The sequence below is a fragment of the Populus alba genome, chromosome 15, assembly GCF_005239225.2.
Source record: "Populus alba chromosome 15, ASM523922v2, whole genome shotgun sequence".
Lineage (NCBI taxonomy): Eukaryota > Viridiplantae > Streptophyta > Magnoliopsida > Malpighiales > Salicaceae > Populus > Populus alba.
Genome location: NC_133298.1, coordinates 14617223 through 14683752, shown reverse-complemented (window position 1 = coordinate 14683752; position 66530 = coordinate 14617223). Strand labels below are relative to the sequence as shown.

The 66530-nt window shown below is 33.1% G+C and overlaps 6 protein-coding genes and 2 long non-coding RNA genes across 13 annotated transcripts; 3 read left to right on the top strand and 5 right to left on the bottom strand.

The window, feature by feature from the left end:
- Positions 1-13878: 13878 nt before the first annotated feature.
- LOC118057476 (homeobox protein knotted-1-like 6) lies at positions 13879-21551 on the bottom strand. The gene is made up of 5 exons (XM_035070067.2): positions 20646-21551; positions 19905-20030; positions 19452-19587; positions 14294-14526; positions 13879-14153 (listed from the first exon to the last, which is right to left on the bottom strand). The coding sequence occupies exons 1-5, from the start codon at positions 21003-21005 to the stop codon at positions 13995-13997; spliced, it is 1014 nt and encodes a 337-aa protein (XP_034925958.1). The 5' UTR covers positions 21006-21551; the 3' UTR covers positions 13879-13994.
- Positions 21552-30715: 9164 nt separating this feature from the next.
- On the top strand, positions 30716-37844 carry LOC118057477 (uncharacterized). 2 transcript variants are annotated; one of them, XM_035070068.2, is made up of 13 exons: positions 30716-31295; positions 31757-31892; positions 32205-32338; positions 32978-33179; positions 33524-33762; positions 33875-33986; positions 34194-34338; positions 34504-34646; positions 34777-34946; positions 35319-35621; positions 35701-35756; positions 36009-36223; positions 36573-37844. In XM_035070068.2, the coding sequence occupies exons 1-13, from the start codon at positions 31086-31088 to the stop codon at positions 37748-37750; spliced, it is 3243 nt and encodes a 1080-aa protein (XP_034925959.1). In that variant the 5' UTR covers positions 30716-31085; the 3' UTR covers positions 37751-37844. The 2 variants fall into 2 exon arrangements, with proteins under 2 accessions (XP_034925959.1, XP_073261119.1); XM_073405018.1 differs by lacking the exon at positions 30716-31295 and having other exon boundaries at positions 31880-31892; positions 33073-33179.
- Positions 37845-38686: 842 nt separating this feature from the next.
- LOC118057478 (glutaredoxin-C1) lies at positions 38687-39810 on the top strand. Of its 2 annotated transcripts, none has more exons than XM_035070070.2 (4): positions 38687-38947; positions 39158-39246; positions 39337-39468; positions 39592-39810. In XM_035070070.2, the coding sequence occupies exons 1-4, from the start codon at positions 38841-38843 to the stop codon at positions 39675-39677; spliced, it is 414 nt and encodes a 137-aa protein (XP_034925961.1). In that variant the 5' UTR covers positions 38687-38840; the 3' UTR covers positions 39678-39810. The 2 variants fall into 2 exon arrangements, with proteins under 2 accessions (XP_034925961.1, XP_034925962.1); XM_035070071.2 differs by having other exon boundaries at positions 38693-38947; positions 39370-39468.
- Positions 39811-40233: 423 nt separating this feature from the next.
- LOC118057479 (uncharacterized) lies at positions 40234-40689 on the bottom strand. Its single transcript, XR_004688964.2, has 2 exons — positions 40385-40689; positions 40234-40298 (listed from the first exon to the last, which is right to left on the bottom strand). It is a non-coding gene; the product is annotated as an uncharacterized lncRNA (long non-coding RNA).
- Positions 40690-44524: 3835 nt separating this feature from the next.
- LOC118057481 (uncharacterized) lies at positions 44525-47260 on the bottom strand. Its single transcript, XM_035070072.2, has 3 exons — positions 46071-47260; positions 45809-45862; positions 44525-45020 (listed from the first exon to the last, which is right to left on the bottom strand). Exons 1-3 carry the CDS (start codon positions 46888-46890, stop codon positions 44989-44991), a joined length of 906 nt encoding a protein of 301 aa, XP_034925963.1. The 5' UTR covers positions 46891-47260; the 3' UTR covers positions 44525-44988.
- Positions 47261-51366: 4106 nt separating this feature from the next.
- LOC118057482 (uncharacterized) lies at positions 51367-54169 on the bottom strand. 2 transcript variants are annotated; one of them, XM_035070073.2, is made up of 5 exons: positions 53890-54169; positions 53515-53622; positions 52388-52643; positions 52107-52184; positions 51367-51763 (listed from the first exon to the last, which is right to left on the bottom strand). In XM_035070073.2, exons 1-5 carry the CDS (start codon positions 53917-53919, stop codon positions 51639-51641), a joined length of 597 nt encoding a protein of 198 aa, XP_034925964.1. In that variant the 5' UTR covers positions 53920-54169; the 3' UTR covers positions 51367-51638. The 2 variants fall into 2 exon arrangements, with proteins under 2 accessions (XP_034925964.1, XP_034925965.1); XM_035070074.2 differs by having other exon boundaries at positions 53515-53619; positions 53890-54167.
- A 1511-nt stretch (positions 54170-55680) lies between these two features.
- LOC118057483 (M phase phosphoprotein 10) lies at positions 55681-60718 on the bottom strand. Its single transcript, XM_035070075.2, has 13 exons — positions 59918-60718; positions 59510-59565; positions 59037-59139; positions 58790-58900; positions 58496-58633; positions 57516-57584; positions 57373-57414; positions 57156-57224; positions 56900-56971; positions 56754-56807; positions 56533-56674; positions 56285-56347; positions 55681-56188 (listed from the first exon to the last, which is right to left on the bottom strand). Exons 1-13 carry the CDS (start codon positions 60608-60610, stop codon positions 56172-56174), a joined length of 1629 nt encoding a protein of 542 aa, XP_034925966.1. The 5' UTR covers positions 60611-60718; the 3' UTR covers positions 55681-56171.
- A 2131-nt stretch (positions 60719-62849) lies between these two features.
- LOC118057485 (uncharacterized) lies at positions 62850-65511 on the top strand. Of its 3 annotated transcripts, none has more exons than XR_004688966.2 (5): positions 62850-63399; positions 63856-63996; positions 64149-64589; positions 64726-64897; positions 65459-65511. It is a non-coding gene; the product is annotated as an uncharacterized lncRNA (long non-coding RNA). The 3 variants fall into 3 exon arrangements; XR_004688967.2 differs by lacking the exon at positions 65459-65511 and having other exon boundaries at positions 62852-63399; positions 64149-64281; positions 64436-64589; positions 64726-64951; XR_004688965.2 differs by lacking the exon at positions 65459-65511 and having other exon boundaries at positions 64726-64951.
- The last annotated feature ends 1019 nt before the right edge of the window (positions 65512-66530 follow it).

Genomic DNA, 66530 nt, shown 5'->3' with positions numbered 1-66530 from the left:
ATCAATTTCTTAACTAGAATTATCAATATATAAATTAGTTAAAAAAAATACTTATTATTTTACAATTTATATTAAATTTTTTATGTTGCATCAAATAAACATTTTTGACAACTTTAATGATCACCATAACTTGTTCACGCAAAACAATATTATTGCTACATGATTTTACTTTTTTTTTTTTAAAAAAGTTCATTATGCATAAAGTCGTTTGCTTGTGTGTGAAGGGGCTGAATTATTTCGATTATTCGTATATTAATAATTATTTAAGTGATTTGATTATATTTCACAATCTCGTTTGTGTATTGCCATAATTATTATAATTATATTCGTAAAATTTTTTTATCACGTTGATGCAAGTACCACTTTTGTATTACTATTTGCATAATTAAAAATACTTAATTAATATTTAACGTTCATCTACTTTAAGCTTTTCATGTATATATAATATATTTATTTATTGAATGTAACTAAACTTTTACCCGAGAGTAATTGTGTATTTGAACGATAAGCCTTTAACCACTTGTAAATCTGATGCTGAATTTATTATTGCTAACAATACATTTACACCATTTGAAAAAAGAAAAAAAGATTTATCGGTTAGTTGTTACAATCTTCTCGCCAAATTAACCATAATATATTATAAAGTACCATAATTATCTTACACAATTTCAATTTTATTATATAATATAACATCATATCTAAATTAATTAAATATCTTTTACTTATAATCCTCCTTTTTATTATCTTAATTGTCATGTCCAACATCTGTTTTTTTTGTTTTTGAACTCAAGATCTATCTCATTATTTTTATTTATCTTTCTATATTAACTGATATTTAATATTATATTTAACTTATCAACATTAATATAAATATTTTCAATAAAATTAAAATTTGAATTTTTTTTAACTCTGTAAATGAAATAACTTGATATAATTCAATTAGTTTATTCATTTGAAATATATTATCTCTTCTAATTATTTCATCATTAAAATCTTCAACAACTTTAACTTGAAAACAACTTCTACATTTGATTTTCACAATAGATAACCAATCATGAACCAAAAAAGTGGATGCTGATACTATTGATAGAGTTAGGTTGATGCTGGCAATTCAAGATGGCTGAATTTATAAGGAAGATGGACCAAATTTATGAGAAAATAAAGGGAGGGGACTGCTATTTTTTAGGTAGGAAGATGAACAAGAAGACAGGGGAGAAACTGTTGAGTTTTATTTCCATTAATTTTTCTGGTGGAATGTTCATAAAAAAAATATTGACATGTTATATTTCTGATGGAATTATCAATGTGATTTTTATTATTTTTTATTTTTTCTATCTTGTTAGAAATTACTGATGGAACAAATTCCATTGTAATTTTTATCAGCAATTAAGGATGGAAAATTTTCATCACTATTTATATCAGAAAGTATTGATAAAATATTTTTTACTAGTATTTTTATTTTTATTTACTAATTTTCTAATAGTATCTTGAGAGACTTGTGTCCAATACATATTTAACCAACGAAAAAACCACATACTTGTTAGGGATCATACATTTTACATTTGTATTATCATGGACTTGACTTCCTTTTAAGACCTTTTCCTATTTGGACTGCCCAAAAAAAACCCATCTTTTGGATTTCCTTTTGCCACATTTAGTGCCCGTTTGGGCTGAGTTTCAACCTGTTTTTTTGATAAATTTTGATTTTTTTTTTGTTAAAATTAAGTACGGTTTGTACTTTTTGGATCGTTTTGATGTGCTGATATCAAAAATAATTTTTAAAAAATAAAAAAATATTATTGGCATGTTTTTCGGCACAAAAAGCTATTTGAAAAGCAACAGCTACCACACTTCCAAACACCCTCTTAAAGTGCCAGCTAGGAGAACGCTCTTTATGACAATAAAAACAATTTGTGTAGGGTACGTGATGGTTATGCTTCACTTTCTTTTTACACTTTTGTTTGGCTTGCTTCTTCCTTAAGTTGGAGTTGTTTGCACACACTAGAAGAGACATGGCCTTTAATTGTTATTGTGAGGCCGAAAAGAGCAAACCCAATATTTTAAACTTATAATTTAAATTATGAGATTACAATTATCTCATAAAAAGAAAAATTAAAAAAAAAATGAAATCCAATTCTTAACAAACTGAATGTTAAAAAATAAAATTAAAAAAAATTAGTAAAACTAATAAGTAAAAAAATAAAAATCAAATTTGATATAAAATAAAGTTTGACAGTCCAATATTATTTATTGGGAGTGTTAAGCATGAAAATTAAGGTGAAGTGAGAGAAAAAAGAAAAAGAAAAAGAAAAAGAAGAACAATGGCTTTTCAGAGCCAATCGTCAACATTTTTGGTTTTGTAACCTGTAGTGATCCAAGGTTTTGAGTAATTATATAGAGATTTGCCATTGCTTGGTGTTGATTTGCTTCAAATAGACTATATAGATGTCATAACAAATATTTTTATGAACTAGTGGAAAATAGCTAAGTGTAAGGGTAAGTCTAGTCAGATTATACTAGCATAACAATTTTAAAAAGTCATAATTTTTTATTTAATTATTGGATCAAATTTAAATTTTTATAAGAGGTTCTTGAGACCTAATTCCATAGAGAACCCTCTTCAGCTAATGGATTTCCTCAAATCAGGGTATTGGGATCTTATTTTGCTAATTTTCTTTAATTTTTCTGGATTTCATGTTATTTTCTTTTACGGTTTAGGATTATGATGATGTTGGTTTCTAGCCTATAAAATAATATTGTAATCCTCTCTAGAAGACATATACTATTAGATTTTATTTCAAAATAATAAATTACGAATTTAAGTTTGCAGCTCTGTTTTGCTCATCAATCTGTCATTGTTTCAAGTTTCGAGCTTCGCTCATCAAGGATGTCTTCGCTATCAGTTTTGCTTAAATTATGTTAGAGAATAATATAAATAATATTTTAGGGTTTCATTCAAGAGCTTAAGTTATTGAGTTGAGATGGTTCTTTGACATGGTATCAAAGCCTTGATGATCAAGCGGTCACGAGTTCGAATCTCACCATCCTTATTTATTTGATAAAAATTAAGCATAAAGTAATGTGGGTCTGTACAAGTTTCAAGCCCAAAAGGCTTTCACTTGAGGAAGTGTGTTAAAGAATAATATAAATTATATTCTAAGACCTCACCCAAGAGCTTAAGCTATTGGGTTGAGATGGTTCTTTGACAATTGGGCCCTTGATATGTCTAAAACAGACCGTCTTTGTTCGCCTTGCCATAAAATGCTGTGAGTTTGTTGCCTCCATCTTCTTGGTTATCGCGTGGAACGTTCAGAAAGGTGATCATAATTCAGTCAAGACTTCAGTTGCTCAGTTAGGTTTCAGCTACAGTGCACTGAGTTTGATGTTTCCTTAATGTTTATCGATTCAATCCGCCGCTATTGATCGTATCAGCGGGCAGAAAGTTTCCCTTTTTAAGAGAAGAACTGCTGGAAAAAGAGATCATCTTATGCATTTCTGTGATCATTCTTTCTTTCTGGTTTTTTCTTCTGTTTCTCTCTGAACTGTCATTTCTTGTTTTCATTTTTAGCTTCAATTGTTTCTAAACAATCTTGTAACTGTTTCCATTCAATAAAGTGAAATGAGTCATTCTGAGCTGTAGATCTTCAAGTCCTCAAGTCCAATCTTGAATCTAGGAGATCAGGAGACAACCTCAGAGAGTGGAATAAAAACAGAAGGAAAACAAAATGAGTATGGAGGTTGTCTACACTCTTACAAAAGACCCCAGAATACAAAAAGTTTTGTTGAAAAAAATAAAAACCTATATGAATCCTCATAAAAATCTATCTGAATCCTCTTCTCCATTTAGAACTTAAAAAATGCACAAAAAAAAAAACCCTACACCATTCAATATTTGTCTATCCGTTTCATGTGCAAGAAAATTTTGCAACTTCCATGGCTTTAACGTAAAATCACTCCTCAATTTACTTGCTCATATCAGGGAGTTTAACGAAGAAAATTATAATCAGGACCCTAACGGAATCTTGCTGAACCCCCTTCAGGTTCGTGTCTTCGTTAACTACGTTCTCTCAGTTTGTTCTAGGATCAAAAAATTTCGTGATCCGGGACCATCTGTAGCTTGTGAATTTGGAGGGTCATTTAAGGGTACTGCTTGAGCCTTTGTTTGCTGATCTATGACTTTTTTTTTTTTTTTTTGATAGTAATCGATAATATTATAAATAATATGCTCCCATTAAGGAGATGAGGGCTGATAAGGAAGATTACATGGGAAATTAAAAATACATTAAGAAAACAAGGAATCTAAAGACCTGACTAGTTAGTCCAGTTCATAATACATTCAGGATTCCTATAAAGATCAGAGCCCGTAAAGCTGAAATTTTTAACAAAGAACTTCAACCAAAAGGCCAACCGATGAAAGGTGAGGTCAAAAATCACATCCTAGTCTGGAGTTTTGTTGTCAAAGATCATGTGGTTGCGCGCTATCCAAATTGACCAGTATAATCCTTTACAAAGAAGGGTAATTGCCTGACGCTGGAATTTTTCTTTTACCATGTTGGACCATTCCTGAAGGTTATGATATGGTTCTTTTGGCAGACAACTTACACACCCAAACCAACTAAATAGTCTGCCCCAAAGAGACCATGATTTTGGACAAAGATGGAAAAGATGATATGTAGTCTCAATCTCCTTGCAGCAGAAAGGACAAAGAGCTTCCTCATAATTGATGATTCTCCTCTCAGCTAAGAAACCCTTTGTGCAGACACTGCCATTGAAAAGAAGCCATATGAACACATCTATTTTTGGAGGCGCAAACCCTTTCCAAAGCAAAGCAGGGGAGTGCAGATGTCCTGAAACATTTAAACCGTCAAAGAGATGGCACCCAGAGGAGACTGTGTAATTGTTGGAGCTATGGTGTTTCCAAATCTTGTTGTCTTCACCATCAGAGAAGACTAGGCCACGTTCCACTTCTGCTATCAAGCTTTCACACATGCAGAGTTCTTGGGATCGAAGTGGTCTTCTCCAAGAAAGATTGATTGAGTTATCTTTTGGGTTATGAACTTCTGCAACGCTTAAAGATTGCTGCAGGGAGAGGTTGTAGAGCCTAGGGAACATGAACTGGAGAGGGGCTACATAGCCTAGCCAAGAATCAGACCAAAACCTGATGTTTCTCCCATCACCCACCTTAAACCCAACATTGGATTGGATGGGAGCGGCTATGCTGTGATTTAAGGAAATTGCAGATACCATGCCACGCCAAGTTGGAGATAAAGAACCTGCAAACACAGGAAGGCCATTTGAAAAATGTGGCCGGTACTTTCGTAAGATGAGCTCTTGCCAACCTCCTACCACTCCTTTGTCAAGGTTCCAAAGCCATTTAAACATCAGAGCCAGATTTTTACTGTGAATAGAACCAAGCCCGAGACCTCCCAGTGGCTTACTCTTAATTATCTTATGCCAAGCAACCTTACAAATACCATGTGAATTTGAGGAGCCCTTCCAGAGAAAACAGCGGTTGATTGAGGATATTGCTTTTACAATGCCCTTTGGCATAATAAAGACCGACATATAGTATAGAGGTAGAGAGTTTAAGACAGATTTAATAAGACATATCCTTCCGGCCATGCTCAAAAACTTCCCTTTCCATTTATGACTGAATTCCATGTAAAAGATACTTCTGTAATGCAACTTTCTGTGCTGCCATCTGAACTAAGAGCTCGTTTGGGAACGTGTTTGCGTTTGTGTTTCTTTAAAAACGCATGACAATACTGTTTGGTTACAAATCGTTTAACAATTAAAATACTTGGGCCCCACCATTTACATGCGGCTGGAACACGATTTTTTAAAAGCAGCAAGATACTGCTTTTTTATGAGTTTCAACAATGTTCACCAGTGAATTGCACTGTTCACGTGAACAGTGCAATTCACTTGCACTGTTCACGTGACTTTTTTTTTTAAAAAAAATTTTTTAACAGTTTTTTTAATAATTTTTTTTTTTAAAATTAGTTTAGAGTGAATTAAATTTACTTACATTGTGATGTGAGCAATATTTTTTTTCCCTGAAAAACTAGAATAAAATGAATTAAATTCACTCAATTTTATACCTGATAATGTTTTATCTAATTTTATTACACGCTCACAAAATTATAAAAACTGTAGTTCTTATTGGCTGAATTTTGTACATATTGGAATTATAAATAATTTAATGGAATAATAAAAAATATTTTATATAAAGTATTATTTATTTCATAATATAATAGGAGTAGTTAATTCTACAATATTTAAATTTAAAACCATCAATATTAATATATATTTTTTAAAATTATTTTATAACCTCAATTTCTAAAGCATTATTAACTAAACACATTAAACTACTTTTTCTTCAACCTCAATTTCAACCACAGTTTTAACCAAACATCCATTTTTTTAAACCAACCTCAACTAAAAGTACTTTTTATAAAACAACTTTTTTCAAACCACAACCACAACAGCTACCGCAATACCAAACAGACTCTAAGAACGCTAGCATTCAAGAATGGAGGTTGCTTTGGAGAGGGAATTTCACTTCTGGCTTTGGCGAGCAAGCTAACTACTTCATTCATGAACGGTCTTAGTCTTGGAGAAGCTTGCGTGCATAGAAGTCCTATTTGAAGCACAGTTTCTGCCTGTTTCTCTGGAAAACTATCTTTTAAGCCAGGATCAATCATGTCTGTAATTGTCTTTACCTTGTAATGCTTCCAGACCTGATGTCAGAACGAAGAAAAACTATGTCAACAGGCATGTAACACGTTCTTACCAGTGGTAAAACACTCCAGATTACAAATCACACTTGAGATTAATTGTCAAGCCAAACACATCTTGAATCCGTATAAATTTCTTGGAAATAATCGATTCTCTTGTTTAATCTGTTGTCTTTTTTTCTTTAATAAGCAAAACCCCTTTTACTTTGTATGATCTAAAACAAGAAGTTTTCAAGTAAAACAGTACGATGCTAATAAAGGTCTCAATGATCGAATGTAAATAATATTCAACAAGAACATTTTTGCTGCAAAGGAATAAGAATCTTACAGAAAGAAGAATTGAACTCGATACCTGTGAGAACACACTGTTCTTTCTACCAGTTGCAGTCTCAAGAACTAGAACCCCAAAACCATAAACATCAGCTTTCTCTGTTAGCTGCCCTCGAACAAGATACTCAGGAGCCACATATCCCCTGCAACAAATGATGGTACCGACATGTTACATTAATTGAGATGCCAATTCTGAGTTGATTTTTGTTACTTTGAAACTTAGTTCCCCTTTCAGTATTACAACATGGATTACGCAGGATAAGGAAATCGATGGCCTGTGTGCTTTTAAAGAAAACAATATGCAAGCAAAATGTAACACCAAAACTAAAACTCCTATATACGAGCAGAATTTGCAGGGAGACAATGTGGGACCTTGACTTTCTGCAATCGAGACTGGAAAGATCATCGTGACATTGCGCTAATGCATGCACCTTCGGCAATGGGGAGGTGATAGAATCGTTTCCCCAGCTCCGAAAGGCAACTTGTCTTTGGAGAGAATCCATGACTTTCACAATTTTTGGAGTGAAGCAGTTGTCAACGTGCTTAGAAGAGCTGCAGAGAAGGCTGCTGTTGGAGCTGCGAGTGGCGTATGATGAAAAGGGAGAGAGAATTAATAGAAATATTGCAAGCAACCGTATGGGGTTTTGAGGGGATAATGTGAATGATAATTGCATTGAATCCAAATGGGGTTGCTGTGTTTGTCTCTCTTCTCCGTCGTTTTGATGTAATATTATTGAAAAATGAAGGAAAAGAGAGGACATGGATGTGAAAGAGTCCTAGATGGAAATTGAGAGAGTGGGGGGAGAGAATTAGATCCCATTATGTTATGGTGTGTGGTTTTGTGTAACAGAATGTTTTTTGTTTCTTTTTTCTTGCATGAAGTACCATCTTATCTTTTTATATATTTAATTTTATTCTTAATATTTCATCAATTAAGAATTATACTAAGTGAATTTTTTAGATAGAACCGTTTCAGTTTAATAATTCTTATCACGAGTTTAAAATATTAATACAGGTTAATATTGTTTTTTTTTTTTTGTTTTTAGTTTTATCATTCGATATTGGTTTATTTTTTTTAAAATAGCTTTATGATTTTTTTTATTTTTTTTAACGAGTTATCACAATCTTATGATTTGAATAACGAGTTTAGTAGAATAACTCATGTAGGCTCGAACTTGATTACCTCGGTCTAAGGTTTTTCATGCTAAATTAGGTTAACTTGGGCCCTTTTTTAGGCTCCTTTTACCAAATTTCATCAATCCATATTTAGGGTAGGAAGTAAGCTATATCATTTGTCCCCTTCGACAACATAATAGACCAACTCGAGTTTCGTGACTTCACACAGGAAACCCGCAAATCATATCATAGACTCTACCAAGTTTAACAACTTTGTTTTTAAAAAAAATTATTTTTAAATGCTTGTAAAATTAAGTACAAACCAAATATCGATGTGTTTATTTAAGATTGTGATAATCTTATAAGAAACAAACTAAAACAAATTATGAAGATTAATATAAAATAAGTCAAATATGGAATGATGGAATATATATATGTGTGTGTGTGTGTGTAGCCAAAAAGGATTCAATAGAAAGAAAACAAATTTGGAAGATGGAATTTAAAGAAAGAAAAAAACTATTTTACATTGTTATTAAGCCTGACGCAGTGGGTTAACCTTGAAACTTTATGACTCAATTCCTCGCCTAGCCCTAGTTTAAAATCAACCTGTATGAGAGTTGATTTCGCACGACCCAGTTGATTTGGTGAGTTCAAAAACAACACAGACGACATGGAAAAATATAGTTTGACTTTAAAAAAAATTCAATATAACATTTCTTTTATTATTAAAACAACAATATAATGAATCGACCTAAATTGTATGGTTTGACTCGCAAAACCCATAACTTGGTTCATGGTTTGACCTGAATTGGCTTTTTCATTTTTTTTAAATTGAGATACTTTATTTTTCATATGAACAATGAAGCACTGTAACCTTTTCATTTTTTTTTTAGTAAAAAGTACAAAAAAAGATGCTTTTAAAAATTAAGTACCAATTAAATATCGGGATATTTGTTTAAAATTATAATAACCTCATAAAAAATAAACTAAAATAAATTATGATGATAATTTAAAATCAATTAAATATTTAAAAATAAAATTAGAAGAAAAAAATTTAATGTAGAATTAAAAACAAAATTGAGGTGCTTCACTATTATACTAATATTGAATCACCATAAACTTTTTATTTTTATTTTTTAGAGAGTTTAATTAATTTTTAAACTTCAATTATTTAGAAAGTATAATTAATGATTTTTTCTAAGACAAAATTCAAATCAAATCACATAGTCGACAAGTGCATAAAATTCTCCACACGATTTGATCGGATCACATTGAGAGCATCAACGGATTGGTATTTTAGATTAAAAGCGAATTAAGCAGAAAATATCATCTCAACCCGATCATAATACTAATCGGACTATGCTTAGTTAATGTGGACCAGAAAATACATCAAAAGAAATTACAAGTACAACAGAAAATTTTATGAAAGTAATTAATAATATTTTATTAGTTATTTCATAAGTTCATTAAAAATATATATATAAAAAGAGAAGAGAAGATAAAACTCTTAACACACTAAAAATAATAAAAATATCTTCATTTAAGATTTCTCTCTTCAAATTATATATATTTTTTAAAGTATACTAAAAAAATTAACTAATAGAATTTTTTTAGCACCATAAAATTTTTCATATTAAACTTTTTGGAGCTTTTCATATTAAAAAAAAAAAAGATATTGCCAATTGAAGAGGTTGTCCCTTTATCTGTATTATTTGCAAAACTCAAAGCATAATGATGTGGGTTAATGGTTATTGTCCTAGATAATTCTAGTTTTGGAGTTTTTTTTTTTTTTTTTTTTTTCTGAGTTTGTTGATTTAAAACCATGTTTGTTTTTGTATTTTTATTTTTTTTATTTACTTCAAATTAATATTTTTTGGATGTTTTTTAGATCATTTTGATTTGTTAATATTAAAAATAATTTTTTAAAAAATTTTAAAAAAATTATTTTAATATATTTTTAAGTAAAAAAAACTTTAAAAAGAGTAACAACAACAACAATCTTAGTTGCCGCAAGCTTCTTGGTTTTTTTTTTTTTTGAAAAAGACATTATTGACTTGTGGTATGGCAAAGCTGCAGGGAATATTGCCAAATATAAAAATAAAAATAATGTTATAAAGCAAATATCTATGGAACTTTGGGTTGCTAGTTAGTGCCCGAATATTTACTCAAGTTTAATGTTATCATGCAAAATAACATACACACACACAACCATCATGTCAATGTTCATAGGCTTAAAAAGCTCATCGAAAAAACTTCAAGCTCTGTGTTGTAGGCAATATATAATTAAATTAAAAACATTTCAAGCTCTCACAACCCCATGAGACTAAATAATAACCGAAGCTCATAAGTTTGATATATGATTATCTAAAATCATTTCAAATATACTTTGATCTCATGTTTGAGTTTTATAATTACTAATATGATAATTACTAGAGATTTATATAGTTATTAACTCCAGAAATCGTAGAATTAATCGAGATACACGCAAGTTGACCCGGATATTTATATTAATAATAAAAAAAAAATCATTTCAAATGTGTGATTAATCGGAGGTTGCTGTGTCACTATGTATGTGTGATTAATCGGAAATTGTTGTGTCACTATGTATAATTTTTATATAAATATATTCTTTATCGTACTAATCTACTAATAGTATTACATTCTAAAATGCAACAACAAAAAATGTCATAAAAGAATATATTTCTTCTCCATCTATATATATATATATATATATATATGCGCTACCATTAACAAAAGCATCAATAAAATTTTCACGCCATAATTCTATGATTCTTTTATTGATAGCGAACCCACCCACCACAAAAGCATAATCAAACTTCAAACATTTTTTCACCCGTGAATAAAATTGATGAACTTTGTTTTTAATCTTCTTCAAAGTTTTAGTTCCTACAGAAACCATGCAGAGCCCCTTTCAATTTTTCAATTTTTTTTTCTTAATTTATGAACTAAAACGCGTAACATGTTATTAGAAAAGTTGGTCCAAAATTGATACCATTAATATAGACTTCCTCTAATGTTAAGAAGTCAAGAATTGGAATGTCAAAGTTTGTAGAGAAAAATACTCACTTGAGTATCCTCAAAACCATGAAAGGAATCTCAGCAAATTAAAGTTGATTTTTCCGATGCATTATATGCTTTTCGAATGAATTCTATGAAATGGAATGTATAAGATATTATCCTTGACATTTACTTCCAATTATTCCCTAGTGGAAGCCTACGATCTTGAATTTCTCAAGTACGTGGCGGGCACGAATCAATGCACACCACAACAGTTAGTTTTCAACCCCCACTTTCCTAGTTATAGATAATATTAGATAGTTTTCCAAGTTAAGCGGAGTATCTAATTTTCTTTTGAGATAAAAATAATATTAAGATGATGTAAATATATTTTTTAAAATAAAAAAAATTAAACTTGAATCATTAACTCCATTAAATTTAATAAACTTAATTAATTTAATATAAAAAAAACACAATAATAATATATGAACCGAGAAGAAATGACAATGAAAAAAATATATAAAAAAAAACTTAACCTAAGCTTATCCAGGTTAGCATATCAAATATGTGATTTGATTATGACATTAAGGTAACCTCATCAAAAATAAATTGTACAAAACTATAAAGCTCAATTATCAAATAACTCAATATTGAAGGATAAAGCTAAAAAAAAACTTGGGTCAAGCCAAGTTAATCTACTAACCATATAATCATGGACATGATATTGAGATAATCTTATAAAAAGAAAAGACACAAAGACCAATTCTCAAAAAAATCAAATGCTAAAAGATAAAATTGAAATGAAAAATCAAATGTTTAAGGATCTTATCTAATGATGAAGAAACAATAAAATCAGAATGTGATAACCGCATAGAGCAAAATGAAAAAAATTCAAAGCTTGGTTTCTAGCAAATAAAATATTGAAGAACAAAATTAAAGAAAAAAATATAATCCAAAAAAATTCAAAAAAACCCAACCCAAGTCCACATGCGTCAACATAAAAAATCTACGATCTAGTTGTGGTATTAGAGTAATCCCATCGAAAATAAATTGAATAAAATTATGAAACTTAATTATCAAACAACCCAATATTGAAAAAACAAGATAATCCAAATTATTTTCAAAATCAATGAAATATCCTATAGAAGGCAAGTAAAAAAAGAAGAGCTCAATCTCCAATTAAATAAATGTTGAACAATAAAACTGAAAAATATAAGCTTAAAAAAAAAAAACAAGTATATTCAAGTGAATTTTCTAAACCTAAGTTAATCTCCCAAACTTACAACCCATAAAATCCAAGGTCTAGACTCAATCAAGAAGCTCAATTTCCAACTAATTTAATGTTAAAAGATGAATTCGAAAAATAATATCAATTTTAAAAATTAAAAAAATATCAATCAAAGAATAAGAATCAAATTTGATATGATATAAAATTGAAGGAGGGTAAAATTATATAAAAAAATCAATTTTAAAAATCATCCAGAATAAAATAAATAACAATAAAAAGAATAAAAGGGTTGCTTTGAAATTGAAGGATGAAAAAAAATTAAAGGATGAAATTTTAAAAAATAAATTAGTATAAATTACTTCAAATGAAATAAATAGTGATTAAAATGACATGAACCAAATGTGAAGGAAAAAAATAATTAGAGGGTTGCTTTGAAAATTTTAAGGATAGTTATGGAGATTAAAAAGAGAGAAAATAAGAGGAAAAAAAATTATTGATACCAAACCAGAAGTCCATTGACTACACGTTGTATCGAGGGATGGAGAGGCCACTAAGACGATTCGAATGTCACTTTTGGAAGCCATTATTTAGCTATAAAACAAGCGCTGCTTAAATGACATGACAACAATCCACGCGCTTACACAATCAATGCGCATGATAGCCAACTTTTAAAAATAAAATTTATATTTATTAAATTACTAAAATATCCTCCAATCAAATTGATTATTATATATATATATATAATAAAAAACCACGATAAAAATACTAAAAAACCCTAGATTCTAGTTAAATGATTTTTGCTTATAAAAATAATTCAATTATTTTACTAAAAAAAAAAATGCCTAAAATAACCTTAGACATCAATTTTAAAAACACCTTGCTTTTAAAACCAATCTCATTTTAACGTGCTTTAAAAGTACTTAAAAAAAGATATACAATGACCAATATGTCATTAAGAAAAAACCATATTTACCCATCAGCCCGACCATTTGGCTTTTTCTTAAGAAGGTTAAAACATTGTTCTAATTCATGCTATTTTGTGTCTTCATCTATAATGTTTATCTGACCTTCTTTTGGTTTTTGTTAATTATTGATTAATTTTGCCGAAGACTACTTAATCTTCTTTCTCTTTCTCTTGCTTTGACTCATTTTTTCCCCTCTCTTTTCCATTAACTTCAATAGGGAAACAAGATGGCAAACAATGTGTGTGTGTGTGTATATATATAAAACGTGCAAGGGAGTGCAATTCACTCTCTCAAGTTCTTTGCAGCACCGCACATGCCTTGCAGGACCTCAAGAGGGTTGCGCATGCCTTGCACGACCCCATGACCTTCGAGCATATCGTTTTAATGGTTATTTATATTTGTGATAATTCTGATGAAGTCAGATTCAGTTCCCACAATCTTACAACCAGCTAAGAACACTTGAGCAAAGAGGAAGCAAACAAAATTGAATCGAAAAGTAGTAAGATAATTGAAGCGGTAAGCATTTCATCGGGCGCATCAGCTTGAGGCCTTGCCCAAGAATGTACAGAAGCAAAGTGAGGGGAAAGTGAAAACCCCACCTTAACCATTCATGAAAAACGGGCCATATAGACTATCCACAACAGCAAACTGCATGTTCTCCGACGGTTTCCAGTGGCGTTTCCTTTGGTTGATGAACCAGTTGTTTATCTGTTTCTGTTCCAGGCCAGTTGATTCAGCCAAGGCAACCTTGTCAGCTTCCTGAAATATCAAAAACAATAAAATGCGATCAAAGGGCTTGACCAAGCATTCAGATTTTCCAACAAAATGCTATGCGTTTGAGCGAGAGATAGATTAGGGTTTTCAGCTGGCGACGATATTTGCTTCGAAGAAATGATTACCGTTGGGTATGGCCATTTGTAATGAACGGTCCACCAGTTAAGTAGGACTTCCCTCGCTTCTTTCGGTAGTTTTCCCTTCTTCTTCTTCTTCGAAAACTCGTGCTTTAAGGTGCTTATGTAACCACTATATTTACATAGCAGTTTGTCCTTAAGCTCTCGATCGTCGTTTGCTCGGGTACAATCTTGCGCCTCTCCTCCACTGGCATCTTCATCAGATGAGCCAACAGCTTCATCTGGCAGGAGAATGAATTAATAGGATGCCAACAAACATACAACCAAACTCATCGTCACTGTTTAAAGAGATTCCATGTGCGTGCGTGCGTGTGTTCAATGAGTCATGAGCAGGTGCATAAGAAAGACTTCAGTTTACAATGTCAAATTCACTGTCACTGTTCACAATTTTACAAATTGCATGGAAGTTTCTGCCAAAACCACCACCGCTTTTGAGCAGCAACACTGCCTATATGAACCAATTTACCCCAAACCAGTTGCCTCCAGAACCATCTTGTTTTTACATAGCTAGACAGCATACTCCATAGATAACAAATTAATAGCAACAATATCCTAATACAAGATGGAGGAAATTTTTTTCAAAACACAGCACATACTCGCTCTGGTATTATCATTACCACAAGGTACAGACGGTCCTTACTATACTACTTTAATTTTAACCATACAACTAAACCGCTTTCTTTTTCCCTTACATTTCCAGAGGAATCCAATAGCTAGCTAGGCTTCTTGAGAAGAAAGATGGACATGTCCTTTAAGAGGGAGTGTGACGTTTGGACTAGCATACCCAACAAACCATCACGGGGGTGATCGAAATCAGCTTGAAGGGTCTACAGAAAAGAAACAAGAAAAAAGAAGAGGGAAGTGGGGCACAGGATAATGAACACTTGGGAGGCATGATCCCATGTCTCCATGGATGTGATTTAACACCATGGCATGCCGTACTATGAATTCGGGACCCACGAGGAAATTTGCATAGAAAAGAATAGTATACACACAGCGCGCGGTAAAAGTGGGAATGTGTGAGGAAGAAGGTAAAGATTGAGAGGTTCGTTGTGTCGTATCGCAGTCAGAGTGGAGGTGGCGCCTTTAAAAGAGTACGGTTCCTTAAAAAAGGAGGCAACGCGCATGGCACGCGCGCACGCACTGCCCTAGACTAGACTACACTCCCCCTCCTCTCCTTACGATACTTCCATTTCCATGACCTCACCCTCTAACAAGTGCAGTCACAGTGCCTTCCCTCGACCTTGGAAAAACCCTAAAATTTACAATAAAAAAAGAAAAAAACACAGAGGAAGTGGTGGGGAATTTACAATATATATATATATTTTAAAAAAAAGAAATCACAAGGACTGACTCTGTATTGTAACGAGAGGGAAGAATTGCAGTTGAGCATTTAAAGATACTGTAGAAAGGAGTCGAGCAGAATCAGGGCAGCAGAAAGGAACATCCCTAGCCTTGGGAAGTGAAGTGGAAGGGAGACTAGAAAGATACTGTAGACTAGACAGAGCTACCGAAAGTTTGGCCCAGTTAGAGGGAGCGTTTCATAATATTATTACTAGATAGGACCTGATCTTGCAGCGCTTCAAGCGGGCGTCCAAAGTGGCTTGCAACTTCTTCCAACCAAATCCCTTTTATGCCCCTCCATGTCCAAACCCTAACCCAAAAATCCCCTTCTTAAAAATAATAGCATTCCAGGCTAATAATGAAACCCTAAGATTCATAATCCACCCCTCATAAAACCCAAGCACCATGGCTATAAGGTTGTAAAAATATATAGATTTATTTCGTCCGGCAGTTCATTTTAAAATATTATTTACTAGAAATATATTAAAATAATATTTTTAATATAAGCAAATCAAAATAATTCAAAAAATAATAATTATTTTTTTTTAAATCAAGATTTTGCCGATATGAGTTTGAACAACATTCCCAGATCGCGTCCTTGGTAGCAAAGAATTGGGCCATTACAGGAAAAGAGCATGCATGTTGCCATCCTAAATCCCTATAAAATTAAAGTTAATTTGAACTCCTTTTATATCAAAAGAAAATTAACAAACAAAAAAGAAAAAGAAAGGCGAAGGGAGATGAGCCCATCACAAAGTGAAATCCCAGGCAGACACAGACTAGGGGACGGAGGGAATCAATCCAGTGATTTACAATGCTATGAACATTCGAAAAACATGATTAGCAAGTCTCGAAAATACAACCTCATGATCACTCACAGCATTCACACGATAAGGCCACACCTCAAATCCCATTCCATTTCGAGCATGAAATCTTGATTGATTTGTGTGTGAAGGCCTATCATATAGCCAGCAAAGTTGTTCAATAAAATATGAAGCACAGAAGTTATAACCAAGCTATACTTACCTCTTTCAACACTCAGAAAAAGAGTGTCGATTGTTGAGATTAAAGGAAAATAAAAGGGAAAACACTTGATTTGATGGAATAGAAGGAAAATAACATGGCTAGAGCACTAGGAACGACCAGATATTAGCATGCAGATGCAGGAGACACTAAGATATGACTATCGCACTCTTCTTATCCCATGTTTAGGGCTCCGACACATACTTGAGCTCTTTATGGACAGCAAAATCATTTTTTGATGTGCACAAGGAATACAGGCTCAAGCCTATGCTCTTGTAATCTATAACAAAACTCATGAACATAAACTGATAGCAAGCTACACGAAAGCATTCCAGCCACGATGATGCAACCATGTTCGAAGGTGCTAAGAATAAGGAGAGCTTATTTTCAAATTACTTGTACCCTAATGTCCCAATGACACGATGATGCATCAAGCCATGAGACTGTGCTGTGGTCATGAATAAAGAGCAGAAAAATAGCTCAATAAATACAAAAGCTAATTCATATGAAGGGTCTACAATAAACCGATGGGAAATAGAGGAGCCTCTCACAAGAAGTTAATGCATATCCAGTCATAGAATCATGGAGTAAACATGAGACTGACCAAGATTTCATCCTTTAGCAAACTAAGCCAATAATAATAATAAAAAAAGAGGAAATCTCATATGGAACACAACACCGTGAAAACATAAGTCATCAATCCAGCTAGTGTACGCACACCAATAGATACTCGAAGATATCCCCAGACTAACAGCTTAAAAGTGAGGTCATTTCTTATTCAGTGCCCAGCATTAAGAATCCCTTTTGATACCACAAAGTCTCTAATCAGGGCATACATAAAGCATAAAAATGACACTAAGGAAAATGCAAATCCGCACTGTACAGGTAGGCAATTAACTATACAGAGTGTGAAGCCCCACTATAGGATCTTCATGCACTGTATTAAAACCGGAACTTTAGCTTCACGAATGCAGAAATATAATAATTCAACCGATCCATATCTAAAGCTCTTATTCCCAGACAAAATGCATAAACTCCAGTGTACGAAGTGCAGCTTTTTTCAAAATGATTCTAAAAATAGCATGCAACTATACTATATGTGTGAGCTTGTAGCCTTGACCACAGAGAAATGCTACTAAAATAACAATTTTGGCGACACAGACCATCTGTATTCTGTACAGAGTAAAAAAAAGGAAAAAAAAGCCAGTAGTTTCAACTATTATTGAATTACATTAAGCCTCAAAAGCAGGAGATCAACAGTGATCTGGTACATTAAAAGGAAGGAATGGATGACAATGGAAGACAAGAGGAACATCCTAACACGAGCAGCAGGTGCTTCTCTACTTCTCTTGCCATAAAGCAAACATGATATCTTGAAAACCAAACTCCTTGTACTTCAGCCTACCATGATATCTCTAGTTCATTGGGAGATCCAGTTGGTAATATAATATACTTAGTAATGTGTATGATCAAGCAGAAAAGGGGTTTGCTTTCAGTTCGGGCTATATTTTATATATTTCCAACACCCTGCAACTCTTCCCAAAGAATTCTTAATATGCTAAGACAGCGGTTCCAAGGCTTTCACTCTATGGATGCCAGAACCAATCCAATCCTCTGACCTTCTTTCCTAAGGAATAGTTTTTAATTCCCACCCGCGGCATGCCCTACAACTCGTGCTTTATTGAAACTTAAATCTCTAATCACAATACAAATAAAGTTGGCAGCCAGTTGATTGAAAGGGAATTACCAAATCCCATTTGCTTCCACGCCACTAAGGATTAGCATCCAAACACTCACCAGAAACTTTTAACATTTAATCAAACACAATTCGGTATTGCCTCAACCTTGTCCAAGGACAATTATGAGGAACAAAGCGAGTTTAATTCATGAGTCACTCGAACAACTCACAACTCATAGGCTCTTATATATTAGTTTCCCAAGAAAAAGAAGTGCCTTGGTATAATTCCTTTTCTAGAACATTTTCCAATATTCAGGTGTCGTCATTCCCTTTCTCCCATGCTAAAATAAGAAGGACAAAGGGAGTGCTTACAAGTAACTACAGAATCAGCAAGTATTAGGATCAGCAATAACTCCTAGCTACAACCTGAACTTGGAGCGTCAAGGTGTGGTTTGAAACTAAGATTATAATTTGACCAAATGAAAGCATCTAATATTGGTTGAAAAGAAAAGCTTCTATTGGTTTTTATCCTTCGATGCAATCCATGACAAAAGCTATTGCCTCCATGGATTCTACCTTTAAAGCTAATAGTTCTGATTCTTGAATACTCCCTTAAGATGGAAACGACAGGAAAGGGAAAGTAGAAATGAAAGCCTAATGCCCCCAACCCTAAAATGGATAACTTTTCTACATGTTCTCCCATGTTGCAGTACTAATTCAGATTCATCACCGCCAAAAGGGTCTTTCTTTTCTAGGTTTTTTTTTTTTTTGACATTTCTAAATCTGAAACCTTGGTTTTTACAGCAAGAATATGAATAAATGTTCTTAAAGGTGCAGGGTTTTTGTCCAGAACCAATATGGGAAATTGGCCATGACAACAGCCACTCCCACTATTCCTCATGTGATCAGGCTGTTCTGCTAAAATGCACTAGGTTTTATGCTAGCGTACGCCTCACTCTCTTTCATATTATGTGATTGCTATCACATGTTCCCATAACACTGAAGATTATACTATAATAAATAAAATCTACTGCACAAACATCAACAAACTAGTTAACATACTGAGTAGTAAAAGAGAGAGAGAGAGATAGAGATTGAGACCATGAACTTGACTTCTGGAAGCACCATTGCAGAGCGTTTTAAACTGAGCCTCAATATCATTCAAGAAAGCGGTAGCTTCATCAAAAGGCCCAGAGAGATCCGCCTTATACTTCATCAGAATGTCGCAGTAAGTTTCCTACAAAGAAAAAAACATCATGTAATGTCAGTCAAGAAACGAGAGAGAGGGAGGGAGGGAGAAAAGGATAAAATCCATTTTGAAGAAGAAAACCTAGAAAGAAAAAGGAAATATTTCACTTGAAATCAAGAAATCAAACAAAGGAGTCCCCAAAAGGAGAGTATGGACTTTATTTCCATGTCTAAATAAGTAACTAACTAAGGCCATCAAATATGGAAACTGAGAAAGTTAGAAGAAGATGAGAGAGATGGGGAAATAGCTTATTAGGGTTTTGGATCCTTCAAGAAGAGAGGAAGTACTAAGAGAAAAAAAGAGACCATGAACTCGTCAAGCTCAGGATCTGCGCCCAAGCAAGAGGCGACAATATTATCGGACCTCTTGGAAACATCGTTCTCTTCCCGGATTTCATCTAACAAATAAGCCATCTCCGGCGGTGCTCCCACCTGAAAACACAGAAATCAAAAGAAATTAGTAAGAAAACAAATAAAACAACAGTCTACAGTAGACTTCTCGATACCCTTTATGGAGCACTACCAATAAATATTGGAATTTTCCAATTTCCAAGACTTTCAAAAGTCTAACAGCATATATGGTCTACACAGCTTACCTATTTTCTTAGGCTAGCTGATAACAGAAGTTTGTATTGCATAAGAGTGGTGCTTTACATAATAACAAAAATGTCAAAGAAATTGTTGATCGATTTAATATATTGGGCATCAAAGAAGAAATTTACAGGAGAACACACATGTAATTGCAACGATATAGCAATAAAATACGTTCAGAAATCGTCGCACAATACATTTCATAGATCAAATTGAGGCTCTTATACATCCTTCAAATCAAGACCACTCAAATGATGGAAATCAAGAGTCCCAAAACTTCTTAGTTTTTTTTTCAAGAACTTCATACTGAGTTTGGCTCATTTAGAAAAGAGTCTCGAAAACTTCAAGTTCCGTCTGTCACTTGGCCTCACTGTTCTAGTTTGCTTGATTTTAAAGAGCATTACAAGTAGTTCAAAATCCAAATTATTTGGTTACCAAAAAGATTGGTGTATATACCTTCTGGCAATCAATATAAGCTTCGAGCAACTTAGGATAAAGAGGGTGAGAAGCAATTTTAGCCCTAATTGCACAAGAAGCCTCCTCCTGTGAATTATTACTATTACTATTATCACCAATACAACCAGCTCTCTGCTGCTGCTGATGCAACTCCACCACCATTGAAGCAGCATCAGATACTGAAGAACCACAAAACAACTGCTCCGATCCAAAGAAAGGAAATGATGCCTCCCCAGCTGCGGATGGGAACCCCATATGATGGTAGTAATTAGCCACTACTGGAGCACCCGCGTTCTCTGATGGCACCTGCAAAGAGTAATCAGTGCTAGTGGATTGAAGACCGTGCAGTTGCTCCATCATTGAGAGAGAAAGAATCAGGTTTAGCAAACTGGGTTTTCTACTGGTTAGCAGTAGCAGTGGTCGTGGATACTCGAAACAGAGATAAAAAAAAAAAAAAAAAATGGGTACAACTGTATTGAAATAGAGAAAGAAGTGTGGTTTTGTAGTGGATGAGCTAGTGAGAGGAGAGGAGAGGAGACTGTAGTTACAGCACGTAATAAAAACAAGGACCGGGTTTATGGGATATAACTTTCAGTCTCAGGTGCTTGAAATTAATTAAATTAACGGAGAAGAACTCTAAACTGACGACGACGACGATGATCAGAACAAGACAGCGAAAGAGAGAAGTGAGTTTTCAAAAAGCGGGTAAAGTGGTCTTAAATTGTGATTTTAGCGTACAAAAACAAGGAGAAGCTCCTGAGGCATGGTGGACCCTCGAGCCTCGGTTGCTTCTTTCCACTCCCTCCAGGCCCAGGGCTACAGTTTGCATAAACCTCCACGCCATTATGGCGCGCGTTGCCCTAACTTGCCGAAGAGACTCCTTTATATATACTTGCTAGTGAGTTCCCCATTACAGAATATCACTTTTGGCAAGAAAAAAAAACCTGCCGCCTGCATGGTGGTGGTGGTAGATGACGAATACACGGTAATAAGCTCTTCTGTAGTAGCACTTGGGATCCTCTAGACAAATAGTGGATGGGACCCTCTATCTTTTGCTCTGGGCTCCAACCCGAACAACTCTCTCTAGCCGATCAACTCCAATCCTAGTCATAGAGACCCGAATCGTAGCACGTGTCGGCCTCGCGTCTTCATGTTTGGACAAAGCCCATTAACTTAAGACGCTCCTTAATTATGTCGGTTTTTTTTTCTTTCTCAAATCACGTCTTAAGTCTATTATTGCCGTTGTAATGTGTTCAATGATTTTCTATAAATTTATAGAAAATTTAATCAATAAAATATATTTTTTAATTAAATAAAAATATATTTTTATGATTATTATTTTATTTATTTTTTTAATTAAAATTGTTTGTTCATGGGATTTTGTTTTTTATTTTTTTTACTATTATTTATCTTATTTGAAAAAATTTATGCTTTAATATTTCTTTTTTAATCCAATTGATGCTTTAATATTTCTTTTTTAAAAAAACTCTATATGTATGAACAAATATTTAGTAAACCAATAAATTAATTGATATAGTGAGTCATTAGATAGTTGAATCGGTCACTTTGTGTTTTTATTTTACTAAAAAATGATGAATATTTTAAATTAATTTTAAATTTTACAATGTACAAAATCTAGTAAATAATAGCTATATGACTTGTACTGTTAGATAAAAAAAAAATTTTGAGAAAAAAAAGGATAATTTTAGATTGAATGAATAAATTGAAAAGAAAAATCAATTACATAAAATAATTAAAAAAACAAACCACCAGAAAAATAAGTACCAAATCTTAAAAAAATAACAAATTAAAAATTTTAATTAAATAATAAAATTGAAAAACAATTAAAAGTTTATTACATAGGCAAGAAAAAAATGAAGAAAAAAATAGATTCAGAAATCAAATTAGAGGAAAAAAATTAAAAATTTAGATTGAATGATAAAATTAAAAAAAAAAATCAAAACCTTATAAAAGTGTCAAGAACAAAAATAAAAAATCAAAAGAATAAGGACTAATACTTAAATATACCTAAAGAAAAGGGACTACCCTTAAATTTTAAATGTTAAGCGTGGAATTCGGAGGAGGAGAGAGGGAAGAAGAAGAAAAGAAAGAAATAAAAGGTTATTCACGCCAAACCCAATGATCCTTTGCTACACACGTTACCTCTGAGAGGAGGAGAAGCAAGACGAATCAAATTATTGTCATGAAAGATAGTGTTTGACCAACAAGCAACACCACACTAGTTGCTTAGAAGGTGTAGGGGCTACTATGTGTTTAACGTGTGCTTGCACGCATTAGTAATCCTTTTTTTTAATAATTTTATCTGGTTAATTGAAGCAAAAATTTTGTGGATTAGTGAAATATTCAAAATTTAACTTGGAGATGACATGAGTCAACTAAAAAATATAAATGACATAGTATTAAACAATTAAAAATAAAATTTTAAGGATAAAAATGCTTATGTTCGATATGTTAAAAGTGGTCGAGATAGGGTATCTAATTAAACAAAAGATCTATGAACTAAACATAAAGGCATTGTCGTAAATACATAAACTTTGAACTATAAAAACATGTTCTTTCTTCTTTTTATGGCCGGCACCATTGTTCATGGGAGAAATAAGGGTTTATTTTATTTTCTTTCACTAGATTCATTAGAAAAAAACAAAAAAAAAGAAGATAAATTAAGGAGTAAGGTAGATTTTGTGAATTAAAAGAAATAATTCGAATCTTTTAGTGGTTTTGACGCTTAAAAAAGAGAAAAAATTGATTTTTCTTACAAATTTCTTCTTAAATTTGTGTTCCTAGGAGATAAGAATCACTCCTACATTGAATGATTGTAATTCTAATGTTTTAAAACTTGATATGTCGGAATTTAGTTATGAAAAGTTGAGTTGAATGTGTTAGGGTGTTTTAATTGATAGCTTTGCTTTGAAAATAAATTATTGAGTATAATAAAAGATGAGGTCATGTGGAATTAATACAAAATTAAAAAAAAAAATCATGCCTCCTTTTTGCATGGGAATTTCAGCCAAGATGGAATTGAAGGGTTTGAATTTACTAGTTTAAACTATTATGAGATTGTGTTACATGGTGTATAATATATGATGAATGTGTATGAAGGAAAAATTACATAAAAACCTAAGAAAAGAAATTAGTGTTTTTAAAGGGATATGACCAACCACTTTAAAAGAAGAACGATTAATGATGAAAATCCGAAGTAATTGTTTGTTTATTTGTGTGTTTAGTATTGTGATTGAATGAGTATATATTGTTGATAATTTGAAATATGCAGGGATAATGAAATTAATTTTTTTTTTTATGGTAAATAATATATTGTTTTTATTGGTACATGGAAGGTCCATAGGACCTACTCAACAGTAAGGGCTTATTTTATGCACTCAACATTAGGTAGATATTTAACACCTTAAATCTAAAATATTATTTACATTGTAATTTATAATTTCCTTAAAATATATCTTGACTTTATTTGAAAAATGATAAATTATTGGAGAAATTAGTTTTCTGATTAATGAGATTAGTGTTTGGGTTAATGGACAGCTAGATAAATTAGCTTCTTTTTTAATTTAACTAGTGCCTTGATTAATAGGAAATTAAAAAAACTAACTTCTTGATTAATGAACAATTGGAGAAACCAGTTCACTAGTTAACGAGACTAGTGCCTTTGTTAATGGACAATTATAGAAAATAGTTTCATTGGTCAACGGAATTAGTGCCTTGAATTAATGGGCAAATAAAAACACAATTAATTTAGTAATGAAATAAATGTCGGGGTTAGGCTAGTGAGGGTATTGGTATGCCTTTAAATTGTGTCAATTGTATTGATTTGTATAATTAAGAGTAAAACAAGAAATTAATTGGCTAGTTTTTTATGTGATAAATATATAGAAGAGATAATAATAGATAATCATTATAGATAAAAATAATTGTATTTGATATTGAATAAATTTTCAGATATCTTGTAACATCATGTAGAATGAGTAAATGATTAATAATTTTTTTTGTTAATTAATTGAAAATATAATTTTGTTAAAAGTTGGTATGTAATTAATATACATATTGGAAGTATTTATATCTTTTGTTAAATATTTCTCTTTATAAATAGACTTTTAATATGTTACTTTTCGTTTTGTTTAGTATTTTAGAACTTGAATCGTATAAAATCTAAACCATAATGTTCTACGTATCATGCTTTGTAATTGTTTATTAATTGTGGAAATTGACTTAGGGAATATTGGACTATAACCATGATGAGAAATGTAGCATGCTGAAAGTTAAGAATAACTTGATAAAACCCAAGGGTAAAGGAATAATCTACCTGAGATTTGGGTAGTAATATAGGCAATCAAGAAATTGAGCTCTAAAAAGTTAATAGCTGAAAAAAGATCAATAATAACAAAGCGAACATGATTTTGATTTAAACCAATCGACTGTTATCTTTATAAATTGATTTGGTCGATCATTTGGCGGATTGAGTAGTTAATTTTACTATTATCTCAATCGGTGGATACAATTAGTAAGGGAAATATTAGATTATAAACTAAAATAGTCGACCGTTATTATTTATAATAATCAAAATAAAAATCATGTATTTTCAATGACAATTAAATACATATACATGGAATGTTGGGTAAATAAATTTAGAATTATCATACAATTGCCCGCAAAACCAACCTAATTATTACAAAAATACTTGAAATCAAATACAAAAAATGCCTTGAATATAAGGCGCAAAAAAAATCCTCACACAAAGACATGCAAGTCATTTAATTGTTCATTAAAAAAAAAAAAATATCTTTTAATGTAAGCTTTAAAGAAATTTGAATCCAATGAAATCAGGGTCTTTTCAACTGCATTATAAAACAAAAAAATACACAATTATCCTCTTTTAAATTTTAGAATGTCAAATGGACCATCATGAAAAATAATAAATTACCCTTAATTATAATTTTAAAATTATTTAGAAATTATGATAGTGGTTGTAGTTTAAAGTGTTTTTTATTTAAAAATATATTAAAATAATATATTTTTTTTAATTTTTAAAATTATTTTAGATATCCACATCAAAATAATTTAAAAATATAATATAAAAATTTAATTAAAAAAAATCAGAAATTAAAGAGAGTGTGGTTTGTACCGTATTCCGTCCTTTATTTATTTAAATGTACTGTGTTCGGCCCTTTATTTATTTAAAAAATGTGATGGCCCTGCTCTCCCCTGAGTTCTAACTATGTACATGAACATGGCTATGAAAATGATAACCTCATACTTCAAGATCATCTTCTTCAATGCTCGGATGGATCCTGTAATCTCATGTTGCTCATAAGTTTTAGGGAGTCAGAGGAAAAATACGTAGCTGAACTCTCGGTGATAGCCATCATGGATGAGTAAAAAATCTAATTAATCAAGAAAATTAAGAATCATAAAAAAAAATTAATTAAATTAGAATATTTTTTAAAAAATTTAGTTCGGTTTTAATTTCATAAATCTAAAATAAAAAAACTAAAACCGAAAAGAATTCATTAGAATGTCCAAAAAACCTAAAAAAATAATATAATTTTCGGTTTTTAATATAAAATAACCAAATCGAATCAAAATTAATCGGTTGGAATCAGTTTTGATTTTTTTAAAATATTTTTTAAAATTTTAATTTGATTATTTTTATAGATATAAAGCAAATCAAACCGAAAATAATCACTTTTAATAACCATGAACAAGATTATATGTATCAATAGGTATTTTTAAAATATTATTTTCAATGTTAATTTTTAGAGAAATTAAATTGCAAATAGAAGGTAAGATCTCTCATTTAATTTATTTTTATCAATTTTTTATGATTTAAATTCTATTTATAAATCAAATCAATACTTTCAGATTCCAAACACAAATTAATTTATTACAAATCAAACAATATATCTCTACATTAGCTGCTGACGAAAAGAATACCTGCATCATTACAATAGTTGCTTCATGCACATAGTGGAACTTACTTTCCATTAAACAAACAATAAAAAAAACATCATCAACATCACTTCTATGTTAAGACCGTCGGTTGCCCAAAAAATTAGAGATGCTTCGGCTGTTTGTTTTTATATTTTAAAAATATTTTTTAAAAAATTAATATTTTTTATTTAAAATTAATATTTTTTAATATTTTTTATATCATTTTAATACGCTTGATTTTAAAAATAATTTTTTAAAAATAAAAATATTATTAAATAAAAATTATTTTAAAAAACAACAATAACCATACTTCTAAAAAAACCCAACTAAAAAAGGATTTGCTATTTCTATATATCTCCATCACATTATGTATTTGATATTAGCTTAATTAAGTGAATAAGCTATCATCAAGTCTCCTTCCCCTTTAAAAAAAAACTTAGTTTTTTCCCCTAAAGTAGTTATCTAGCAGCCATTGATGCATGAAAATCACAGCAGGCAACCTTTCTTTTATTTTTTTTATTTTTTTTCCATACCTTTATGAGAGGAATATGCGATACTTATGAACTTTATTTTACGACAGTAAAGTAGCAGTGGAAGTTTAAACTTTTTAGTAAGCAGATGGCTGAATTTGGGGCCGGCAAACGTAAATTAAACTATATTTAAATGTTAATAAGAATAGAACCGATTCCCCCACAAACCTTAGAATATCTGCCCAAACTCCAATGTTCCCTTTCTCTAATTATAATTAGTTGCCCCCTTAGAGCAGGAAAATAAAAAAAAAGGTATATATGTGTGTGTGTCTTAAAATTTTAGTGTAATAAAAATCCTTGATAAAAAGAATTTATGTTAAACTAGTTAATTAAGATTTTTATTTACTAGATTCTTTATTAAATTATGTGCATAATAGTATTGAATATCAATTGAGAGGTTAAATATTTATATGTTTTGGTGTTTTCAACAATGCATGGAGCACGAGCATACCCTACCACAAGAAGTTAATTATAACTTGTATAGTCTTGGATTTCATTAAACTAATTAATTATTTCTTATTGTTTTAAAAATTTCAATCTCTATATTCTTAAATTGATTCAAAATGTAACCCCCCCCCCATAACTTTCGTGTTTTCTTTTCAATTTACTTTGAACTTTTGCTTCAAGTTACATAAAAAAAGGAAAGAAATAATTCGTTAATATGAAAATATTTATGAGAAAAAAGGCATCCTTCGATTAAGTATGATGAACATTGATGAAGAAATTCTTGATAAAAAAAAGTTATACAAGTGTTAGTGTCCGTTAACATGGATACTCTTCGAAACAAATGAGGGTGGTCCGTCCAATAGCGAGTCTTTCAGATGGTCCTGTGTCTGTAATCACCTTTCTGGAGTCCTGTTAGATATAATTCAAGAGTAGAAAGCACATGATTTTGAGCTACGGGCTGCTTCGTTTGAGTTGGTATACACTGGTTCAGACGATTTTAAATTTAGTTTCCTGGGATTTAAGGGATGGTTCTTTCTAAGGGCGCCTATTTTAGAATTCGAAGGTCTATAAGATGCATGGGTGCCTGTTGCATTGCGAAGAGAGTTCTAATATCTTAGTCACCGGTAGTTATGATTAGCATGGGATGTAAGATCAATTTCAAAACCAGTCAGTGAAACCTCAGTCTGTTGAGGGGGAGGAGTTTAGGCAGTCAAGCACCACCAAAATGTACCAGGCGCGGGTCTTGGGAGCTTGCATGCACATTGATGGCTTTGCAGTTGTCAAGATTGATGAGGAGAAAGGTGAAGTGATGGAAACCTTTATCAAGCAGATTGGGAGTAGCAGACAATGCTTTTCCAGTATTTGTGATTGTTTATTCAAAGTAGTGCTCAGGCAGCCATCCCTAAAACACGGGTCCTGGTATGCTTTCATTATGATGCCTACGCATATGGGAGAAGCAGACATTGCTTTTCATCTGTTCTTATTTCAACCACTCAAATTGTTATTAATTCCTAGGATCTCTTTATGGTCGTGGGTCTTTCTTCACTTATTCCTGGTCTGAATGTTATGTCAGCTCTGGCATAATTTGTGGTCTCCACAAACTCTTAAGATCAAGTCACTTCCATCATCATCTAATAATAGAATTGGAGAGCAAAGCATGGACCTATCATTGGTGTTGAAGCGGTCGAAATTTCCGGTGGTAAAATATTTGCACTTCATATCGCTGTGGCGGATGCTGCTTTCCTTGTATTGGAAACAGAAAGAACCTTTACTACACCATCCAACCCTGTCAATGGCGATTTAGATTGGTTCACTTTGGTTCGAGTTTTGACCATGTATGGAGAGAACAAAAGGTGCACTTCAACGCTTGGAAGTTGTAAGAAGAGCTTCTGGGCTGGGTTCCACCATTGCAGTACTCTTCTTCCCCTGTGGCCCTTACCTATGCATCGTTCGGGCTTTTGGAGATCTGTCCGTGATCAAGGCCTGGTTTGTCCTAGTCTCGTGCCTAACCAACTTTAATGGGCTGCTCTGTTCATGTTTTGTCATCAAATGGGGATGATATTTCACTCATGCGCCTCCATTTTGAGTGAGATTGTGGTCCTGTACATCCATGGTCTTGTGACTCTTGTGTTGTCCTAACTGGGATTTAACGTTTCTGTCCCTTATTTTGTCCAAGAGAATATCTTTTTACCACAGAAAAATGAAGTCAGGCACCTCCAATACCCATGTCGAGACATGGGTGTGTTGCAGTTGTTGAGGCCAGCTAGCTCATTCTATCTTTGGTTGCTAGTACATTCTTGAGGGTTGTCCTCTCTTTTATTCTTTCTATTCCCTATTTATTCTTTATTTGTATTTTCTTCTTGATTCTGCTTGGAAAGAGTTAGAATTGGACACCATGGCCTCAGACAGAGGATGCTATTGTTGAACTAAAGAGATAATGTTTTTGAGGTTGAGCTTTGAAGACAGGTGGTTTATCTCACAGTGACAACCGCCGCCGCTCACATGTCGCTAGAGAGATGGGTAAAGAAGTTCATAATTTGTTGTCTTTGGTTTTTTTTCCCCCTACTGTGTAGGGCCTGAACAACCAGAGGACAACATTTCGAGGGTTGACGAAATAGTTGTGGCTTTGCATTTATCTTCGAGGTAAATAGTAAATGCTTCCAACTGCACATAGACCCTTCATCCACTTCACAAGAAGTTCATAATTATATCCCTGAAAAAGTTAAGAAATTAACAAGTTGGTCGAGAAATTGATTCTTGACTTCTTGGATTCTCCCTTCTTTGCGAGGAATTACAGACACTTGGTCAAGAGAACCCTTCAGCATGGCAAGTTTTTAATGTAACAATGGCCATAGCAAAAACAAGCGAAATATGAATGATTGATAGTATGATCAATGGCAAAGATTCTGGACAAGGAAGCTAGCTGGTTTGAGTCACATAAAAAAACAAAAAAAACAAAAGGGGACATAGAGGTGGGGTTGGTAGTTCGAATCTGCTAGCAATGCAAACAACATGTTTGTTAGGAACGTATGATAAAGAATTAACTGCAATGGAAGAATAACATGGTCTCTGTCCATGGAAGGTCGTCCATGCACGTGGAACTGTTTTCTTTCTTTCTTTCTTTCTTTCTTTCTTTCTTTGTGATGGAAGGAAGAAAATCAATCTATCCTCTACTAGCCAACGAATTTTCACAGAAGAAAATAATCAATATATATATATATATATATATATATATATATATAACATTGATTGGTCGACTGTGAACACATGCTTTATGAGACATTGAAATTTGAAAGAATGTGCCTTGTCCCTTTTTATTTTATTTTTTAAAAAACGAAATATATATCCCGGTGTAAGTTTCATTGATGTACGAATAAATCCCACTAATAAACAAAAGGTTATTGTAAGAAATATGAAAATAGTTGCTGGTATTTGTAATATAATTGCAGAGGAGATAGTAAGATTTAATGGCTGAAATTAATTCAATATAATCTTCTTTCAATGAATGGCTAATCTACTACGGGCCTTACATTTTTCTGTTGTCGTTGTCGTGAGTGCAGATGACGTTATGAATCATGGAGGAGCCAAATTTCAACAGAGAGCTACTGGCTAAGCTTGAAGCTTTTCAGTCCCTGACAAGATTTTATGGCAAAATCAGAAAGGATGCTTCTTTATAATTGCCTAGCCTGTCTTCTTTCAACTACTCTCTCTCTCTCTCTCCCCCTTATCTTTTGCTAAAACAGTCTCGTCCAGCAGTGTCAGTCTCATGTGCACTATCCTTGAAGCACAACCTTCATCAACCAATAACATTTTATTCTAATCCACTCTCTTACTTCCATTTACTCTTCTCTGTCTTTCTTTACCACACCTTTTCAGTCTTCTTCCCATGCAATGCCCTTCTCTCTGTAGCTTAACACTGTACCAAACCCCACAAATGTCTCTCACTGTCTTGTAGATTTTAGCCTCTAAATGGTTCAGTCATCAATTTAGAGTCTATTCGGAAATGGGTTGGCCCAAGCTTTCATGGTTGGTTGTGCTTTGTTGGGTTCTTTCATTTCCGTGCTTTAGAGCTCTCGGTGATGATGCAGAGGCGTCTGTGAACTTCTTGAAGGCTCCTCATGCATTTTCACACTTGAACACAGCCACATTTGAGTTTCAAGTTCTGGTGGGTGGCCATGTGAACTCCTGCACAAACTGTAGCATCAGTTGCAAGGTTAGTTCATCTCTCAACTTACACTTGTTGCTGCTTTTGCTGTACTTTATTTTGGGTGCTCCCTTTTTTTCCTTTTTTGATTAATAGTTTTCGGTGCTTCTTTAGTCTCCTTTTCTTTCATATAGTTGAATTATTATCATATGCATTATATTCTGTCAAAGATGGGCAAGTTATTGATTTTCTGTGGTTAATCTGCTTTGGGGGTTTGCTGATATGCTGTTGGGTCTTCACAAGTGCTGAGTAAGCACCATACCTGTAAATGCACTTCTTATGACAGAAAAACTAAGACTTTCTTATCAATCATTTGAAGAAAACTCATCCAGAAAAGGAATCTGAAGAAAATATTAGAAAATTTGTTTTTAATTTTCTGGTTTAGTGGCACTGCTGGTTCATTCAGTTGGCCATTTCCTTTTCCTTTTAGCTGGTTGCTCATTCCTTGTAACTGAATAAAATGCGTGCAGCTGGATAGTGGCCCTGAATCTGACTGTGGAGCTAGTAAGATTTCGTACCAGGGCTTGCAGGATGGAAATCATACGTTTGAGGTTTGCATCAATGGGTCTCAAAGAGTTGGCTGTGCTACCTATAACTGGACTGTTGGTTAAGAAACCTTCCTTCATTCTTTTTGAGTAAATATTGTGAAATTCTTTTATTTTCTTCGTAATTGTATAAATGTTTTGGCTGATTTGCGCTCTGGGAAAGCATAATCACAGCTCAAATTCACAAAACACAAATACTGAATGAGTTCTAGCTTATAAACAAATGCTGTCTATAAAGAAGGCTAGGTTCATGAAGTTGCAAAACTGAAATTGAGCATGCAATTCCTTGTAAATTTACAGTTGGGATTTTAGCACTTGGAAACAATTATAGAGACTTTGAATTTTTTTCTAATATCAGCTATACTTTGTGCAGATACCATCCCCCCAACAGCATATATAACTGCATCAAAATTATTCACGAATGCTTTGAATGTCTCTGTAAATGTTTCTTTCACTGAACCCTGCACTGGAGGAGGTTTTGGATGTTCGTCTGTGAATGCGTGCAACGTGAGTAGCTTCAATGAAAATATATTAAACTCCTTTTTTTCTTTCATGTGCGCACTCAATGTTATCGGTTTATATTAGCTATTGTCATTTATAATTGTGAAACATTATGATAGAAACTACCTTCGATCTTTCCCACTGTTGAAAAATAGTTTTGTTTGATTCACATGGGTGTCTTGAACATAGATTCCAGAAAATCCCAAATAAGATTGATTGTGAGTCATCTCTTTCAAAGGATTGCAATTTCTCCAGTGACTACTCTACAGCAAGAAACAAACAAACATAAGTAGATAAGCACTGTTGAAAATGCTGCGTGCTCATTTGTTGATGCGTTTATACTGAAGTTTCTTATGATTTTCAGACTTAACATGAGTATTTTGGTTCTCCTAGATCAATAGATTTTAAAATATCCCAATATCGAGGCGGATTTGGTATATGATTGCATGGAATGGTTCAAAGGGATACATATAGCGACCCCAACTAGTTTGGAACTGAGACGTGGTTGTTGTTGCTTAGATCAATTGACAGTTAATGGTATTCCTAGGTCTACGAAGAAGAGTAAATAAGCTGTTACATACTTTTTGTTCGTGTGAAGTATTGACTGAAATTAGTTCTTATAGATTTCTATGCGTCATTATACAGCTGTTAGTCTATGGTGCTGGCCAAGTAATACCATCCTCACTCACTGTTCTGGAACCAAATCTGAAATATAATCTTCTGGTGGATTTGTCTCCTAGTGTTCTGTATGGACGTGTGATACTGGTAATGGATAAGAACTTCTGTACTGACACTGCTGGAAACAGATTTACAAGAGCTGCTAATTCAAGTTTCTTTGTGCATTTTGGTGAGTTTTGTTTATCATTCCTCAATTTTTTTTTATAGAACCATTGCGTGCAGCACTTTTCATTGAAGACTTTTTTTTTTTTTTTAATTTCTTCGAGCTCAATAAGAAGCTTAACAAATATTAAACTGTTCAAATTTTGTGTGCCTTTTATACTGTGTTCTTGCCTTATAAGACTTTATTCATAGCTATATAGAAGCAGGTAGTTTCTGTAATTCTCATTTAAGAATTGAACTTACTGGAAGGCTTTAATTAAGCATCATCTTCCAGCTTTCTGTTTGATTTTTTTTTTCCTGTTTCTATCGAAGTTTTCTTATCTTGCCCTGTTGATTTGGTTTATTCTACAGATAGAAGAACTGTGTTTGTTGACCTGAGGATTCACATTCCAGAGAAGCTACTCCAACTTAATAATGAAATCAGAACGGTCAAGGCAACTAATAATGATGATAACTTGAAGTTTTACATGTACTTTTCAGAACCTATTTTGAATTCATCTGCAGAACTTCTAAATTCTCTCAACACAAGTCAGGGAGTTCTTCTTCCTATAAGTGGAGAAAACCTTGGGAACCGAAGATTTGGCTTTCAGGTCAGTTTGTGTGTGCAGTTAAATTTTGTGTCTGGATGCCATGTCTCGGTCTTTGAACCATTTTTTGCTCTTATGTTTTGATGCTTACTGCATTTGTGCTGTCTTCTTTCAGGTTGCAAATTTATCCAGCATTGCAGTTGTTACAATTGGCCTTCTTTCAAATTCAATAATAAGCAGGCCAGGGACTTCAGTTTCTCCGATTGCCCCAGTTACTTTCCTTTACGGTACAATCTACCACAGTTATAAGAGGTTATAAAAAAGGAAAAAAAATGCTAAAACATTTAGGTTTCATACTCTCCCTTGTTGAAATTGAATACTTTCAGATTGATAAGTTTTTGTTCCCTTTACAAGTAATTGGGCTAAATATGTTCATATGAGGTATTTGAGATATCATTATACTCTTCTGACATGGCTATTAATGCAAGTTTCAGATTCTCAAAGGCCAGCTGTGAGACTGAGTACATCTTCTAATACAAGGACGAAGGAACATAGCATTCCAATATCAATTAAGTTCGGGAAGCCAGTGTTTGGTTTCAACTCCTCTTTTCTATCAATCTCAGGGGGTCATTTGCAGGGGTAAGCCAATTTTCACCCACTTGTATGGTACAATTACCTACGTACACGAAAGTGATCGCACGTACACACACCCTCACACACACCACAAAAACAGTAAAATAGTTGAACAAAATCTGCTGAATAGTTTTGCAAAACAATTTACTCTTTTGTTTTAATGCAATCCAGCTTTCATGAAATAAGTAGGAGCAAATACATTGCAGAGATAAAAGCAGATGATGATATCTTATCTGTCAGCATTCCTCAAAATGTAATTGGAGATGTTGCTGGAAATAAAAATCTAGCATCTAATATTTTACAAGTGAGACATTGTAAGGAATTCATTTTTCTTCAACTATTCGTTCTGTGTTCTATTGATGTATAGTGTACAGGTCTTGCAGGTGATTTCCTTGGGTCTTTTTGGGTGTTTCGCTGATATATGTTCTTGAAATATATTTTCAGATTCTGTGCCCACGATATCTTCTGTAATCTCTGCTTTTGCAACTGCTTGTTTCCTGGCTACATCTCTTGCTGCTGGGCTGCTCACTTTGTCAACTGCAAGCCTTCTGTCAGCTGCGGCATTTTCAAGACCTTCTTGTTTGCTGACTGCTGAACCTACAAGGAATATTTTTGTATGATACTACCCTAAAGAAAAGTTATCTCCTTCACGTGGTTATTTCATGACATTTTACAATTTCTAACAGTTCTACATTTGGGCTGGAAAGGTTTTCTGCTGTTCTAAAATTTATTTTCTGCACTTCCTGATGATTAAAATCCAACCAGTCTGCACCTCAAATTCAAATGATCTTAAGATACTGTAGACGTGTTTCAGTACACTCCCAATTGTCTTTCATATGCACAAGAGTGCAGTTCTTAATTCTAACTTGCAAGAGATGAATTGGTGTTGAAATTAGTGGAGTGAAAATTATGAAGTGTAATCGTAAACTTTGTATTTCCACCATCATGAAAATTAAGAGAAATTTATATCTTTGTTTTATACACAGAGAACTGCATGCCATATTCAGGTCTTTGCAATGTCTAGATGGTTGGCTGTTACGCTGCCAGTCGAATATTATGAGCTTGCAAGAAATTTACAGTGGAGTATTCCTTACTTCAGTCTCCCATGGGAAACTGGGTATATTCAACCAATCATGGTGAAATCAAATTCCTCTTCTGGTGCACATTCCTATCTATCTAAAACTCACGATGTATCCCTGAGCATGCAACTGAAAGGGAAGAGCGTGAACAAGTCTTCACCGGTGTATGGATTGCCCCTTTCTCCAATGGAGTACTTACAATTTTTTGAGGTCAGGAACCATTTTCCAGATACTTGTTCTCAACTTCAAATACTTCTTTTATATGACAGGTTCCATTATTCATCTGCAGAGCCAAAGTTTTAAACCCGAAGCAGAACATATCTTGGATCCACAACATTCGAATGGGTGAGGTTTTGCTTCTTTTTTCCCCCTCCAATATGCCCTTCAGCCTTTTCATGCCAGAGACATGATGAAAGTTCATGTTTAACAAAAAGGAATCCTAGAACATATCATATTAAATGCTAATTTATTCAATCATTTTGCATTGGTGCTACCGATTTCTTTTTTGTTAATTATCTTGCATTATTGCAAAATGGTGTTCATTATCAAAACATTTAATGTGATTGCTTGATGCTTTTGTTTTTCATTCTCTTGTAGGTGGAGGGATTTTGACAGAAGCATGTTCTGGTTAGCTGTAATTGGTGGCAGTATGATACTGCTCCATGCCATACTCTTATTTATTCTAAAATTGAGGAAGGGAAACACTGAAAAGCAGAGGGACTATGGGGCACTGACCCTCCCAAGATTTGAGATATTTCTCGCGTTTCTTGCTTTGCCTTGTATTTGTGTGGCCTCTGCTTCTCTAGTTAGAGGTACCCTTCATTTTCATTTTTCTTCCTTTAATATATCACCTTGTCCATGCATTCCACTTGAAGCAATATAAGCTTCCAGCTCCGCTCTTGTTATCTTTCCAAGCAAATCGTTTATATCATGATCATGCACTTAACCACCGCTGCATATACTGCTGTATACTAGTTACGTACAAGGTTGAGAATCCGTGCTGTAAACTTCCATTCATTGTCGGAGATGGTGTTGATCCACCGCGTCGATTGATATGTATATCTGTCACAGCATCTAACTGCATTACACTCCTGCCATACCTGTTAACTCGAAAGCATACAACTCGTTACATTTAATTGATGTTTGTTCTTATGGTTCAAGGAGGAACAACATCAGGGATTATAGTTGGCATTTTGCTGCTTGGTGTGGTGGGGTTTTTACTGCTGGCCTTGTTCCTGATTCTGTCTATTGGAATCACATTTGGAAAGCTACTTCAGTACAAGGAAGTCCATCAAGAAGGACAGATTTTTCACTGGTATCAAGATATTATCCGAGTAACTTTAGGTCCTGGCAAGAGAGGCCAGTGGACGTGGAAGAATCAACAGAAGTCTGTTTATCTAATCAGGTTAGGTGCTTTATTTGAAGATCTACGAGGCCCCCCTAAATACATGCTCTCGCAAATTGCTGGGGTTCCCCGCAACCAAGGGGATCGTATCATTGCCTCTGATGATGAAACAGAAGATGCAGAAGCACCATTTATTCAGAAGCTGTTTGGAGTTCTTAGAATATACTACACGCTGCTTGAGGCAGTCAAGAGAGTTTCTTTAGGCATTCTGGCTGGTGTCTACTTGGATAGCTGGTCCTCTAAAACTCCAACAGTCGTCTTATTGTCCATCACTTGCTTTCAGCTCTTCTTCCTCGTCCTCAAGAAGCCTTTTATTAAGAAAAAGGTCCAACTGGTAGAGATCATCTCTATCTCCTGCCAAGTAGGTATTTTTGCTACTTGTTTCATTCTCTTGGAGAAGGAATTATCAACTGGAGAAGAAACCAAGGTTGGAATCTTCATGATTGCACTGTTCTTAATCGGATTCGTCGCGCAGATGGTCAATGAATGGTATGCATTGTATAGACAGATACTGCGGCTGGATCCCTCCGAGAAGTATTTCTTGACAGGTCTGAAAACCGCATCCATTGGATTTCTCTTGTTTTTCATTTCAAAAAGACTGAGCCAGGACCTGGAAAGCAAATTACCAGCTAAACGAAGAAGCGATGGAGAAACTGGGGGAGAGGCTGGCTCCTCCGTTGACAGGAACAAAAGCTCAGGGAGCCCTGGCACGCCGGATAAACCATGGCAGAAACAGCTGAGAGAATTAGCAAGGGCTAGCTTTACCAAAGAAAGAAGTGGATCACGGAATGATCCTTCGACCAGTCGAACTAAGTGGAGTGGATTTTGGACAAACAAAAGGAGCGGGAGCTCATCTCAAAAGACCTCTTCGGATTCCAAGTCCAAAACAAAGTGGTTGTACGAAGATTTAGAAGAAATTTTTGCATCAAAATGAGATTAAAGCATCCATGTATCCTTGACACTAGCTTTTGAGAATCTTCATATGGTTGATTGTGCATACCCTTAAAATTGGATGACTCAAAGTGTTATGAGTTTGGTAAAGTAAGCTGTGAGGTTTAACTGATTTAATATGTTGAAATATTAAAAAAAAATTAAAATTAAAAAAAATGAAATGAAATCATTTTTTTTATTAATAGTTTATATTATTTTTAGACTTATTAAATTAATTAATTTATATTAAAATAATTTTTGTGAGATTAGATTTCAAATCAAGATTAAATAAAGAGTATAGATTAATTTTTTTCATTTAATTCAATCCGTAGCATTGCACAGGATAGAAAACCAGCAATCACTAAGTAACTGTAGAAAAGGCATAACAGTTTGTTGCTTTTTTGTTTTTTGAATTATTATTATTATTTCTTATCTTTATTATGAAACTGCTTTTCTTGGTTGACTTTTATATATATATATATATATATATATATATATATATATATATATATATATATAAGAGAGAGAATCAATACAAGCAAAAGCAAAAGCTTGATAGATCTCCCTTACACCTATCTCTCTACGTGCTTTGATTGTAAGATATTATTTGATATTTTTGGTAAAACGGTGATTTTTTAAAAAAAATTTAATGTTTTTTAAATTATTTTAATAAAATAATATCAAAAATAATTTTTTTAAAATAAAAAAAATATTATTTTAATATATTTCAAAATAAAAATTTCTTTTTAAAAAATAATTTTTATTACATTCTCTAATAGCTGAAGAGTTTATTTATCTTTGTATTTTTAAATTATTTTGATAGGTTAAAGTTAAAAATAAAATTTTTAAAATAAAAAAAATTATTTTAATATATTTTTAAATAAAAATAAACTTTAAAAACAACCAATATAAATATTAATATACAAAACGGGCTCTGAATATGACGATAAGCAAGGGTGTAGTTAAGACGAACTCAAGGCGCCTGTGAGTTGTGTTTATCGCTTGCCAATCACACCTGTTCTCTTCTCGGTTGCTTTTTGCCGTCCTCTCTATGCCTTCTCCTATATAACAAAACCAGATCACCAATACAGAAAATGGGTTCGCTGTTAAGTTCTTCAATCAAGATGAGCAAGCAAGAACTTGATGCTGCGCTAAAAAAGGCTAAGGAACTCGCCTCCTCTGCTCCCGTCGTTGTTTTCAGGTTTTATTACCCTCAAAATTTACAATTACAGGGTTCTTTGTTTATATTTCTTTATGATTAATATCCCCATTAGGCCATTAAGCTGTAATTTATAAGATACTGTTGTTATTATTGTTTCAGTTATGAATTCATCTTTCTGGGTTTGTTTGTTTTTGTATGATGATTTGGGAGACTAGATTCAAGTCTTGAGTTTTATTTTTCTTCACACAGCAAAACCTACTGCGGCTATTGCAATAGGGTGAAGCAACTTCTGACACAGGTAGGAGCAACTTACAAAGTCGTTGAGCTGGATGAGCTAAGTAAGATTACCATACCTTTCTTGGTTGATCCTTTGTTCCAGTTGGTATTTGCGTTTTGATGAAATTGTTAGTTTTCATATCGATTTACAGAATATAAAAAAAGAGTCTTTCAATGTTTTGAAGGTGATGGATCTCAACTTCAATCAGCACTAGCGCACTGGACTGGGCGAGGAACAGTGCCTAATGTGTTCATCGGAGGGAAACAAATTGGTGGTTGCGACAGTAAGTTCCGTCATCTTCTTTTTATTGCTTGCTTCTCTAATTTTCATGGCCACTGTTGATATGACATAAAAATTTATCAACGATTACATCTGTTTCAATGTACGCTCACTTTTGTTGCTGCAGCCGTTGTAGAGAAGCACCAACGCAACGAACTCTTGCCTCTTCTCCAAGATGCTGCTGCCACAGCTAAAACCTCTGCCCAGCTTTGATTATACATCGAAGACTTGATGAATCTTGTACTAAAAGTTGGAAAAATGTTTCCCGTATCACCAATGTACCTGAATTCCAATCGTGCACCAAACTAAATGAGGTGTTAACATCAATAATGTTGGTATTTTTATCTGTTGTGATGCTTTTTTTTCTTTCTTGCTATATTTTGATTTCTCCAGCTCCTGAGTTTGTAGTTCCTCTTGACCCGAAACCCACCTTTTGGATGTGTGCTATGGATGGTAGCATTAAACAAAAACCTATCAGTCAAAGAAATTTCGATTAAAATTCATGAGAACTTTGTCATGCAGCCAGACAACCCTGCCATTAATGTTCAGAAACAACTTGCCAAAATAAATCAACCCATTGACAACCTATCAGTATGTTTGAATTTTCCTTATGCTATAGTACAACACATAGTAACAAGCCATCTAAAATTTGGCTGTGTAAAAACTTTTGCACGGAGGGGAATCACAAAGATGTTTCGTTTCTTCACTGTAGAATCGCCTGTGGTGTGCCTGTATCAAGGTTTTTTTTTTTTTTTTTTTTTTTCTGGTCTTCAAAATGTTCAAGCTCCGGTAAAAATTTCAGGCGACCTTAGCAACAGAATCTTCTTTCAATCTCTGTAGTTGTCAACCAGAGTAGATATGAGAATTGGCAAACGTTAAATTCTAAAATTCCCACCAATTTAAAACTAAGTCCCACTTACATTAGAAGTCTCTATCCATAAATTAAGCGTGACAAGAGCTTTCCCTGATAATTGCGTCTCTCGAGCCAAAACCACTCCCTCTGCTAAACTATTTGTACGGCCACTGACAAAGAGTGCAGCTGCTGCATTTAGGATCTGAAAGATTATTCTTGCATTAGAACTCTGTTCACAAGTACTGGTTCTTTCTACACGCAGGCGCATATGCAAAGAACTAAAGAACTGTCACATGAAATAAAAGCTCTGTCAAAGAAACTCGCAATGGCACCTTTCTCGCCTTTCTCACCTGACACTACACGTTTTAAACTTTCTGCCAAAGTCCACTATCAAATGCACTTCGTATCAGCGATTCAAGTAACCATAGACATCTGAGGAAACTCATTGATAAGTAACAAAGACGCAGTCACTTTCCAGTATAAGAGAAAGAACAAAATACAAGTGTGTGATGAGCTCACGTTGATCACATGAAAATTTTGATATCTTTTCGGGGTTGACTTCACACACTACTCCAGCTCCTGTATTCCGATCATTGTCAGAAGATGAGATCTAAACATGCAAATGCAGGATAACCAAGAGATAACAGCTAGAGAAAGCTAAATCCAGCTATATCTTCCCTTCTGGCATAATGGTATTTACTTTTAAGGAAGAAATCTTACCAAGGGGATTCATTTCATCCAAGCCCTCTGAATGAACAACCAATGCTCTCTTCATGCCAAGGCTTTAGTGATGAGATATCAAGGAATTTCCACATGAAAAGAAAAAACACAAGGAAACAGAATGATCTCGTCTTTTTATGAAAAAAGGTAGCCTTAGTGATGAGATATCAAGGCTAAAAATTAGGAGATTAAATGATGTAGAGAAAATCTCTTCAATCCCATCAGATTTCTTCATAATGATAAAATTCTTAATTTTGTCAATTTCCCATCAGATTAAGAAAAAAACTCACCCTCTAGCTTGCATCAGGGTTTCCGCATTGAAAAAGATCTTTTTTGGCGTTAATCCCCTCATAAAGTTGTAGCCCGTAGATCAATTATGGTTTTTGAACCGTATGATTTCAATGTCTGATTTTAATAGCTGGAGCTCAAGATATATTTATTCAAATGTTTAGTTTGTGAATGGAGAATCTTACCACAAATAATATTTAGACCTGATTTTGGAACTCCATTTGAAATTCCAAGAGAACTTGGATTTGTGTCCATAATATCATTCTGGAAAATTTGATATATATACTTTAATTTTGATGAAGACTAATTTTCTATTCTGAAACTCCAACTTTGTAAAAAAAACCTAAAATAAAAAACAGAGGTCTGTGATATAAAATACAGAATTTTTTATTTTTTAAAAATTAATCATAAAATATTTTAGGCATGCAAACCCATAAAATAACTTTTAATAATGTCAAATAAGATTAAAACACATTAAAAAAGCATAACATCAAAGGAATAAAAAGTATATGTATATTTTCCATTTATATCTCTCAAAATCAAAGTTTGTGGAGGGCCATGGGTTTTAAAGAAATGGAGTATTTCAACAGGACTCTTCTAGCTATGTAGTGCTGGCATCTCATAAATAATCCTCAAGGTTTGTGGAGTAAAGTGCCCAAGGGGTTTCTTTCAACAGAAATTTTTAAAGCAATTCTTGAATTCCTGATATAGCTAGCTGTGAGCAAATTTGATTCGATTCGGTTTTTATAAAAAAAATAACCAAATTAAAATTTATATAAAAAAAACCGAAACCGGTTCGAACCAGTCGGTTTCGGTTCGGTTTTTTAGGGGAAAAATCGGTTAGGTTCGGTTTTTTCCAGTTTGGCTCGGTTTTTCCGGTTTTGGCTTGGTTTTTTTGGTTCGGTTTTATAAGCCTAAAACCGATATCGAACCGGTTGGTTTTTTTAAAATTTTAATTGGTTTAATTTGTTTTTTTTCTCGGTTTGGTTTTTTCGGTTATTTTTTTTTTGGTTTTCTTGCTCTCGCCTGGATATATATAGCTACTGAGCATAATTTTTTGCAGCCCCCACCTCCACCAGCAGCCTCGATCAATACAGCAAACCCGACAACCACTCCATGATCTCCTTTTTTTTGTATTTTGTCGATAACACAACCGCCCCAACAATCACAGATCTTGACCTTATGATATGCACAAATTGGGTTATTTCTTTTTATATGATAAAGTGTTAGAGAAAAAGCTTTCAAAGAACGAGTTGTGCCTATTGCTTTTTATTTTACATGTAACTTTTTTTCGGGTTTGAACGGGCTAACATAAAGAAAACAGAAAAAAGAAAATCCAGATTTAGCTAAAAGGAATAGTAATGTGATAAAAAGAACAGTTGTTTTTCATATATATATATATATATATATATATATATATATATATATATATTATACATGATAGTAGTTTAATCTTTTTATCCGAATTAAAAATTTGCTTTAATCTAAGATATAAACTATAATTTTAAAAAAAATAAAAATTAAATAAAAAATTAACTAAACTACACAGTAATCAGTATAATTTTTCAATATATGCTTATTATATGTTGTTGCGTGTGTATCCATATCACGTGTAAATATCCAAATATGAATTATTGAGTATGTTTGTTTTTAAGTAGCTTTTGTGATTATAATTTTAAAAAAATAAAATTAAAAAAAGTATAGTTAGCTATGATTAATTAGATTTAGATATGTATTTAGTAAAAATTATGATTAAATTTTATATGTAGCAAAAAATAATTATAAAATGTTTGGTGGAAGTGTTGTTACAGTTATTTTTTAAAGTGTTTTTTTACTTGAAATGTATTAAAATAATAATTTTTTATTTTTAAAAATTATTTGGACATCAACCCATTAAAATGATCTGAAAATACAAAAAAAATATATCAATTTGAAGCAAAAAAAATTAAAAAAATTCAATTTTTTTCACAGGCACTTTTGAAACGCAAAAACAAATAGAATTTTATAAAACTCTATTAAAAAAACATATAAAAACTGATTCACAAAAACTATATTTCAAACTCAATTTTTTACGGATTTTATAATACAAAACGTAGTTTAATTTATTGTCAAATATCTTACTGCGTTTATTTCACCACAAACACAAAAACTAGTAAGAAACAAAAGCAGCTTTACTATAAATATATTAATTCCGAGCTGATTGTTGATCAAAAGAGACAGACAACTTTATATGAGCATTATCTCAAACTTTGATATTGATTTGCTATAATACTATATATTAATCGTTAGCTTAAGCACCCTCTTAAAAAAAAAAAAAAAGACCGTCCCCGTCGTTATTTCACTGTGGGCGGAGGGCAGAATGTGAAGCTGCTTGCCTGGGCCGCAGGTGAGCGGCGCCGCTCGGGTTTTTCCAGCTCTTTTTGTATAGTTTTTCATATATTATTTGAATGAATATTTTTCATGTAATCCCATAAAATTATTATTGGTTACTTCACATATAATTTCTCACACAATTTAATAAATACAATTCAAGTAATTTTATTGGATAATTTACACGGCAAATCAAGTTCCACCCTGTAAACCAATAAAACTCATCTGTTATTATTTCACTATAATCTTTCCCACATCATGCTATGAATAGTTGTGCCACCCCCACCCCATGTCCGGCTCTTCCCATTGGAAAAATAAAAATAATCTATATAAGTAGTTTATATATATATATATATATATATATATATATAAAGTCAAGGACCAGTGAGGGGTGGGACCAAAGAAGAAAACACAAATCATCTTCTTCTTTTTTTCAGAGAAAAATCTTTTGTACTGTAGTGAAAAAATTCAGTTTAATTTTCTTTTTATTATTAAAAAAAATAACTTGAAACTGATTTAATTTTAATTTGGTTATTTAAAAAAAATTACTTTATTTTTATTTTTATTTGGATCCAGTTTGATTTTTTTAGATTTCAAATTTATAAAACCAACTTAAACCAGTTAGTTTTTTAAAAATTTTAACCAGTTTTTTTTATAATTTAATTTTTTTTAGTTATTTATTTTCCAGTTTTCGTACTTTAATTGGATTTTTAATTTTTTTTCTCACCTTTGCTTAACATCTTAACCAAAAAAACTCAAATTAATTTAAGCTTAAGTTTTTGTTTTACAGATAACCCTAACCACAAAAATACAAGAGCAGTCCGATATATACTAGAAAAAACCAAAAAAATAACCATTAGAAGCACAAAAGATACAGGTTCAAGAATTACACATTAATCCATACTTATAAATCTAAATTTCCTTTGAATAAAAAAAAAAGTGGAGGGTTAGGCTACAAAAAAAAAAAAAAAGTAAAATAAAATCTAGCATTCATGACAACGCAAAGAAGAAAACCTCCAAAAAGAAAGTACTGTTGTTGGCCATGTAAGCACATAGACTTCTAGATTAATGCTTACATTTCCCTCTTTACAACAAAACCAAAAAAAAAAATGAAGTGTTGGTAATGCAAAGATCAACCAATATTTGATAATAACATGGACATTTGAAAAATGAGGTAGCTAGCTCCATCTCTCTCCTTCTCTCAATGCATTCATGTATGGTGATCATGTCATTTACAAACACTTCAGATATTGGTGTGGGATCGCACGTCCCTTCAACTGTGATTGTCAGCCATCATATCCATGCTAATATACTGAAAGAAATTGCTGCAGATGATTAAGAAACAACAGTAAAGTGAGTAAATTGGCATACTCTCCTCAAAGAAAATGCATCATGACCATTCTTGTATGTTTTCTTGGGCCATGGAATGCTTTCGAATTGAGTAAGAGATTAGGAGTGTTCTTAAGCACCACTGTGCTGATAAAGAAATCAAATAATGAGCTTGCGCTACCATTGTCATGGCATGGATATTATACGGGAACTGATCATGCGAACTTTTTCCTTGTTCTTGAGGTGAGCTAGTGGACAATAGACTCCTGATTTGAAGTTTTGAACTGTTGTCAAGAATTATTACTTCTGGCTTAAGAAAATGCATGAACTTCACACTTTGTCCTATGATTGAGAGAAATACTAGCTACCGCTCTACAGTAATCTATATCAATAATCGAATATCTTTTCTGTTTTTAATCATTAATTTGGGGTGGAGGTAGGTACGAACGAGGCTTTGATGCTGGGAAGAGTAATTAAGAACTTACTGGCATTTTTACTCTATAAATATCAATAATTGAGTATCTTTTCTATACTCGAGACTCGTGCTTAAAGCACGAGGACTCAGAAGTCAGAACCAGTGGCGGATAATAGTAAGATCTTTTAGGATGGCCGAGAGAGCCAAGTCTCATTCGCACAAAGAGATTCAAAAAGAAATAAAGAAGTATCTAGCCCATGTAGGCTCAGAAGTCAGAACCAGTGGTGGCCAACTCCCCACGGAGGCTCGCCACTGTCAAAACACTGAGTAGGTGAAAAAAGACATTAACAATGGAGTTGAAATGGGTACCTGTTAGTACTGTCACCAACCCGTGCCCTCTTCTTCTATCTGTTGCCGATGTAACTGCAAGTTTAAATGTCCATTACTTGCTTAGACAGAGAGTGCAGCATCACAAACATAAAATGGTATCATCAACCATGCAATGCAAGCGATGAGTTCTAAAGATTGATCATGGACGGGGGAAAGTGCCGGTGTGGGGCATTACCAGCTTGTACGCATCGCTTGAATTGAATGTTAAATTAGGAAGACTTGCAGAGAGTTATGTCCTTACCTGAGTCACAATTTGATGTGGAATTCATGTCTCCACACATGCACAGCTGCCTGATCCCATTAGAGCCATACCCGCATGTTCCACCAGTTGCCTCACAGGCTCTACAGAACTCCTCGTTCCCTTGAACGGAATATTTCACTCGGATCCCAAAAGACCATTCACTAGGCCCGTCAACCCTTAATGGTGCAAGGCTGTAAGCACTACTATAACCTTCACAATCAAGTTTACTAAGATTTATAGCCCTAATAGCCTCAAATGCCACCGCACAACATTCCGGTGGACCTGACCCGAACATCGAACCCATTTGTCCACGGCCCGCTAGACTCCATGCTGGGCACCCGTAGTACTCTTCGCAGCCCATACCCGAAACGTTTCGACAAGGCAGGTGCTTCCCGGGGAATCCTTGGAACAGTGATGATTGAGCGGAGCAACCTATTAGCATGAACACGTTATCAGCGGTCGGGTTGAAGTATGGAGACCGCCATTGCTCGACTGCGAAACCATTACCCTTGCCACCTAGCACAAGGGTGTCGCAGGTTGACAAGTGAGGCTCGTGGATTGTGACAGATTGATATGCATAGTCTATTTCCAGCACTCGGTATGATCCTGAGCTTATATGAAACATCAGTACATCATTCATGCAAAACAAGAGGTCCCTGAAACCTGGATGGCCACAGCCATATTGGAGTGCAAAAGGGTAGTCAATGGTTATGTTACCGCAATAAGATCGGCAAGGGTTATTGACACGCACATTACCGGCAAAACTCAGAGGGACTAGAGATGAAAGAATTGAAAGGATGATTAAGAAGAGCGTGCTCATGTTTGTGATCGGTGATATTTCAAGAAGGGAAAGGTGGAGAAGTGACAAAGAGAACAGAGGGTTGGTGTCTTGTGGAGGGGAGGAGGAGGAGGATGGTGAAGGAGATCAAGCAATGATACTTCGCTTGGATAGCTGAGGAAATGTCTGGTGTTGATCTTGGTGGGTTGCTTTATTCACATGCAGTGTCCCGGAATCTTATGTGATGTATTGTTTAAGGGTTATTTGTTATCTTTTTGAAGGAATTTGTGCAGAGGCCCGGCTGCCTTTTTCATGGTCTGCTAGCTTTAGTTTGCTTTATGGACTGCGGAGTGAATAAATACTGTCTGGACCGAATGATTTTGCTGGGTTTGCTTTATGATCATGTAGACATTGTTATCAAGCTTGTCTGTGACTATAATGGTGGGACTCGAAATGATTTATTTGCATCACATAAGGCATGGCAGGGGTTTCTCGGTTCTGCTGATGATTCCTGGGAATCTGTAGTTTGTGATTTTATGTGAGTGAGGGTGATCTACGACAAGATTTGACTTGTTCATCAATCTTTTCGCTCACTAAAATCACATATTGCACTTTAATAATATAGACCAAGGTTAATAATACAAATGAACAATAAATAGCTAATTGTGGAGCTCTAACTGATATAATAAAATAACATTAGTCATATATATATATTAAAAAAATAAACAAGTTTTGAAATCTAACGAAAATTACTCGCTAATAAAATTATATGCCTAAAAAAAATAACAAAAAAATAAATTTAACAATTTAATAAATAAATAGTGTTTAATATACACATACAGCATAATAAAACAAAGAGAAACATATAATATGCTCTCCGAGGTGAATGCTCCACTTTATGCTAAAGAGATGTATAGGGGTAGCTTTGTGGGAAATCCGGGTTTGTGTGGTGATTTGGAGGATCTTTGTCCACGGGAGGGAGGGTGATTCGAAGAAGCAAAGTTTCTTCTGGATTCTTTGGTTGATTTTTATACTTGATGGCATAGTGTTTGTTGTTAGCACAGGTATTCTTGCTGTCATAGCAAAAAGTTATATCTTAATCTAACAAATGGAATTATAATATTATATCTTAAAACTCAACTCATGATATCATTCAAACGAGAAGCTACCAAACACATACATATCTCATATCTAAAATTTAAATTTAATAAATAATTATGTTTTATCATAACAAAGAATAATAATCAATATATATATTATCAAGAACCATAATTCATTTTATATCAATAATTCAAATATTTATATTATTTCTCACGCATGTGAAATATTATTTACTCATTCGATTCAAAAATAAAATGAACACAAAAGCATATATTGAAGAAAATCCTATTGATGTCTTGTAGGTAAAATATCAGGATTATCCAGATACAAAAAAAAACATATTAAAAAACAACTTGAAAAGAACATACATATATATAATACACTTAACTTAGGGTCTAACTCATATTCATATACGTTTAGGAATCAAAATGTAATTATAAAAGCAAAACGGATCTACTCAATTGATTCCAAATATAACTTAAATTGATTGAACCTAAAAGAACTAATTGTACCTTGTTGCATAATCAACCGGTCTATCGATTCAACCCAACAGGTAGAATGAAATCCACACCCAACCAATCTACCGGTTCAACTCAATTGGTCTACCAAAATCCAACAACCAATTGGTCTACTAGTTCAATTCGACCAGTTAATTGGGAATTCCATATCAGTTTCACCTAAAATGGCAAATCCAAAATGTAAGTATAAAAGCGAAACGGATATATCCGATCGATTCCAAACATAACCTAAACTGAACAAATCTAAAAGAAATAAGTATACCCTGCTGCATAATCAACTGGTTCACTGGTTCAACCCAACCGGTCTACCAGCCCAGCTCAGCCTAATCGGTCGACCGGTTGGTCAAGAATTCCAAACCAATTTCACCTAAAACAGCATATCTAAATCTCAACTCAAAACCTCAAAAAACCTGACATAATCAACTTTTAATAATTCAATTACTAATTAAAGGTGAGCAAAAAAACTAAAAAATCAATTAAACCGAGAAAACCAGAAAAAAAATGATTAAAAAAACTGAAACCGTAAAAAAAAAACCGATTAAACCGATTAGAATATTGAACAAACTTATCAGTTCAGTATCAGCTTAATAAGTCTAAAACCGAAAAAAACTTAACCGAACCGAGTCAAACTGAAAAAACCGAGACAAACTGGAAAAAACTAAGCCAAACCCATTGGAAATTGCAAAAAAAAAAAACCAATAAAAACAATATAGTTTTTTATTTAATATAAAATAACCTAATCGAACTGAAAACCGATCGGTTTGAATTGGTTTTTATTCTAAAATCAAATCAAAACCGGTCGGTTTGAACTGATTTCAGTTTGATTTTGATTTTTAAAAAAAAAAAATAATTCAGTTTGGTTATTTTTATGGGTAAAAACCGAACTGAACAAAAAATAATCACCCCTACCACTCCCACTATAATCAATTAGTCCATCACAAAATAGCAAATTCATCAATTAATGAATCTCTAAAAATACAACTTCAAAACCTAAACTTTAACAAATCCAAAATCAAAACTAAAACCACAATTATAAACATCGAAACTTAAACCTTAACTTTAACACTTAATTTCTTCTAACTTGTCTTCCCTCCGTTAATCATCTCCCCTTCTCCTTCTCCTTCTCCTTTCTTTCCCTCTCTCGTCACTCTCTCTAAAAGTCTGATCCCTCTCTCTCTTCCTTCCATATTTATCAATTCTCTTGTGCAATTACCTCATGTCCCTCATTCATTTATACCTCAAATCTAATCCTTTGAAGGTATTGTTGCCATTTCCTATTAATTTTCTCTTGTATTTTCAAAACATCACACCAATATTTAGAACATGCATTGGAATTCTATACATGTCAATCATGGTGTCTTATTCGACTATTTTATTCTGTTTTTTACATACAGTAAGCTATATCAGCGTTCTCGCTAGCAGTACCATTTGCTCCAGCAAGCTGCAAAAACATCCATGTTGATTAGAAATTGTTTTGACTTCAAAAATAACAAGTAAAATCATGGGTGTTCGAGCAATCTACAGGACAGGAGCAGTTTTTACGGCTGAGAGTTTTCTCCCCTTGCTTCCTGACAATGCTGTTGAGTCTGTATGAATAGATTGTTCTGTATTCTCCATTCATTCTATTGAGCAACGCTTATCATGTATTCTCCATCAAACTTACCAACGACAATTTCGAAATTGTTCTGGCGATGCCAGATGAAACTCCTCCTACTTGGGCAAGGAGTGCTTGGGTTTATTGATGGTGTTCCCCCATGCTGCGTCCAGGATCAAGCGGTGGATAAGCACAAGAAAAACTAGCATGCCATGCTTGGATTCAACAAGATCAACTTATCATGAGTACATTGATCTCCTCCCTTCCAATGATGTGTTGCCGTTGATCACAGACTGCAATCCTCTCCAATCCGCCTATGAACCCTAATGGCAATTGAGCAGCCATTCTTTGGAGATTACAACAATTGTTAATCATGAGGACGAATTTGCCTCTATGTTAATTGAAGGTAACTCAATGTTGGGGCAGTTAGGTTCCTCCTTCAGAACCTCTTTATCATATATAAGAGCTTAATCAAGATTATCAGGCTCCAAATCAGTAGCTAGTGTAGCATACAACTTCCTGTGAGTAAGAGAATTGAACAATCTCTTCAACTTCACTGCAATAAAGGATTGGTACTCTGCCGCCATGAAAGAAAGACAAAGTGGTAATTTCAAGGCATCCAGTGGAAACTGGAAAGTTGCTGATTTCTTAGTGTTTTCTCTCTTCTCATCTAGTTTTTTGCCTGAATGGTCTATCTTTCCATTCTCATTAACCATTAATTTGATGATCACAACTGAATCAAAGGAAGGCAAAGAAGGATGGGACAACACTACACTATTGAAAGTTTAGGACAGCCATATGGAGAGGAGAAAATAGAGAGGAGCGCCATCTTACAGCATTTTGAAATGTCCATTCATTTCATCCTCTTAACAAGCATTAAAGGAGCAGCGAAGGAAAAACCATGCCAGAAGAATAGGAAAGATTTGGGAACACAACGGTAACAACACCTAAGAAGCTCGGTGGGAACTGGGAAGTTGGCGAATATAAGCTCTGATCAACAGTTAGCACTTTTTTTTTTTTTCATTTTATTCTTTCATGGGCTACTTCTAATAAAAAGTTAAAAGCAAGGATGAATGAAGTTCATACTTATTTTGACCGAGTTATCAGAATTCAACTCTGTATTCTTGACTCTTCAAGGCACCTTACCCGCTTGCTATTTTCATATTGTTGCTTCTGTATTTCTCTAGTTGCTCTTGAAGCCAAGCAGAGTTCCTCCAGGAAGATAAAAGAGAGTTGAAACAAAGATGACTAAATAGAATTACGAGAAATATTCACTGGTATCAAGAAACTTACTTGGTGCCTTCATAAAAAAATTAGAATCTCCAGCTTTGATAATGCATTTATATCAGCAGAATCCAAGGATAGTCCAGAAGTAAAATAAAAATGAAGTCAATCTAATTTCCTAAGAAAAAATGAAATAAAAAAGATCTCGAAAAAGAGACCTCCAAACATCTCTCATATATACATAGTGATTGAGCATTACTTTATTTTAAAGGGTCGCCACAAGATCAGGGAACTAGGCACACGGCAAAAGCTTTCCTGTAAATCTACATGGGAAATGAGAAATCTAGAAACCTTCAGATTTTTTTTTTCAAGTTTCCTTCAAGCCTCTCAATTGTTGCCCCAACACCACTTTTTGCTTCTCCCCTCTCCCCCGAGCTTCCCTCATTTGCTTTCTCTACAAGCTTCAAATGAATCCACCCTGTTGCAAAATGCAATGTTTGCATTAGAAACTTCCTTCTTCTCAATTAATTTTATTTGTCATTTTCTAGTTTCAATTTAACCCCAAGTTATCATTTCAGAGCATTAATGCTGCCTGCTCAAATAATGTTGCAATTACATAAAGAGGCCAAAGATTACAAGAACAGTCTACAGAATTTTGGGACGGTTTTTTCTTCCATTGCAATTTCTTATGAGGAAAGTAAGTAGCTAAGATTCCATATCAAGTAAACACATATCAGCAGTTGTTTAAATTGAATTCATTTTATTTAACAAAAACCACTTAGCAAGGGAAAATTTAAATACTTTGAGATGTGATCAATTACCAAGAGGAAAACAGAATGCTGCACCCATAAATAATCCAAGCAGCACATTCCTTGCACGCCACCGAAGAGAGCCAGGCACTAACATAGAAAGGTTACACAAAAGCATTAGTGTTAATACTCTTGGCTCCTAATTCAAACTCCATAAGGAGCTGAAATTGAAAAACACAAATTCTTTCCCCTGTACAGAACCATTAGGAAATTTAAATCAATTTAGTGAACTACTCACACAAAAAGAAAAGGTAGGGCAAAAAAATTTTCATGCATGAGATATGAATTATTACTAATTAAACCAAACGTTGCAGCAGTGGCGGATCCAGCTCCAACAACATTATAAATACCATGCACCCCTAGTTTCTCAGCCAGTAGATTTTGTAATCCATAGAATTCAGCAGTGAACATTCCAAGTCGTACTCCACCAACAATGGAACCGCGAGTCACTCGAATAAACCTTTTCTCCATAGCATCTCTCATTAATCTATGCTGTTCACGCTTATCTGGAGTGCTCCCAAGCTTTAACATCACTTCTGCATCCTTGCTCTGCCGAAATGACAAAAGTCCTGAGTTTCAGTACATGTGGTATATGTGAAAGATATGAAGACAACTAGAGAAAAGCTAATTTATGGGGGCAAAAAAACATCGACCTCAACAAATCCAGAAAAATCATAGAAGAAGAAGAAACATCAATAGGACACATTAAGAACAAACAGAATTATACAAGATAAAAAAAAAAAAAAAAAAGTCATTATGCTAGTGCGAAGGCATCCAATTTTTACAATCAGAGGCAAAAAGTCTTTTTTCCATTAGTAAATGGTACAGAAGATCAAAATTATGGTACATCGGCATACATAATTTCAATGTACAATATGCCAGTTACTTCATAAATATCCTCATGTCAAGTAAAATGCTATGGAAGAGGTTCCCATATGCCACATACCCAGAGCATTGTAATCTCAAAAACATACTATAAGAAAATAGCTTTGAGCGAACCAAAATTATGGAAGACTAAGATTCAAAATATCATTTACTTCACATATATCCCCATATCAAGTAAAGTCCTATAAGAATACACAGATTATGAGTATTATCACTTGTAAGGCTATAAACCAACGCTTATGCATTACACTGGACGAAATTATCATCCATCCTCTTCAATTTCTGCTTAGAACGGAAACCGAGAATTCCTACCTCTTCCCTTCTCCCATACAGAAGCATATATTACTGATGGAACCCAATTTAGCCCTTAAGTCTTAACATACCAAGGTAAAATCTCAAAGTCACAAACTCTAGATGATTTTTAATAAGCACACATGAAATTACAATACCCATTTTCTTTTTTATTTCACAGATAATTCCTATTAGAGCAAGAAAAGGCAATGAAAATATGTGACAAATTTTAAAGAGAACAAACCACAGATGCAGCTGCCTCCTTGCTACCTCCATACAACATGCCTGCAAATACTCCAACCACAGTCGCCGTACCCCAGTTAACAGTTCCAGCCATTTTTGGAGCATACTGCTTTCCATAAGAAAAAAAATCTCAAAATATCAGATTAAACACTAGATATAAATAATATATCCAAAACATTCATGGGTCTGAAGCTCCCTTCCAATAAAATTTTACCAAGAAAATTGAGAAGAAGAATTAACCAGCTAGGGTTTCTAGGTTATGAATTAACATCACATTTTCTTTAAAGGAATACACTTAACTTATACTCGAAAAAAATTGACGATCTCAGATGTAGTATTCGATGAAAGAGAGGATTTTCAAAGAAAGAGATCTTACAGTGGAGACTGTTTCTTCAGTGCCTTCCATAAATAAAAATCTTCTTATTTGTATTACTATTTTTTTTTCCTTGAGTTTCTTGGCAACCAAACAGAAGGTGATACTGATAAATAAATAAATAAATCAAAGCGTTATGGAAGGACCACCGTAGTAGCAGCCCTCTCTCAGTCGGTAAAGTGAAGGGGATCGAGTTCAATTCTAAATGACCGTACTACCCTTGCACCTTCCTCCTTACAAATTCACTAATCCTATGGCCCGCGCCAAGTGGTGAGCTTAAAATAATGTAATCATCAAAATATAGATTGAATATAATTAGTATCCTAAATGTTTTTATTTTTAATAAGGGTGATGTCTGACCTCCAACAATGAGCGGCAAAGAAACTACTATTAATTAGAACTGTGCATTGAATCTTAAAGTAATAAAAGTTTTTGTTATTTAATAAAGAACAAATGTAATAAATAAAGATTTACAGATATAAATTTTTTAAAATATAAATATGTCTGAGTGAAGATACTTTAAGGATGTTTGGTATTGTGATAGCTGTTGTGGTTATGGTTTTAAAAAAAAATATTTTATAAAAAATACTTTTAATTGAGATTGGTTTGAAAAAATAAGGTGTTTGGTTAAAACTGTGGTTGAAATTGAGGTTGAAGAAAAAAAATTTTAATGTGTTTGGTTAAGAATATTTTTAAAATTGAGGTTATAAAATAATTTAAGAAATATATATTAATATTGATGGTTTTAAATTTAAATATTATAGATTTAATTACTCATATTACATCATGAAATAAATAATACTTTATATAAAATATTTTTTATTATTCCATTAAACTATGTATAATTTCATTACGTACAAAATTCATCCGATAAGAACTACAGTTTTCATAATTTTTTGAGCGTGTAATAAAATTAGATAAAATATTATCAGATATAAAATTAATATTATAATGCAAGTGAATTTAATTCACTCTATACTACTTTTTCGAGAAAAAAAATATTGTTCACATCACAGTCCAAATGAATTCCATTCACTCTAAATTAGTTTTTTTAAAAAATATATTTAATAAAATTAACACTCTGCAGGAAAGAAAGAAAAAAAGAGAAAAAACAAAAAATAGACGAACAGTGCAAGTGAATTGCACTATTCACGTGAACAATGCAATTTACTATGAACAATACAAGTGAATTGCACTGTTTATTATTTTTTTGAAGTGAACAATATACTCATATATATTATTCACGCTAATTGCACTGTTCAATGAACAATGCAATTAGCAGCATAGTGCGTTAAAAGCATGATTTTTTGCTTTTCATTGCCTACGTTTTGAATGAAAAATTTACGTGGGATCCATATACAGTAAATTATTTTTTTTTCAAACACAACTGCAGCTGTAGAGCCAAACAGGCTCTTTAAAAAACTTGATAATGAGTTTTTTATTTTTATTTTTTATATCATCATATCCAAATTTTAAAATAAATAACAAAAAAACACCAACTTAGTATTTTTTTTTCAAGACGAACACGCTTTTTAAAAACACCTAAAAAACAAATTTTAAAAACAAGCCTCCGAGTACTAGGAAGAGAAATACGGCTCCAACAACATGAAAAGCAAGTACGAGGTGGCATTAGGAGTGGTTTGTTTTTTAAAAATGTTTTTTATTTAAAAATATATTAAAATTATTTTTTATTTTTTAAAAAATTACTTTTAATATCATCACATCAAAAAAATATTAATTTAAAATAAAAATAAATAATTTTTTAAAAAAATACTTTTAAAATACAAAATCAAATAAAACTAAAAAATCAAGCATGGATAGCTTAATTCTGATAACTTGCCCAAAAGGAGCATTTAGTCTTGTTAGGCATATTCTTCCAGGGAATGCCTTTCACCATTCGTCCTTGCTTTTAACTCCTGATTCATATTACATTGCATGATTGAACCAGTCCAATTAAAGAATAAAATGACAAATTAATGCGTCAAACGTTGATCGGAGGTTTGATGAAACACGGAACAAAATTTCACCTCTATTTCTAAAGTACAGAAGGTATAGCTTATAGTTGCAAACTTCCCACCAAGTTTCTTTCAAGCTAGATCCCAAATCTTTCTAGTTCTTCTGGCATAGCTAGTGCACCGCTTGTTAAAACCATGAACGCATCATACAATGTTGTAAGATAGCGCTCTTCTCCTGTTTCTCCTCTCTGTGTGGCTGTCCTAAACTGGAAACCATAACTTGAAAAGGTTCAGCGAGTTCATTATGCATGGACATAATCAGGAACCAAGTTATGATTCTTCCTTGCCTGCAATTTAATCAAAATTTGACGTTAAGGACTGTAAATTGGGTTCATTTCAACTTCCAGAAATAATGACACCAGCCAGTTCGGATGAACATTCACCATCATCGTGGTTTGGTGTTGTGTTCTCTTGTGCCTTCTTTGACATCCTCTTCACTGATTCAGCTGTGATCACCAAACTAATGGTTAATAAGAAAGGAAAGATCGAACATTCAAGCAAAACCTAGATATTAAGCAGCTTTCAACTGGATGCTTTAAGCTACTAATTGGTCGTTCTTTTCACGGTGTTAAAAAGCAAAAGCAGCAACAGGCCTTGTGCGAGAATAATAAACCTTCTTATCAGATCTCACCCTTAAATTTTCTTTTCTTGTTAGCCCTCCTCCTCTTCCTCTCGGCCTGTGTAAGTTCTGTTTCTTCCTTGATATTACCTTTGCCCGAAAAAACTTCCTCAGGAGCCAGCATAGCTGCATCTGAAACTGCCATTGGTGCAATCTATCCATGGAAGACAATGTGCATTAGCAAGTCGAGTCACAAAATTCAGACTGGAGAGAATATGGAGGTATCTTTTTACCTCCTCCATAGCAAGAGCAGGGACATTTGCTTGGATAGACATGTCCTCTATGACCTATCAATCACACGAGATCAATTTAAAAAAAAAATCAAAAAGTGGCCAAAAGAAAGGAAAAAAATCCACCATTTAAGGATTAAGAAGCATACAGGTTTAGGAGCAAAGTGGAAATGAGAAAGAGCATCCAACTTCAAGCACAGTTTTTTGAACAGGACACTTGCCTAAGAAAAAAGAAAAGATAACAAGGTTACACAAATCAAAGACGCAAATGTAATAAAAACAAATGGACACAGAAAACATACTAAAATGCCATGTGCTGGAGTCCAGTTGAAGATATGAAAATATGCAATGAAGAAACAACTAAAGAGAAATAATAACAATGATTACACTACTGTTAACATCTACCTCCTTCTTCTGTTCATCTGAGAAAGATAATGGAGCAGCTGCTGGATTTGTCTTTTGAACATATTCTTCCTGTAAATAATCATATAGGAATTTGGATTAAATATGCAAGAGCTCAGCAACAGAAGACAACAATCAAGCTCAGAAGCAATTACGAACAGTATAGGATCCAGAACAAAATTGGAAACTTGACAGAGCATGCTAGTTAAGATAGACAAACCTCATAAACATCGGCAAGACCCTTCTTGCTCTTATTCTCATCCTGCAGATTTTATGAAAAATACAGCTTCCAGAATTAATACTATATCATAAAAAGGAGCAGTGGGAACCACACTATACTATGTTACCAGCAATATTGCTTACCAACTCTTTCAGTTCTCTTGGTGCTTTAGAGTGTAAACTGGGAGCCTTCCGAATGTCATCAAACCGCCCCTAAAATCATCATGGCAAGATTGTTTCTTGAGTGCACCCACACAGATAACAATGTCTAACATAGTTTAGTGATCAAACAAGCAGTGTCCAATGCAAAATGAGAAGCTGCAACATCTTAACTATGGAACTAGCAGCATGGATTCAACAATAAGAAACAAGAAGGTCAAAAGATAAACAAAATTTTCCCAAGATGGCAGAAAATTCCATGAAGCTATTGATATTGTCAAGTACATGGACAATTTCTTTCTGAAAGCCTGACCAAGGATTTAGGAAACTTTTTCTGCATGCATAGCAATTTGGAAAAGTCAAAATCATAGAAGGAAAGTTGGTCTGCCAATAATACCATCCATGCTTCTGCCAACTTTAAGAACGTGAGTATTTGGACAACTGTTCACTATTTATCTAAAAGGCCCAAAAATTCAAGACAGACATTGTTCAAACTATCTGAAGAACTGTACCATGGCTTTGAATAAAGATATATGCATATTTCCAAGCACAATTTATTCACCAACATCTCTCAACAAAAACAACCAAATATAAAGCAGTGTTCTCATAGTAAGGGAAGACTTGCATATGAAACAAACAAACATAACTGGTGTCACTCCAACACAAGGTTGGGATCGTGCACATGTGAGTGCATGGATCTGAGGTGCATCAGCTTGTCACATGGCCATCATATCAATATAGTTGAGTTTACCTTGAAGCCACTGAGAAAAAGATTCTACTCGGTTTCCAAATACAAAATAAAAGAAGAATTGCAGGACATGGGAATCATAAATCATAATCAATTTGTTACAAGAAATCAACACATAACAAGAAAATTTGGATTAAACATCAGAAACAAAGTAAAACAGTGATGTGTTAACAAAACAGCTAGATAAGTCAGACATCCATTCAAATTTGAAGTTTACCTCAATGATCCTACTCTTAATCATATCTTCAAGTGTTGCAGTAACCTCCTCAGTGATTACAGGGGCGGGCCTCATATTGTGTTCAAAGTCTAAATCAACTTCTAACGCACTATTCTTGGGTCTGCTTGCAGCAGTTACCTGTTGCAATGTCCATATCATGTGACATCAAAACCAGAACTTGACATGGATTGGAATGGCTTCATATCCAGAAACACATAAAAAATTAAAAATAGGAATGCATAGAGCTAAAAAAGCGATTTTCAGAATTAAACATTAAGGAAAGGCCAAAGTTACCTCTCCTTGCATGGTCCAAGTTTTGGGCTCCAAATTTGATTTCTCCATCTGTTCTATCTCAGATTGAAGCTTCTGAAGTTGTTTTTCATGGGTAGAAAGTCTACCTTTTCTCTGCAGAATGCAAATAAGAACAACTTAGTTAAATTTTCACATGCATTCACTTCTTAAAATGTAAATTATAATACCATGAGAAAGACAGCAGAAACTTTGCTGAATGTGTGCAGACATAACACAAACATCATACTACCTCATTCAATGCTTCATCATCAAGTTCATCATCTGAGCTTGAGTCTTCTTTTGTTTTCTTTTTTAAGATTTTTCTCTTTTTACCACCAAAGAAGTCTTCGTATCTGAATGTCAGAGATCCACAAGAGAAACCAGGAATCAGTGATTCAATGTTAAAAATAAATATATTAAACTTTTAAGGATGGTGGAAAGGACAGATGCTGGTGGCACCATTACAAGCAGTATGAACATGGAGAATTACTGACAGTAGTGAACTGAAAAGCACAAAAGAAGATGATATACAAATCATCATGACCATTAAAGTGACAGTTTCATCAGAACAGGGCAAATGGTTGCCTTGCTAAGTTTCTGTGAGATTTTTCTTGAACAAATAAATAGATGAAATGAAGTGCTTTAACCATCACTTTGTACCTTCAGTTATTTTTCTATAACCAATAACTCATCTAGAACAAAAAAAGACAACAAAATAAAAACCTGGCACGCTTGCTTGCATCTTCATCTTCATCATCGCCATTACCAAAAACCCCAAGCTGTATGATTAGATGTCCAATCAGTACAAAAACATAAACCATAGAGAAAATAAAAAAGGAAGTGTTGAAAATGCAAAAAGGAAAAATCTATGCTAACCCAACTAAAAAACACATCTACAATATGCAGAATCCCAGATTGATACTTGATATAGACTAATTAAAAGCTGTATTTGATTATAATTTTCCAATATTACCTCCATTACAACAAACAGTAAAACCAGGCATATTTCACACTTCCCAAATTCAGAATTATATCTAAGAATTCCCAAACCAAACAAATAACCATAATCACACACAAAAAAAATGTCCATGCATCTACAAATCTAATTTTAACAGTCTAAGTATACATCACCTCATCATCTTCCTTGTCTTCATCATCCTCATCCTCATCCTCCTCTCCTTCATCATCATCATCTTCCTCGTCCTCTTCATCCTCCTCCTCATCGCTTAAATTCTTTTTCTTATTATTCTTCCTTGTATCCAATCCATATTCCTTGGCATCCTCCTCCTCCAAAAAATCCTCCAATTCCTTTATCTTCAAAAACTTATCCTCGATCACTCCCTTTTCTCCCTCCTCTTCTCCACTCTCTTCCTCCTCACCTCCGTCCGCATCATCATCACTGTCATCTTCATCATCAATTTCATACATGTCCTCATCATCACTATTATCAAACTCATCAACTTTTTTCACCTCCTTGTCTTCTACGCCCTTTTTTTTCCCTTGTAAAACCTTGTCACCATTTACTTTAATTTCCACTGGATTCTTCTGAAAGTGCAAAACTTGACGGCGTAAACTGGACAACAAGGGCTGTGATTGTAAGTCAATTTGCTGCCAAATCTGCTCAGCATCACACCCATCAATTAGAAGTTGATCAAAGGGGGATTTAGGGACATGGGGATTTATTGATGAGAAGAGATGTTTACAAGCTGTGCGTGCTGTTTGAGACAGAGAGGGCGATGGAGCTAGCCATAGTGGTGGGTCAGTGGATTTTAGGCGGTTTAAGGCTTCCATGCCTGCTGCTTCTGCTTCGATTGGTTTTGCCATGGCGCAATGTGATCGGTTCCTGCGTCTGGGTGTGTTTTGTGGGGGTTAGGGTTTTGGAGGCCGGGTTATGAGCGCCAACAAGAGCAAATTGAGTCATAAAACTAGACACGACCCCTTTTTTTTCTTTTTAAATACAGGTACTTTAAAAAAAAAAAAAGGATCTTTTAAAAATTAGTTTTAAAAAATTAATTTTTGTATAGCAATACTACAATAAAAATAAATAAAAATTTTAATTTTTAAAAAAAAAAAACATAATGTCACTTTAAAAACAAACACGACCTTGTAAAAATCTTATATGAAGGTGTAAACGTTTCTAAACATTATATATATATATATATATATATATGACTAGGTTTTTGATTTATTATCTAATAAGCTTAATGAATTCAATATCATAAATATAAAAATGACATATAAACTAAAAAAAGATGAATAAAATAAAAGAAAAACTAGATACAAGCTCATTCGGGTTAGCATGTCAAATATGTAACTTAGTCATAACACTATGGTAATTTTATTAAAAGTAAATTGAATAAAATTACCAAACAATTTAATATAAAAAAAATAAAAAAATATTTTGATATAAATAAATAATAATAAAAAAAACATATGTCAAACCATGTTAACATTCTAACTCTGTGATCATGAGTATAAAATTAGGATAACTTCATAGAAAATAAATTAAAAAAACACACAAAAATCAATTTTCAATCAATAAGGGATGAAATCAAAATAACAAAAATCAATTTTAAAAATTAAAATTTTGAAAGATTTTATGTGACAACAAAGAAAAAATTAAACTAGAACACGATAATTTTATAAAAAAATTAAAACACAATCTTTAGAGAGTAAAATATTAAAAAGAAAAATTAAAGAAAAAAATAAAATCCAACAAATGTTAGAAAAACTTGACCCAAGTCCAACCAGGTCGTTGTGCAAAATTAACAATCTAGTTATGGTATCAAGATAATCCTGTCAAAAACAAATTGAATAAAATTATTAAATTTAATTATCAAATAATTCAATATTAAAAAACGAGATATACTATAACATTGTCAAAACTAGCGAAAAATCCAATAAAAAACAAAAGAAAAAAAATAAATAACAAATTGCAATCTTCAATTAAATAGATGCTAAAGGATGAGAGTAAAAAAATATTAGCTTAAAAAAAAACAAACATATTCAGACAAACCTCCTAAATCTTGATTAATCTTCCAAACTCATAACCTGTGAAAATTTCGTAATTGAACTCAAACTAAAAGTTCAATTCTAAACCAATTTAAGGTTAAAGGATGAAACTAGAAAAAAAAAATAATTTTAAAAGTTTTTCAAATTAAAAAAAAAAGAATTAAGTTTGACATGAAAAAAAAAACAAAGGATGATGAAAAAAAATCATTTGATTTTAAAAAATTACTTCAAACAAAACAAATATCGATCAAAATAATAAATATCAAATCTGACATACAAAAAAAAATTAAAGGAGAATGAAATTGAAAAAAAAATCTCAATTTGATAAATTATTTCATATAAAATAAATAGTAATAAAAAAATAAGAAAACAATTCTTAAGAAGAAACAATTGAAGGGTAACCTTGAAATTTCAAAGGATCAGACATGATAATCGAGGATAAAAGAGAAAGTAAAAAAGAAGTCACTGACGCCAAATCAAAAATCCATTGCCCACATGTGTTGTCGCATCATGGAGTGTCTGCTAAGATGTTCAAACACCACTATTATATGTGGTGTTTGGTTATTGTATAGTACGTCATAGATCGTTCTAAAGGTATAGGGCAATTTATGCACTGACTTGTGCAATGCCCACATCAATCACTATTTTAAAATAATATTTTTATTTGTTAATTTATTAAATAGTCTCTTAGCAAACCTAATTTTATATATATATAAAAGATGAAAACGCCTTTGGACGCAAGCTTAAGAATTTTTTGATTTCAAAACTAATTAAGTTATTTTAATATGTTAAAAATTAAAAAGATAAAAAAAAGTCCCTTGAGTTTATTTTTTTCCTTTTAAGAATAATTAAATAATTTTACTATGAAAACAATATAGAAAAAACCATATTACGGTAATAGCAAGGTTGGTATTTTTTTTTAGAATGACAAAATTGCTATCTCACTGTTTCAATTCATAACGAGCTGTGTCAATGCTCAGTCAAAAAATACTGATGGTTTTTATTTATTTTTAATAAAGAGTCATTAAAACTTCAAATTAACCCGTAAACTATCAGACAATTCTCAATTGCATTCTTTCAAAAAAGTATTTTACATATTCTTAAAATTTCAATTATTTCTCAATTGGGTGTTTTTGTCATGTTTGTTAAAAAAATTCAGTTGGGTTAGAGCATCCACACTCTTCCTAGCTAAATCAAATCCTTAGCTATAATAGCTAGTGAGGTTTTTTTTTTTTTTTTTTTTTTTCTCATAGCATCCATGCTCTCTACTCTCTAGCTCTGTGAACATTGCTCGCCACATATAGCGAGCATTTCAAATTTTTACTCCTGGCAGGGAAACAAAGAAAGCAGCACACGGGGAAAGGTTGTTTTTCATCTTTAGCACTAAAATTCCAGGAGGGGCACACTTTTTTTCTTTTCTCCAGCCAAAATCTAATGGCAAGCACATGGCCTGAACATGAGCTTAGAGAAGACGGGGAAGTCTTTGTTTTTGTGGGCTTTGTTGATTTTGAAGAGAAGAAGATGGTAGGAAACAATTTCAATCTATGGCAAAAAAATGCCTTCTTCTAAGCTGCAGAGGAGGTTCGAGAATCTTTTGATGTGTATGTTTTCATTTCATTATTTACATTCTATATGTTGTTTGGTTCAACAATCTGGTTGCTGAGTTTGTTTGATTTCTCCACTTTATGGGTTTTGGTTATGATTTGGGTATGACTATAAATTGTTTTTTGATTTGGGTTTTGCACGCTGCACACTGAATTGTTAAGATTGACAATTATGCTGATTTCTCTCTCTACATGCGCAGTCGCATGATAAATTTTCCAATTATTGATCCTGATTTCTCTCCCTACTCCCCTGGCTGAGTATGCGTATATTTAATCTCTTTGATGTTACTGTAGAGAATTGGCTTAGTAACTTAAATTCTGAATCTTAAACCACGATGAATTCTAGTTATTAAAGTTGTGGTTTGGAGTTTTTGAGTCCTTAAATTCTTCTACTCGGTGTCATATCATATCTCATATAACTAATAGAGCTTTGTGGGTTTTGTTGTCTGACAGTAGAGAAGATGGGGAGGGGACCTTGTTATGGTAAAGATGGAGTAAATAAAGGACCTTGAACTCCTGAAGAAGACCAACTCTTGGTTTAGTACATTCAAAAACCTGGTCTTGGTTGCTGGGGTAGCCTCCCTAAGAACACAGGTTTCTTGTCTTTTCTTTTTCTTTTTTTTTAATGGTATGTTATACTTTAAAGTTTCAAAATTTATTGGACTTAAGTCAAAATTTAAAGAAATAAACATGTGTAGTGGCTTTGGCGTGGATTTTGAAAGGCAAATTGCCCTTCTTGATGGCAGGTGCACTGTTGGAAGGGGTAGTGAACGCAATAACAACACCATTTGAGGGAAAAGGTATTATTAGAAAACCCAAAATTGATAGGGAAATCGAATGCATTGAAGGCCGAATATAACCTTTTACTAATATGTTGAGGTTGGTTTTTCACTTGTTCCCCCATAAATTTAAAACTGTAAGGGCTTAGTGATGTTGAAACTTCATTGCAACGCTAACTGAGCTTAAGCTTTTTTGTTAGGGCATGCAGATAGTTAAGCTGCATATTACTAGCTAATGTTTTTAATGATTGCAGGATGTGATAAATAGTACTGGTCTGGCTTAGCTCGCTGATTTCTACCCAGAACTTTAAAGAAATGGAAAATCACATTTTACTTACTCACTGGCCACTCTTCTACTGTCCGGGCACTTGCTTTTGATGCTGAAGGAAACAGAATGATTACCTGTAGGTATGTAAAACTTTTTTCCTTCATTTTGATGATCATTGATTGGAGAGCTTTTGTTCGTTAAGTAATCTAAGGGAAAAACCAAGTCGTGTTGCTCGTGGAAGAGAATTGAATTGGTGTTTTTGGATTGATTTTGCAGAGATGATCTTGCACTAAAAATATGGGAAACAGATGTTGAAAGGATGTAATCGGGTGATGAGCTTGCGTCTTGGTGAGAAACATGTTCTTTACGTATATTGGATATTCTACTCATTTTATTACAGCAGATTGAAATGTTCCATGGACGAGAACAGAGTACCCTAGAGCATAATGTAAGTAATTCTCATCTTAGTTAATGATCAATTGCAGGATGCCTGTGTTAGAAAGCTTTCAGATATTAGTAGGCTAGAGAATGCTGGATAGATACACTTGAATACTCATCTTACATATAATTTGAATAACAAAAAATAAAAAGAATATTCAATCCGATAACTTTTTTTATATGGCTAAGCTAAAATGTCTTTTTAGCTATTCTGAACTAAAATCTAGAGAGCTTGGGTGCAGATGCTTTTAGAGGATGTTTGAGAGTGTAATTATGATGATTTTTAAAGTGTTTTTTGTTTTAAAATATATTAATATAATTTTATTTTTTAAAAAAAATTTTTATTTTTAATATAAATATATTAAAATAATTTCAAAATGCTAAAAAAATATATTAATTTAAAACAAATAAAAAAATTATTTTTTTAAAAAAATATTTTTAAAATACAAAAATAAAAATAAACATGTTCACACTAATTATATGAATAATTATTGCTGCCTAGTGAATACTAGTCAATTGACCATGCTTTGCAACGTGTCAACTGACCAATGCTCCGTTTCTTGTCATCTAGAGTGCAAGGAATCCATGGATCCCCACTGGATTTTATTTATTATTATTTTTTTACGTTTTGCGTGCATCATGACTAATCCCACGGCTCATTGAACATCCTGCAAACCCAGTAAGCATGTAAAGCATCACGGGGATGACAAGCGTACACGCTGAGGCTTGAACCCAGGATGCAGAGGCAAGAAAGTCATTGCCATCGCTGGACTATAAACCTTGGTGTATCTCCACTGGATTTAACTTCTTTCATGGAAGCTATTGATTAATCTATCTAAATAAAATCTCACGATGGTAATATTCCTTCTTTGCCTTATTATGTACAGGGGTTAGCAAAAAACCAAGCAAGAGAGAAAACAAACAAAAAAAAATTAAAAAATCAATTGAGAAAACCTAAAAAAATAAAATCAATTTGTTTAGATTTTTGTTTTAAAAGTTTAAAATTCATCAAACTCAACTGAACCGGTTTGGTTTAAATTCTAAATCAAATCTAAATATAAAAGTAGAAATTTTAAATTTTAAATTCTAACCGCATAGGAACATGATTCAAATTACGTTCCTTAAAAAATAAATTGTTTTATTTAAAATTATTTTAATATGTTAATATTAAAAATATTTTTTAAAAAATAATAAAATATTATTTTAATATATTTTTAAGTAAAAAATATTTTAAATTATAATCACTAATGTATTCTCAACCCTATGAAATATTCTCCCGATCTCTGGGTCCCTAATTTCCAAAACCATGAACAACGCAATCATTAATTTTGTATGTTGATTATCTGAACTTTGTTTTTGTCTCTTTCGTTTTCGGGGTTGAATTAATAATGCAAGATGATTTTTTTTTTTTTTTTTAATTTCGGAGAGTAGTTGTTTCTTTATGACTTTTCCTAGCGCTTGTTATCCTTTTCTCTAGACTACTTTGATACGTGATTAAATTGTTTGGTTGGTTGGTTATGTTTGATTCATAACTTAAGAAAAATAAGATTTTTGGTTTGATTTGCTTTTAAACCTAAAATCGATCTGCTTTTGTGCTTAGCAATACAAAAAAAGGCATTTGTTAATATTTTTTAAAAATAAAA

Excerpts from the sequence above, each read along its gene's own strand:
- LOC118057483 (XM_035070075.2), bottom strand. The coding sequence starts at position 60,610 with ATGGCAAAACCAATCGAAGCAGAAGCAGCAGGCATGGAAGCCTTAAAC. Across the intron at positions 59,566-59,917 it reads AAGACAAGGAAGATGATGAG|CTTGGGGTTTTTGGTAATGG; the intron begins GTGATGTATACT and ends CTAATCATACAG. Across the intron at positions 56,972-57,155 it reads CAGATGAACAGAAGAAGGAG|GCAAGTGTCCTGTTCAAAAA; the intron begins GTAGATGTTAAC and ends CTTTTTTCTTAG.
- LOC118057482 (XM_035070073.2), bottom strand. The coding sequence starts at position 53,919 with ATGGAAGGCACTGAAGAAACAGTCTCCACT. Across the intron at positions 53,623-53,889 it reads CTGAAGAAACAGTCTCCACT|CAGTATGCTCCAAAAATGGC; the intron begins GTAAGATCTCTT and ends TCTTATGGAAAG. Across the intron at positions 52,185-52,387 it reads TGCAACGTTTGGTTTAATTA|TGCCTGGCTCTCTTCGGTGG; the intron begins GTAATAATTCAT and ends TTTCTATGTTAG.
- LOC118057477 (XM_035070068.2), top strand. The coding sequence starts at position 31,086 with ATGGGTTGGCCCAAGCTTTCATGGTTGGTTGTGCTTTGTTGGGTTCTT. Across the intron at positions 33,987-34,193 it reads CCCAGTTACTTTCCTTTACG|ATTCTCAAAGGCCAGCTGTG; the intron begins GTACAATCTACC and ends TGCAAGTTTCAG. Across the intron at positions 35,757-36,008 it reads GATCCACAACATTCGAATGG|GTGGAGGGATTTTGACAGAA; the intron begins GTGAGGTTTTGC and ends ATTCTCTTGTAG.
- LOC118057481 (XM_035070072.2), bottom strand. The coding sequence starts at position 46,890 with ATGAGCACGCTCTTCTTAATCATCCTTTCAATTCTTTCATCTCTAGTC. Across the intron at positions 45,863-46,070 it reads CACATCAAATTGTGACTCAG|TTACATCGGCAACAGATAGA; the intron begins GTAAGGACATAA and ends TTAAACTTGCAG. Across the intron at positions 45,021-45,808 it reads GTTGGTGACAGTACTAACAG|CAATTTCTTTCAGTATATTA; the intron begins GTACCCATTTCA and ends AATCATCTGCAG.
- LOC118057476 (XM_035070067.2), bottom strand. The coding sequence starts at position 21,005 with ATGATGGAGCAACTGCACGGTCTTCAATCCACTAGCACTGATTACTCT. Across the intron at positions 20,031-20,645 it reads CTTATATTGATTGCCAGAAG|GTGGGAGCACCGCCGGAGAT; the intron begins GTATATACACCA and ends CTGTGTTTTCAG. Across the intron at positions 14,527-19,451 it reads TTCCAGAAGTCAAGTTCATG|ATGAAGCTGTTGGCTCATCT; the intron begins GTCTCAATCTCT and ends TTCTCCTGCCAG.
- LOC118057478 (XM_035070070.2), top strand. The coding sequence starts at position 38,841 with ATGGGTTCGCTGTTAAGTTCTTCAATCAAGATGAGCAAGCAAGAACTT. Across the intron at positions 38,948-39,157 it reads GCTCCCGTCGTTGTTTTCAG|CAAAACCTACTGCGGCTATT; the intron begins GTTTTATTACCC and ends TTCTTCACACAG. Across the intron at positions 39,469-39,591 it reads ACAAATTGGTGGTTGCGACA|CCGTTGTAGAGAAGCACCAA; the intron begins GTAAGTTCCGTC and ends TTGTTGCTGCAG.